This window comes from Neoarius graeffei, chromosome 23 (assembly GCF_027579695.1).
Source record: "Neoarius graeffei isolate fNeoGra1 chromosome 23, fNeoGra1.pri, whole genome shotgun sequence".
Lineage (NCBI taxonomy): Eukaryota > Metazoa > Chordata > Actinopteri > Siluriformes > Ariidae > Neoarius > Neoarius graeffei.
In genome coordinates this window covers 5,049,381-5,121,469 of record NC_083591.1, presented here as the reverse complement: position 1 = coordinate 5,121,469, position 72,089 = coordinate 5,049,381, and positions in this window count along the sequence as shown.

The window sequence follows — 72,089 nt, the reverse complement described above, 5'->3', positions numbered from 1 at the left end:
CGCTGTAAACAACTCACACCTGCATAGGATTAAGGTGCAATCAGCGCGCCGATATAAAAACTGCGAAAACACACTTACTTTGCGAAGTATTGAGTTGTGTTGCTGACGCATTACCGAGCCTTATTTCCTTGTTTGGTTTCCTGATCCCTGATTTCCTGTTTCTCATCTTTGATTCTGCCGAGTCTACGATAGCCTGTTTGTGCCTCGCTCGACCTATCGCCTGTTTCACCGTTTTATGATTTTGCCTGCCGTTCTGGATTGTTTACCGTCTTCACTTGTATTAATAAACACACCTTCTGCACTTACATCCGTCTCCCAACCATCTCTGATAGAATACTTCACACTCCCTGATAGAGAAGCACATTCACCTGTTCATACGGCATGTTCAGGAACAAACTAATGTTAATGGCGCTAAAACAGCCACCATCACATGGTGCAGTTGGAGTCTTGTTCTGGGACTTGACTCAAAATTTTTTTTAATGACAGACTTGAACACTGGGGACTTGAGACTGGACTCAGACTCGAGGTTTAGTGACTCGACTACAACCCTGGTTTAAATTACAGTGGGGCAAAAAAGTATTTAGTCAGCCACCAATTATGCAAGTTCTCCCACTTAAAAAGATGAGAGAGGCCTGTAATTTTCATCATAGGTACACTTCAACTATGAGAGACAGAATGGGGGGAAAGAATCCAGGAAATCACATTGTAGGATTTTTAATGAATTAATTGGTAAATTCCTCGGTAAAATAAGTATTTGGTCACCTACAAACAAGCAAGATTTCTGGCTCTCACAGACCTGTAACAACTTCTTTAAGAGGCTCCTCTGCCCTCCACTCGTTACCTGTATTAATGGCACCTGTTTGAACTCGTTATCAGTATAAAAGACACCTGTCCACAACCTCAAACAGTCACACTCCAAACTCCACTATGGCCAAGACCAAAGAGCTGTCAAAGGACACCAGAAACAAAATTGTAGACCTGCACCAGGCTGGGAAGACTGAATCTGCAATAGGTAAGCAGCTTGGTGTGAAGAAATCAACTGTGGGAGCAATTATTAGAAAATGGAAGACATACAAGACCACTGATGATCTCCCTCGATCTGAGGCTCCATGCAAGATCTCACCCCGTGGGGTCAAAATGATCACAAGAACAGTGAGCAAAAATCCCAGAACCACACGGGGGGACCTAGTGAATGACCTGCAGAGAGCTGGGACCAAAGTAACAAAGGCTACCATCAGTAACACACTACGCTGCCAGGGACTCAAATCCTGCAGTGCCAGATGTGTCCCCCTGCTTAAGCCAGTACATGTCCAGGCCCGTCTGAAGTTTGCTAGAGAGCATTTGGATGATCCAGAAGAGGATTGGGAGAATGTCATATGGTCAGATGAAACCAAAATAGAACTTTTTGGTAAAAACTCAACTTGTCGTGTTTGGAGGAGAAAGAATGCTGAGTTGCATCCAAAGAACACCATACCTACTGTGAAGCATGGGGGTGGAAACATCATGCTTTGGGGCTGTTTTTCTGCAAAGGGACCAGGATGACTGATCCGTGTAAAGGAAAGAATGAATGGGGCCATGTATCGTGAGATTTTGAGTGAAAACCTCCTTCCATCAGCAAGGGCATTGAAGATGAAACATGGCTGGGTCTTTCAGCATGACAATGATCCCAAACACACCGCCCGGGCAACGAAGGAGTGGCTTTGTAAGAAGCATTTCAAGGTCCTGGAGTGGCCTAGCCAGTCTCCAGATCTCAACCCCATAGAAAATCTTTGGAGGGAGTTGAAAGTCCGTGTTGCCCAGCGACAGCCCCAAAACATCACTGCTCTAGAGGAGATCTGCATGGAGGAATGGGCCAAAATACAGTACCAGCAACAGTGTGTGAAAACCTTGTGAAGACTCACAGAAAACGTTTGACCGCTGTCATTGCCAACAAAGGGTATATAACAAAGTATTGAGATGAACTTTTGTTACTGACCAAATACTTATTTTCCACCATAATTTGCAAATAAATTCTTTAAAAATCAGACAATGTGATTTTCTGGATTTTTTTTTCTCATTTTGTCTCTCATAGTTGAAGTGTACCTATGATGAAAATCACAGGCCTCTCTCATCTTTTTAAGTGAGAGAACTTGCACAATTGGTGACTGACTAAATACTTTTTTGCCCCACTGTACATATCATAATGTGCAATATTAACACACAGTGTTTTACTGGGAAATACGCCACTGGTATCTTTCATACGAGCTCCATCCAGGACATGGAGAACCAAAACTGTGACATAAAAAGCCAGCCAATATTATTATTATTATTATTATTATTATTATTATTATTATTATACATACACATTCCTTTCGGGTGTTCAATGCATCTTTCTCTTTCAAAATTCTCTCCAAGTCTTCCGTATTTTTTTAACGAAGCAAACCTGGTGGCCATGTTTGTTTACAAATTGTCCCAGCCACTCGCTAGCATGGAAGTTTTACAGTACATCTCCGATGTGTGATGTCATGTTGTCTTGACATCCATGCAATATCATAAACCATATTGAACGCTCATTCTCCATTGGGTAGAGTGACGTAATACACATAGGATAAGTGATATGCTAACAATATTGCATGCTATCAAACCAAATGAAGAAACCCGCTAGAAGGGAATAGAACACATGTTTTTAATCCATCGAAAAAGTGTCCTCTTTGTATAATAATTCCTGATATTTCACTCCAACGATGTCACTCCCAGTGTTTTTCACTGACTTTTTGTTCGCACGTTGTCAAAATAGTGAACCAGTTCAAAATTAAAATTCTCTTGATTAACTTGTGTATATATATATTTTTTTTTGTGGTTGTGTCCATATAATATAAAGAACGGTGGCATGAAGATATGAAGTTTATCTTATATTGCTTTGCTCACTTGTGATATATACTGTACATTCACCACTTGAAGATAACACAACTGTGTAATATCCTCTATATAATGCATTCATTCATGCTATTCATGAACATGCATTGAAGAGACATTAGAAGATTGTGAGAACTTGTTATGGAGTTACCAAGAGTTCAGTTCAGGTGCAGGATTAACCATTTTCGTCCCATTTTCATCCCGTTTTTCATTCCTTCATTCATGTGGTGTTGAAGAAACTCCAAACTCTAACCAATATGCAGTATAAGAGTATTAATGGGACATGCTAAAGCTTGTCTATATTGCTAATAATCAAGGTAATGATATCCTACAGTAAGGAACGAGGCCTGATGAAATGACGGTAGTTGAATAGCGAGAACGACATTCTGGGAAATGTTCACGGTGAAAAATACGTGCCTCCAATTTTGCATGAAGAGCAAAGCCACAAGAGAACTCTTGGCAAGCCTTCAAACTGAATACAGAACCTGCTCTCTTGTAGTTTTCTCTCATGCCTTTATTGAATTGCACGTAGTAATTCACAGGCTCCGTTGTTTCCATTCAGCTCGTCCCTGCGGATCAGCTTTTGATGGAATGTTCTAGATCTCAGAAGCTGAGTGACTGTTTGAGGTAATGTATTGCTCTTTGTCACACTGTAGTACCTGTTCAGTGCCACAACCAAAAAAACCCAGCGACACCCCCTGGCAGATCCGTCATGTCACGTCTCTTCGGCATCAGGTAGTAACGTGGCCTCCTTTGGGGCTATAGGATGGAGCTGCCATAATTTCCTCTTATGCAGATGTCGAATACTTTTATTGGCTCAGAAGCCTGGTATTTCCTTATAATATCAAGCTGCTTTTTTGAAATGCTTTCAGAAACCAAAGGACATTTATTTTCACATGGAGTACACTGGCCTTTTACAACTGAAGGACCTTCATTCATATTAAAAAAATCTCCAGAGTGCATGGAGAAAAAATCATGAATTTTTTTTTCCGGTCCACATGAGGAGGCACCCAAAGGCACATTAATAATTCATCTTTTATTCTTTGTTTTCCTTGTGACATGTAAAACATTTTAAAATTCCTATTATTCCTGTTATTTACCATTTATAGCAGGTGAATATGTATGCCTTTAGCCTGGGGAATGAAATTTTTTGCCATTTTAATTAACAACAAGCATGCAAAAAAAAAAAAGCACAATCGCAAAATAGTTCTTCGCATGAAATATTAATGCGTTTTTAAAGCAGGACAAAAGAAGAAAGGTGTAAGTGTTTGATCCAGTGAGTGAAAGTAAAAAGGAAAAAAAAAGCACTGTGTGTGGTGCTGGAGGCCGAGATGCTTTCAAAGAAAGGATAGAATGGATGGAAGTCTGCTTTTGAGGCCACTGGGTGTAGATATGAAATTTTAATCCTTCTCTCTAAACTTCTCGTCAGTGCAGGTCAGGCTATTACTTGCAGGTCAGACACACGGACAAAGCAGGTCATGGTGAGGGTGATGGAAAAATCAACCCCGACCCTCGATATGTTCTTCAGGCTGTGTGCTTCTCTGAGATATGTTCGTTTTAAAATTGACATCTATTTAGAAAAAGGAAAGAAGAAAATCGAAAAGGAATGAAAAGGTCTACAAAATGGGTAGATCTGATTCGATCGCATATGAACAAGCTACATTTCAATACGTACACAAAAACAACCAAAATGGTGTCATGTATGATTTTCTGCTATATTACTTTCTATCACCTTGCATGAATTATGTTTATATAAAATATAAAACACGTGAGGGGGTGTGCTGTTAGAGGAAATTATTAGATAATCGAACTTTGTATGTTTTTTTTTTTTACCATTTATAGTTATATTTAATGTTGTGCAATGTCCCCTGTTCTCACTTATGTTATAGCAGTTACGAACAGTCATTCCCTCACCAGCATCTTTTGTTCTCTCTCATGATATTAATAATAATAATCATAATAACAACTAGAAGGGCGCTTGGTAGAGTGCATACCTCTGCCAAGCCTGATTCACATCAAAATCTAATCAATGGTTCTTTGGCCCATGACCCACCTTTCCTCCAAATTTCATGCAAATCCATGCACTACTTTTTGAGTTACATTGGGAATAGACAAAAAAGTCCTATATTTGTATACATATCTGGATCCTGGATCCACATACATATCCAGATTTGTATCAAAATCTACTCAATTGTTCTTTGGCCCATGATCCACCTTTCCTCCAAATTTCATCCAAATCCATGCACTACTTTTTGGGTTACACTGGGATCAAACAATCAAATGGAGGCGAAAACCTAACATCCTCCAATCAAATTGGCACTAATAATAATAATAATAATAATAATAATAATCATCATCATCATCATCATTAAAAGGGCACTCGGTAGAGTGTATACCTCTGCCAAGCCACATATCTGGATTTGCATAAAAATCTACTCAATTGCTCCTTGCCCCATGGCTCACCTTTCCTCCAAATTTCATCAAAATCCATTCACTACTTTTTGAGTTATGTTGGGGAAAGACAAAAAAAAGTCCTGGATCCACATACATATCAGGATTTGTATCAAAACCTAATCAATTGCTACTTCGCTCGTAACCCACCTCTCCTCCAAATTTCATCCAAATCCGTTTGCTCCTTTTTGGGTTACATTGGGGACAAACAATCAAATGGAGGTGAAAACATAACCTTGTCCAACAAAGTTGGTGCAAATAATAATAATAATAATAATAATAATAATAATAACTAGAAAGGCACTCAGTAGAGTGTATACCTCTGCCAAGCCACATATCCGAATTTGCATCAAAATCTAATCAATTGTTCTTGTGCCCATGGCCCACCTTGCTTCCAAATTTCATCCAAATCGGTTTACTACTTTTTGAGTTACGTTGGAAAACAAACAAACAAATGGAGATGAAAACATAACTTCCTCCAACACAGTTGGCACGAATAATAATAATAATAATAATAATAATAATAATAATAATAATAATAAGTTCCAGAGAAACTGCAAAGCGCTAAAGATGTTCCTGTTCAAGTTACGGTTCCTCTAATTGTTACAAATCACTGATACTGGAGACTCCTTCCATAAACGTTCACTGTATCAACAATGATGTGTTTTATTTGTTAAATAACAGCAGCTTTTCACTTTACTGACAAAACCACAAAGCGTAAACTCCTCTGTCAGAAAACTGAATGTTACTGAGTAGCTTAACCTCTGACTGTTAGAAAGTGCTGACACTGGAGACTCCATCCATAAATGTGAAATAAACATCTCATGACAGAAAACATCACCATATTAACGATTACACAAGCTTCTAAAAATCTGATTTTAATGTTATGTCTGCCGTCCAAGTTTCTGTGTTTGTTGTTACTACAGATTAGGGTAACATAATAGAATGTCGGAGACAAATCCAAACATTTGGTTCGGATGATTTCTCAGACCAGTCCTGGTCTGATGTTTCTTCAGTTCCCTGTTGACAACTTAATTTCCTTACATTTACTGAGATGACAAAACACCAAAGAAGCACCTGAGTGGCCTCGCTGGACAAACTGCCCAGATATTTCTGATGCTGTAAAGAAGAAACCTGCATGACTATGTCAAACTAGCAATACAAGGAGATTGCAACAAGGATAGCTTGTTGTCCTGAACTACACCGAGGTTGCGTATGTTTTCAGATGGTGTGGAACCGAGAGTTCTCCAGGGAGTTGACAAGATCTTGACATGAGGATGCATCTCTAGGGATATACAGCAGCTCAGTCTTGCTGGGATTTCATTTTCAGGTGATGAGCTGCCATCCATGATGAGATGTCTGACAGACATGCTGAGATGCATGAGGGAGGAAACAAAAAGTTGAAGTGAGTGTCATCAGCATAGCAGTAGCATGAAAACCCACATGAGGACACGACCTCGGCACAAGAGTGGAGGATATATGCTAATATTGCTGTAAGAGCAAGCTAAGAAGCCATCTTTAAACACATACTAGACTTCACCTATAATGTTGCTAATTTTGCGATGATTAGCTCAAGCTAACTGATGGCAATCGTGAACTGGATGATCAGATTCAGTCTTACAATTAGCATGAGCTGAAAGATGTTCTACGGAAAGAATGCAAATACTGGTATCTGAAGAAGAATCAAACTGATTTTTAGTGGATCCAATTCAGATATTTTAGTCAGTCATCATCCAAAAATGCTAACTGCGCAGTCAACTAAACCAGATTAAACCTATTTGTTTAAATGTTCCTGTTTACAATATGACACAACAGTTAGCTCGATAATACAATAGCAGTGTTAGCATTTTGAGAAGACTCCATCCTGCAATAGATACATCAGACATCATTAGCATACCATACTATATCTTTAAAATGCATAAATTCAAGATAAATGCCGTCCTAAAATGCTAATAATTCTATTCACGCTAATCATCTAGATACTTAGTCATGTAGCCTGGAATTAAATCATCACTTCATCCAAAAATAATTCAGGTCAAGCTAACTGGTGACATTAGAACAGACATTAGAACTCTTTTACACTGTGTATATTTCAGCATGAGCTGTGTTCGAAAGATATTTCATCTGCAATGCTAATGAGGAGATGCGAAAGTGATATTTCAATATGTTTTGTGGTCCAGATACAACAAAAACAGGCTAATATTACTCAGATCATGCTAACTGTGTGTGTGTGAACAGGAAATTTAGGTAGTCACTTACAGTGGTGCTTGAAAGTTTGTGAACCTTTTAGAATTTTCTATATTTCTGCATAAATATGATCTAAAACATCAAATTTTCACACAAGTCCTAAAAGTAGATAAAGAGAACCCAGTTAAACAAATGAGACAAAAATATTATACTTGGTCATTTATTTATTGAGAAAAATGATCCAATATTACATATCTGTGAGTGGCAAAAGTACCGGTATGTGAACCTTTGCTTTCAGTATCTGGTGTGACCCCCTTGTGCAGCAATAACTGCCACTAAACATTTGCGGTAACTGTTGATCAGTCCTGCACACCGGCTTGGAGGAATTTTAGCCCATTCCTCCGTACAGAACAGCTTCAGCTCTGGGATGTTGGTGGGTTTCCTCATATGAACTGCTCGCTTCAGGTCCTTCCACAACATTTCCATTGGATTAAGGTCAGGACTTTGACTTGGCCATTCCAAAACATTAACTTTATTCTTCTTTAACCATTCTTTGGTGGAACAACTTGTGTGCTTAAGGTCATTGTCTTGCTGCATGACCCACCTTCTCTTGATTCAGTTCATGGACAGATGTCCTGACATTTTCCTTTAGAATTCGCTGGTATAAATCAGAATTCATTGTTCCATCAGTGACAGCAAGCCGTCCTGGCCCAGATGCAGCAAAACAGGCCCAAACCATGATACTACCACCACCGTGTTTCACAGATGGGATAAGGTTCTTATGCTGGAATGCAGTGCTTTCCTTTCTCCAAACATAATGCTTCTCATTTGAACCAAAAAGTTCTATTTTGGTCTCATCCGTTCACAAAACATTTTTCCAATAGCCTTCTGGCTTGTCCACGTGATCTTTAGCAAACTTCAGATGAGCAGCAATGTTCTTTTTGGAGAGCAGTGGCTTTCTCCTTGCAACCCTGCCATGCACACCATTTGTTGTTCAGTGTTCTCCTGATGGTGGATTCATGAACATTAACATTAGCCAATGTGAGAGAGGCCTTCAGTTGCTTAGAAGTTACCCTGGGGTCCTTTGTGATCTCGCCGACTATTACACGCCTTGCTCTTGGAGTGATCTTTGTTGGTCGACCGCTCCTGGGGAGGGTAACAATGATCTTGAATTTCCTCCATTTGTACACAATCTGCCTGACTGTGGATTGGTGGAGTCCAAACTCTTTAGAGATGGTTTTGTAACCTTTTCCAGCCTGATGAGCATCAACAACGCTTTTCCTGAGGTCCTCAGAAATCTCCTTTGTTCGTGCCATGATACACTTCCACAAACATGTGTTGTGAAGATCAGACTTTGACAGATCCCTGTTCTTTAAATAAAACAGGGTGCCCACTCACACCTGACTGTCATCCCATTGACTGAAAACCCCTGACTCTAATTTCACCTTCAAATTAACTGCTAATCCTCGAGGTTCACATACTTTTGCCACTCACAGATATGTAATATTGGATCATTTTCCTCAATAAATAAATGACAAAGTATGATATTTTTGTCTCATTTGTTTAACTGGGTTCTCTTTATCTACTTTTAGGACTTGTGTGAAAATCTGATGATGTTTTAGGTCATATTTACGCAGAAATATAGAAACTTCTAAAGGGTTCACAAACTTTCAAGCACCACTGTAGCTTAGATAAGCTAACAGCTATCAGAAGCTAAATGCACAGTCAGCTAAGCCACATTTAAATATACAGTAATCTAAACTGTAAGTACAGAACAGTTAGCTTGATGATAACATATGATCGCAAGATTAGCATTTTGAGGTAAATACAGGTTACGATAGCAAAGGTGACTAAGTGAAAATATAGCTGAATAATCTGCTTGGATAGTAGCAGTTAGCATGTGTGTGTTTGTTTTCATTAAACATCTTTCAGTTGCAAATCAAGAATTCATGCTAGTCAAGTCACTATGCTAAAACGCTAACGTTGTTATAAAAAGCTGAGTCATGCAGCCCTGGAATTAAGATAAGATAAGATAAGATAAGATAAGATAAGATAAGATAAGATAAGATAACTGCACATGTCCAAAAACATATTTATGTTTATCTTTAGAGAATTTTTATTTAGAGAATAAAGCTACAAGCTAACTAATAGTACACAGATGCTTGTCTTTCAGTCAGTGAGACAGAACTGTATTTAAAAGATAATTCAACCAAATGCTAATATCACTATCCCAAGCCAGCTAGCAGCACCATCAACTTGTTTACATTTAACTATACAGTCCATTCTTCTAAATTCAGTGTAAATACAGAACATGATTGCATATAATAGTAATATTTGCATTTTGGGATCAATCCAGTCTTTAATAGACAAGTTAAATAAAGTATCATGTTAGCTTTTCTGACTGAAATACAGTACTGTGCAAAAGCCATAGACACCCAATTTTTTTCCATACAAACTTTGTTATAGAGTTCTATTTTATTACTTCTACATTATTGAGTCAGTACAAAAACATTTCAGCGTTCCAAATGTTCATTTTCCAGCACAAAATTAAAGTTAGACTGCCTTTCAGATTTTTCAAGTGTAGGTCATAAAAAGAATTTTCCCCGACACCCAATTATTTTTGTTTAGTGACCGAAAGCTACAGAATTTGAATTACAGACTTCCAATTTTATTTGTTTTTTTTTAAATACAACAATTAATGAATTTAAGGCCATGTGGCCCTAAATTCTCCGCTATTTTTTCCTGCTTCACCATGACCCTGTTCAAGATACTACATCATGCACCATCACGTGGTGGGCTTTCCCTGTTTGCGCAAGGCATTGTGGGATATAAATTTGAAACAAGAGAGAAAAACAGCGGACGTGAGTGTGGGAATGAAACGTGAAAGACCGACGACAGTAACGGAAAGCGAGAAGAAAAGACGTTATGGAAGGAAGGAAAGGAAACGCAGGACCAAACTAATAAATATCGGCGCTCAGCGAGCACCTCGGTGTGATCAGCTGTTCGTTTAGCGACAGAATGATGGAACTGTCGGTGTACGGTTAAAGGTAAACCTTCACATGCGCACGCACACACACACACACACACACACACACACACACACACACACACACACACACACACACACACACATGGACTTCCTCTGTCTGCTTGACTGCACAAAGTGAGCGATTTCATGCACATTATTTGCTCGGGAATCTGCTCAAATAAAATAACTTCCCAGCCACAGAATGGCCTGATATTTTGTGAGATATTACAGAAATAAACAAACATCACAACGACCAAATTTCAGAGGGAACTAAATTTCACCGATTTTATGAAATCCAAAGGTCGTCTAGCTTTGTGACAGAAAAAAAATGTTTCTATCTGAGCAGCATATTCCATAAGAGAGCACTTTTCAGAGTAAAAAAGAAAACATAATGAAGGCTGCTGGGTTTTGGTGCAAAATGAAGAAGTGAGTGTGACAGTCAAAGTGTCCAGAAGAACTGTAGCTGGTTCTGGAAGATGCTCAGTAAAACCTACAGTTCATTTATCTGTGAAGATACTCAGTCATCCAGGTACATAGTAATCTGTGGTTGGTAGAAGAGAGCAACTGGACTTGCTTGAAAAGTCTTGACTTTTCAAGACATCAAGACTTTTCAAGCAAGTCCAGTTGCTCTCTTCTACCAACCACAGATTACTATGTACCTGGATGACTGAGTATCTTCACAGATATGTTTCTATGCACTTTGGGATGAGTTCCCTTCGGCTGGTGCGGGAGTGTTGGAGGACTTCCGGAAAACTGGCGGACATCTTGGCCGGAGGGGATCGTTCGTTTTTGTCGGCCTGGAGCGACCATCACTGAACAGAGGTGGGTGTCTATGACATCTATCAGCCACCTACAATGCAGCCATCAGCATTCTGATTCGGATTCTATGATGATCCATGAGAGGATAAATACTTGATACTCCCTATTAGACAGACAGAACTGAGGATGCCTTTCGGACGAGAGGCGAAACATCTTCAAGACTTTTCAAGCAAGTCCAGTTGCTCTCTTCTACCAACCACAGACTACAGTTCATTTCTGCATAAAACTGCACTCACTGGACTTGAGACTACTATTTTTATTTTATTTTTTTTAAAGCAAAGGGTCATCTTACACCAAATATTGACTTTGTTTCATTTATTATTATTATTTATTATTTTGAAGCCATTTTTGGTCTACAGCATTTGTTTACATGTGCCGAAGACATTTGTGCAGTAGTGTACATCATTGAATAATTGATGGCGTGTGAGCAGGTCATGTGGTCAGACACCTAGCATAGATACAGTAAGTCATGCCGGATAATCAGATTCAGTCACAGTTCAGTCAATGATGCTAATAAAATGCGAATAGACTCTACCTGATCCCACTGCTTACCCACTGTCATCCTCATGTGGGTCACGTTAGCCTTTCTCAGGCCAAGATTCTGCTTTAAGTGCGAAGAGAAATTTCTGGTTGACGTACAGAGTCAATCCCCCACTTTTGGCATGCTTCACAGATGCTTAAGACTCTCATGGTGGAGAATAAATGCTGTCTTTATCCATGCTTTGGAGCGCCTCGGGCTGAAGGGCAGCTCTTGCGCAAGCTATCAATAGCGAGTCCATCCCGGGAGAGCCAAACAGATTGAGGTCTTATTGGCTGGACTCAGTCAGGTAATGTCCTCAAGGAGTTATTGCTAACCACCCCTCTTTTCTTTCACTTTAAAGACTCTCAGGGAGTGCGACTCGGACTCTCTGAATAAACCTGAGAAATCAATATCGGATGTGGACCTGGCAGTTGATCGTGCTCATATGTCAACACATTAGCACGCTTTTCTCTCCTTGCTTTAGGCGTAAACATCGCCTGGGTCTATTATTCAGAGGTCTTCTGTGTATGAAATGTTTTCGGCAGTGCACACGAACAAGCTGTTTGTGCCAGGGACATTCAAAAGCGAGAGATGTGTTTATTAATTAACGTATAGGAAACTCCGAGTAGTTCACAGATGATTTTACTTACATTACAGCAGCTATAAGCAAACATGACCTCATCAGCATTTGTTTATTTTATCTTGAAGTTAATAAGACAAAAAAAAAACCCAGCTTGTCATGCTAATGAGAAACCTCAAAGACCTCCAAACGTCTTCGGAAACCTGTTCTGAGAACAACTATACGCATAAAAACAAACAAGAAAGCAAGTGTTACCTGATATCCGAATATCCTATTTGATGATAATTTACTTCACGCTGTGATGCCGTGTTTCTGTCAAGCTCTCACGTATCTGTTTATCTGTTAACTGCCTCCTAATAACTCTTAATATTGACTCCGCTACGACACACCTCACACTCATTCCTGGTGTGATTGACAGACTGAAGTCCCTCAGGAGACTTTGAGAATCGCACCACAACCACAATCACTCGTGAGCGATTCGTTCTCTTCTTGGCTGATTAGGATCCTTGGAGGAAGTGTATAAAAGGCAGTAGTCATGATTCATTTTATCCCATACCTCAATAAAAAAAGACAATCCAAGACTTCTTCAAGATGCACTGAAGGCCTTAATTAAGAGCTGATTTTCTTCGCCTGACCTTGGCGCTGTTTAGCACTATGCTATTACCTACGTCCTGTTTTTTCAACTCTCCGCCTCTCTGATGGAAAATCTGAACTGCTATATTATCTGCATGTTAATAGAGTGTTATGTATACCCCTGGGGGTGTGAAACACTTGCATAACAGTGGGGTTGGTAACAAACATCCTGAATCACAAGCTTGGGAAATGAGAAAAGGTTTTCCGTAAATTATGCTAAGCTGTAATTTAGCGAGCTGCCATTTTGTTCGCCTTGTAGCTACACTCATTAGGGGATTAATCAGATACACCACCAGAAAGGTCACTGTGTAGGTGTAAAGGTAACCAATTTTAGCACTTTTGTCAAGCAGTTTGTCAGCATTTCCTCAACAGACTGATTCAGACTGATTACCCCAAAAACAATTATCATTAGCTATTTGTCAGCTGTTAGATTTTCTTTTTTCTTTTTTTTTTCCAGTCAAAGTTTTCAATTAAGGAAAAGTTTCAGTGAACTCAAAACAATCTCCATAAGGATACAGTGTTAGTGCATCTTTCAAGCACCGCATGCATTGGACAAAATGTTTGTAGTGTAAAATAATGGAAGGGGGCGGAGCCTTCAGGGAGTGTCAAGCACATCTGAATTCTCAGTATGTACTAATTCAACTATAAATGGAGTACGTTCTATGAAAGTGCAACCGAGTAGTAAGGATGAGTGTTGTAGAACTCGACACCGGTCTTGATCTCAAGACCACTTTTTGAAGGTCTCGGTCTTGTCTTGGAATCGAAAACACATTATTACTTGGTCTTGTCTCGGCCTTGGACATAGACGACTCTGGATTTTATTTGAAGACCGGTCAAGACCACAACTGCGGATGGGATTTCACTAAATTGCCGATGCATTGTCTGATTTATTTGTTAACGTCGTTCCTGTGATTGGATGTAAAATTTCCTGCTTCAAATGCGTCCAATATCGTGACTCATTGCTAATTTGAAATTGTTCTTCTTGTTCACTGCTGTCACCCCTCCCTGCCTCGCCCCACCCTACCCCGCTCCCCTTCACACCCACTGGTCTGATTCTGGTCTTGATTAGGTCTTGCCTTGGTCTTGGTCTTGACTGAATATCCATCCATCCATTATCCATAACCGCTTATCCTGTGCAGGGCCGCAGGTGAACTGGAGCCTATCCCAGCTGACTATGGGTGAGAGGCGGGGTACACCCTGGACAAGTCACCAGGGGCCTCATTTATAAACGATGCGTATGCACAAAAGAATGCGTACGCCACGTTCTACACAAGCTTCGGTATTTATAAAAAGTGAACTTGACGGTAAAATGTGCGCACCTCCACGCAAGCTCTGACCCATGCGTACGCACAAAAAAAAGGGAAACACAGAAAGTGCGACCTCAGGAGGAAACGGGGAGAACGACCCGAAATTGGTTCAGTAATCGAAGTTTAGCACAAACATAACATCACGCATCAAAGACGTGACTGACTTAACATTTATAATCCTTAATTTTGTGCACTTATCAAAAATAACATCTTATTTAAGGCAATAAAGACAAATTGATAGGCTATACATTCTATGTTTTTGCAACATAAGCAGTAGGCTAAGTTTTGTTAATTATCCACTTGTGGCTTTCATGCATGTTGTGTCATTTTTCAATATTGATCATTAGGCTATCATACATGTTGCTTGTTAGGTTGCCTACTCTGTAAATAGTATATAAGAGGGATTTGCCGTGGTAGGTCTTATGATGCACTATGGCGTATTTGGCATTGCTGGAGGATGTGGCAAATGGAAGAATTAGGAGAGAGCGAGTCTTCAGAGACCAACAAGATTTGTTGGCCAATGACGATGAGTGGCTCATGAGCCGATTCAGATTGCCACGAGCTGTCCTTTTACACCTGATAGCTGAGTTGGGCCCAGCGTTGGAGAGAGGTACCCGCCGGAATCATGCCATCCCAGTCTTGCTGCAAGTGCTGACTTGCATCGGCTTTCTGGCCACTGGCACTTTTCAGCGAGAACTGGCTGGGATATCGCAGCCAACCTTCAGCCGCATTTTGCCAGAAGTGTTAGGAGGTGTAATTGGTTTATCACCAAACTACATCAAGTTTCCTTACACGGTGGGTGAACAGGCAAATAAAAAAGCGCAATTTGCAGCAAAGTCTGATTTCCCAAATGTGATCGGTGCTATTGACTGCACTCATTATTGCTATAAGGGCACCGAGTGAAAATGAATTTGCCTTTGTTAACAGGAAGCACTTTCATTCCCTCAATGTCCAAGTTATACATGACGCGGACATGGTCCTCACAAATGTTGTCGCCCGGTGGCCTGGTTCAACCCATGATTCATTTATATTGAGACATAGCAGTGTTGGGCGGAGACTGGATGCTAGAGCTGTGTGTGATGGTTGGCTTCTGGGTGCGGGTGATTAATGCATAAATCCTGAAAGTATTTGTAACCATTCTTATGGCCCTTTTCCACTACCCTTTTTCAGCTCACTTCAGCTCGCTTCAGCTCACTTCAGCCCGACATGGCTCGCGTTTCGACTACCAAAAACCAGCACGACTCAGCTCGCTTCAGCCCTGCTTAGCCCCTAAAACTCGCACCGTTTTGGAGTGGGGCTGAAGCGAGCCAAAGCGAGCCGAGTGAGGCTGGGGGCGTGAGCAGACACTCCCCTGTGCACTGATTGGTGAGGAGGAGTGTCCTCACATGCCCACACACGCCCCGCGAGCACGCTGGGATCTGTAAACACCGCAAACCCGGAAGGAGAAGAATTACAAATTACGAGAATTTCTGAAGCCTTATGCGCCTCGCCTCATCTATACGCTCTTGCCAGTATCTGTTTGCGTTGTCGGTGACAACAAGCCACAGAACCAAGACCAGCAACACTAACGACTCCATGTTTATTGTTTACTATTCGGGTTGTGAGACTACCGCTTAAAAGATCACTGATGTCACTGTTTGCGCTGCTTAATGACATCACCTGACATCCACCCACTTTCGCTAACTCCACCCAATGTGTCCACCCACTTCCAGCCAGCACGGTTCAGCGCGGTTGTAGTCGAAATGCAACTCCAACAGCCCCGCTCAGCTCGACTCAGCCCGACTCAGCACGGCATGGCTCAGCCCGACTCAGCCGCGTTTGTAGTGGAAAAGCGGCATTAGACCATTTCTAAATATTCAACCCTTTACTCATTCAGTTATGTTGTACCGTAGGTGACAGTGGGTATCCACTGAAACGGTGGCTGCTCACGCCATTTATGAACCCCCAAACACCTGAGGAGACCACTTACAACCTGTGCCACAGCCAGGCGCGCACTGTTGTGGAGCGCACCATCAGGCTCCTGAAGGGCAGATGGCGTTGTCTGGATGCCACGGGGGGAGCGCTATGTTACAGATCCGAAAAGGTCTGTAGGATTGTTAGGGCCTGTGCTGTGCTGCACAATGTGGCACAGCTACAAAACGTGCCTTTGCAAGCTGAAGAGGTCAACCTTGACCTCGACCCCGATCCCTATCCCCAGGCATTCCACCCAAACGCAGAGCCGTGCGCCAGCGCGAGGAGGTGATGTTCCGTTTGTAAATAATTAGGTATGGAAACAAATGATTACTTTTTAAGAAATTCTTTAATGCTGGCATTTAATGCAGACAACTCATTTTTTATTTCTTTTAACTCCCGGGCGACCTCGCGGACGGCATCCACATGTTCCCGCTGCACCTGCAGCACTGAATCTGTTAGGACACGGGCGCTGGTGGCTGGTTTCGGCATGGATGCACATGCATCGGAGGCCGTGGGCGTCCTTGGGACCTTCACTGCCGCAGCCGACACACTGCTGGCCTCACTGGCACGCCCAGCAACTGTGAGGGAATTTTTTTGCTAATAAAATACTTTTTCTGGATGAAGACTCATTTCAATTAATTTCACACCCATTTCAAACAAGGGGGGCACACGTGCAATGTGAGGTGGTTCCTTGATACACAACCAAAAAAAAATTACATACCCGAGTCCTCGGCTGGTTCATGTGGCCCAGCATCGGTGTCACCCTCCTCCTCACGCACAACTCCACTCAGGAGGGTTTCCCCTATAATGCCAGCCAGTTTTTGATCCAGTGGGGTGAGCTCCGGCTCCCCCTTTCCCTGCCCGTTGCACGGACGCTTTGGCGGTGTGCCGCGATCCTCTTCTTGGCGTCCACCTTTATGTCGGACCATTTTTTTTTTTTACCTCTGCCATAGTACGGCCTTGTGAAGCTACAGAATTGACCGCATCGGCCACATGCTGCCATTTACATGTTTTTTTCACTTTTGTAACTCCCGTACTATGGCCTCCAAACAAAACAGCTCGACGCTGCTCCACTTCATCTACTAGCATTTCAACTTCACAGTCGGTGAAGTTGCGCTTCTTTGTCTTTCCTTCTGTTTTGGGCATGTTGTCCACAGATATCAATATTCATTAAGGGTGTTTCGCTGAATATTTATAGGCAATTGTGGGTGTGTCTTGAGGTTCGCACAGGTGCCGCAAACTTAGAGTGGATTGTGATTTATAAAGGGAAATTGGCATGGAATGTGCATGCGCACAGTTTTATAAATCAGATTATTTCTGTGCGCACGCACATTCTGAGTTTCGTGCGCACGCCATCTTCTGGCGTAAATCCTGCGCAAAGTTTTATAAATGAGTCCCCAGGTCATTACAGGACTGACACATATACCCCTTTTCCACCAAATCAGTTCCAGGGCTGGTTCGGGGCCAGTGCTGGTGCTGGTTCACAACTCGTTCAACTTGCGAGCCAGCTGAGAACCAGTTTGCTTTTCCATAGCTCGCGGTGCTAAGGGAAGCCATGTCATTACGTCGCTGTATACGTCAGTTACGTCGTTGTATACGTCAGTTACGTCACTACGTTTGCATAAACCTTGGCGCGAATATCGAAACAAAAACACTGAAGAAGCAGCAGCAGCAACAACAACAACAATAATAATAATGGATGACTTTGCGTTTGTACAGCTGCTGCTTCTCATCGCTTAAAAATGGCGATCTTTCACGGTCTTGTTATTGTTGTTGGTCTTAACAACTCCGCCCCCCCCACTGACGTAAGCGGTTCTTTCCTCTGGCCCAGCAGAGAAGGGGCAACAGAGACAAACAACCATTCACACTCACATTCACACCTACGGTCAATTTAGAGCCACTGATTATCCTAACCTGCATGTCTTTGGACTGTGGGGGAAACCGGAGCACCCGGAGGAAACCCACGCGGACACGGGAAGAACATGCAAACTCTACACAGAAAGGCCTTCGTTGGCCACGGGGCTCAAACCCAGAACCTTCTTGCTGTGGGGTGACAGTGCTAACCATGACACCACCATGCTGCCTGTCTTGACTTGATCTCAACCCATCAAAGTTTTGGTTTTGTCTTGGTCTCGATACACTTTGGTCTTGGTCAGGACTTGGTCTCGGTTTAGGTGGCCTTGACTGCAACACTAGTAAGGACACAATTCGGACATACTCCTCCACCGTCTTTCTTGTCCTCTGACCCGGATGTTCACTGATAACGTATAGACGCGTATGCCACAAAATGAAAAACAAAACATATTTCTACAAAGGCAGAAACATTGAAATCATTCCTGATACATTTGTACACCTATTACCCCCGAGGGGACTTCTGCTTTTTTGGTCATCCAGAGGCTCCGGGTGAATTATGCGATGGCACAGTGTGGTACGTTTGCATATACTACGGTTGTAGTAGATCATCCAGGTTCTGTTCAACTATTTTTAAATGCCTACTGATTATTCAGACACCATATACACTGCTTTTGCATGCTAATAGTATGGAAGTATGAGTATACATATGTTTACACAAACAAAGTACAGCTAATGAAAATGAAAACCCCACTACCATGCAGCCGTGGATACTCCGATTAATGTAATGTCTCCATGTTCATTTTTCGTGAACAACAAGCTAGCCAGTGAACTGTGATGTAAAAAGTATTGCTATGGTTACTGTTCATGCTTTGAGCAGCCATGTCGATTTGATGTCACTCCTTGAACTAAGGGTTGAGGAGACGACTCCAAGTTCTGGAGAAGGACTTCTGAGTTGCGGGTTTTTTTTTTCCTTTCGTAGTTTAAAGTACGTCCCAGGGTACTCGGATGTTAAAATACGGAGATTTTAAACTTTTTTCATCTCACTTCTCACCCCAGTGTGAATACGTCTGACTTAAAGGATCTACAACAAAGACAGGATTTCAAATAGAGTTGTTTAAGTAAGCGAAGAACCTTTCTCTCGCCAAAGGACCCCATAAAGTACACTTTCTCTACAAATGTATAAAGCGCATACTGTATTTTTAACTTTAATATTGGCCCCTTTTGAGTGTAATACAATATGACTTTCCCTATGCACTACGTAGGGCGCCTATGCAGTGCAGTCGCTCGAGCAGGCGTTTAAAAAAGAACCCAGTGTAGCTTATAATAAATGGTCAAACCTTTATGATCAGCCATTTAGACTGACATATGGTGATGACACATGATGTCTCGCCTCAGGCTGTGCTGATGTCTTTGCACAACTACACACACACACACACACATATATATATACACACACACAAACAATTGACTTTCCGCCAGCGCATTTTGCTGCCGCTGCAAGACCTGACATTTAATGATCTTTAGACAGAGTGATGTCACATTTATCAGTCTTCATCAGAGCGAACACATCCCGATCATCCAAGTGTAAACACAGGCCTGCTCTTCTCCCCCACACAGAGTCGCTTTCACACACATATTCTCTCACTCTTTCTAACTCTCTTATCTCTCTCGCTTTCACTTATACACTCAATCAGGGCAATTAACCAGCGCAGACATTTACAGCCCAGATGGCAACGCACTAATCCTAATCCTCCTAATGCCAGCCAAGTCGCTGGAGTTCGGCCAGTTCAGCATTTTCTTCAGCAGCACATTCGGAGCCTGGAAGTGTGTATTTCGCTTTTTAAGAAGACGACTGTCAGCCCTTTCTTTGATATCTCTGTTTTAAAGTGAGTGAGCAGTGCGAAGTGTAATAATAGGATCATTTTAGTACCAAGAGTTCTTTTATGAATAATTTACAAACACATCTGAGGGAAAAGTCATCTATATTCTCCATAGTCTTACTTTTGCCACAGTTTCATGCTTGCTAGCTCTCCCATTCGCTAGCTTATGCTTAGCATAAATTCCCCAGTTCCCAAGCAATAATGGGTCTCGTTGATCAAACTGGATACAAAAGAATTTATTCGTAACACATTTACACAAGACATGTTGGTATACGTGAAAATCCAATTAGTTGTGTAAAACGTTTGCAGGATGTTTTTCCGCTAATGAGTTTGGGTAAATTTTTACATAAAGGTATTGACTTTAAACTGTTTAAAATTCTTAATAAGTTCCTGAGATTTTATACCAAAATCAAGAAAATACCATGAATAAGAATTTAACGTAGCACAAAAATAATGGCACCGTGTAAAACACCGTCATATCCTGGACATGTGCAGGCTTTCGTCTAAACGGGGGAACAGGGGCGCTGCGCCCTCTTACTCTCGGCGTGCGCCCCCTTACCGACTCCGTGAAAACATCCCAGCAACACCACGTGACAATGTGTCTGATCATCAAATGCGTTATAATTGCTCCAAAAATATTCCAATCATAGTAGATACACCGCCAGACGGTGCAAAAACAATCCGAATTGGCGTTTTCCAGACTGAGGCGCCATGTTCTTTAGTTGTTTACTTGTCGCGGCTGCTCTCGCGAGATTTGACATGGGTTACATACAAGGTCAGCTGACTTGTAGAACGAGATTTCTCGAGACTGAATGACCTTTCACCCACCGGCACGGGAGCTTTTGACAGAAGTAGTTCGCGAGTTGTTTTTGTTGACACTTGGGCATTTAAAGATGTCGTCCCGTGGCACGAAACGGAAGAAAGCCAAAGACTGTCCGGGGCAGAAGAAGATTACTTCTTTCTTTTTCAATGTTGACAGACAATTTGTTACAATTTCCCTCTCAGATAGCCTCAGAATGTCCCATTGGAGCATTTTTCAAAGGCTTTGCACGGCGGGGGGGGGGACAACCGGCACCATCTCCCCCCCCGCTTCACTCCCTCGCCATGGTGAGGGCCCTCATACTAAATTTTTCTAGAAAAAACCCTGATGTGTATGGGGAAAGCCATGGCCTGAAGTTTAGATGCAGCCTTGGGACCAAAGGATCACCAGTTTGAGAGAAGTTGAGTGACTGACCAGCACTTCCCCCTCCTTCTGTATCATGGCTGAAGTGCCCTTGAGCAAGGCACCAAACCCAACTGGTCCCTGGGCGCTGGAGCATAGCTGCCCACTGCTCTGGGGATGTGTGTGTGTGTGTGTGTGTGTGTGTGTGTGTGTGTGTGTGTGTGTGTGTGTGTGTGTGCTCATTGCTCACTTGTGTGTTCATGTGTGTGTGACAAATAAAGGCTTCTTTGAAAAGGAGGAAGAGTTATGGCCCTGTTTTAGCAATCTGAAGTGCAAGTGCATTTGTCCAGATCCACTTTTGCTAGTTTAAAAAATTGGTCGCAGCACCAGGCGTATGGTTCAAAAGTCTCAGAAGTACTTAGTCTCTTAAATAATCAACGGGTGTGTTTTGGGTTGGGTGCAGCATGCAATAAACCAATCAGAGTGTCATCTCGCATTCCCTTGAAAAGCCAGGTGTGCTTGTACTTTGCCGGATTGCTGTTATAATTGTGGAGTTGCCAGGTCGTACGAAAGAAGGATGATTCTCAACAGAGGAAATGCACACGAAGTGAAAGCATACAAGTAGACCTTTTATGGTAACAATACAATTCCTCCAAAGCTCCCTGAGTTGAAGAAGGCGCTGCAGGAGGTAGCATTCAATTACATTACATTTAGCAGATGCTCTTATCTAGAAATACAGCAGCTTTCCAGAGCAGCTTGGAGAGCAGTTGGGAGTTACGGTAGTTGCCTTGCTCAAGGGCACTTCAGCCATTTCTGCTGGTCCAGGGAATCAAACCAGTGATCTTTTTGGTCCCAAAGCTGCTCCTCTAACCATTAGGCTATGGCTTCCCTATAGTTATGAATAACAATAAATACTATGACAACTAACCATTATGACGGTTAGCACTGTCACCCCACAGCAAGAAGGTTCCGGGTTCGAACCTCGTAGCCGACGAGGGACCTTTCTATGTGGAGTTTGCATGTTCTCCCTGTGTCTGTGTGGGTTTCCTGCGGGTGCTCCAGTTTCCCCCACAGTCCAAAGACATGCAGGTTAGGTTAACTGGCTACTCTGAATTGTCCAGGACCAAAAGCAGTGCAGCAGATGAGTGGCTCCCCAGCTGTACTTACTTAGCCAAGAAACCCTTGGGACCCAACCCAGAACGGGTGAAGAAGAAGAAGAAGTAGAAACATTATGATGTATAGTTTCTTGAATATTTTGAGCTACATAATAATAATAATAATAATAATAATAATCTTTCTCATTGCCATCTTTTTATTTTTAATCTTTGGCATGTTTGTGCACTGCTACGCGTCCAACAAGCAGAGTGTACGCACATTGTGTTGTGTTGTGGTGTTGTCCACCCAACAGTGTAATGTGTCCTTAAAGTAACAGTGAAGTACCATGCTGTTGACGTCAGGCCAGATTTTTGTTCACCAATGCACCAACAATGCACCTGACCACACCTCATTTTACGCCCACGGACACTCAGATGTGCGCAAGTGCATTTACATTTTAAACAACATGGACACTGGATGGGAAAATAACAGCTAGCAAAGACACTTGCATCACGCTTAGCGTTAAGATATGATCCTTAAAGATAGATTGCCTTTCAAATTTTTCAAGTGTAAGTCATAAAAAGAATTTTCCCCGACACCCAATTATTTTTGTTTAGCGGACTGAATTCGAATCACAGACTTCCAATTTTATTATTATTTTTAAAAAATAGAACAATTAATGAATATCTCCACGTGGCCCTAAATTCTCCGCTATTTTTTCTTGCTTCACCATGACGCAATACAAGATACTACGTCATGCAAGACAAAGGAGGTGGTGATTGATTTCAGAAGGACAGTTCCTCAAATTGCACCAGTGAACATCCAGGGTTTGGACATTGAGATCATGGAGGAGTACAAATACCTGGGTGTTCACCTCAACAACAAACTGGACTGGACTAACGACACAGATGTCCTGTACAAGAAGGGCCAAAGTCGTCTCCACCTCTTGAGAAGACTGAGGTCTTTTGGTGTGTGCAGGACACTGCTTAGGACTTTTTATGACTCTGTGGTAGCATCAGCGATTTTCTATGCTGTGGTCTGCTGGGGCTGTGGAAGTTCAGAGAGGGACAGGAAGAAACTTAATAAACTGGTCAGAAGGGCTGGCTCAGTCTTGGACTGTCCTCTGGACTCCATTGAGGTGGTGGGTGAGAGGAGGATGTTAGCCAAGCTGACCTCAATCATGGATAACCCCTCTCACCCCCTACATGAGGCTGTGGGGGCTTTAAGCAGCTCTTTTAGTAGTAGACTGCTACACCCACGGTGTAAGAAGGAGAGATACCGCAGGTCATTCATACCTGCTGCTGTCAGACTGTATAACACCCACAACTTGTAACGTAGCACCAATAACCTGTTTGTCATTATATTTGCATTACTTCACCACTACTACCTCTGCCATCTCTCGTTGATGCAATTATTATGTGCAATAATATAGGCCCGAAACTATTTTTATGCATACTTATATATATAATTTATGTATATATGTGTGTATATGGGGCGGCACGGTGGTGTAGTGGTTAGCGCTGTCGCCTCACAGCAAGAAGGTCCTGGGTTCGAGCCCCATGGCCGGCGAGGGCCTTTCTGTGCGGAGTTTGCATGTTCTCCCCGTGTCCGCGTGGGTTTCCTCTGGGTGCTCCGATTTCCCCCACAGTCCAAAGACATGCAGGTTAGGTTAACTGGTGACTCTAAATTGAGCGTAGGTGTGAATGGTTGTCTGTGTCTATGTGTCAGCCCTGTGATGACCTGGCGACTTGTCCAGGGTGTACCCCGCCTTTCACCCGTAGTCAGCTGGGATAGGCTCCAGCTTGCCTGCGACCCTGTAGAAGGATAAAGCAGCTAGAGATAATGAGATGAGATGTGTGTATATATACAGAGTCTACCTGTAATGTGCAATTTTTCTGAGCCTCTCAATAAGGCAATTTTTCTATACTTTTTCACGGTAGATAATGCAAATAGCCCTCTGTATTTAATCCTTCGTTTGTCTAATTTTTATTTCAGTTTTATTTGTTATCTGTTTAACATTTTCTTGCTACTGTAACACGTGAATTTCCCCGATGTGGGATGAATAAAGTGAATCTAATCTAATCTAATCTAATCTAATCTAATCTAATCTAATCTAATCTAATCTAATGCATCACGTGGTTGGCTTTCACCGTTCGCGCAAAGCATTGTGGGATACAAATTTGAAACAGGAGAAAAAAATGGAGGACGTGAGTGTGCGAATGAAACGTGAAAGACTGACTACAGTAACGGAAAGCGAGAAGAAGAAAAGACATTATGTTATATACAAAGGAAAGGAAACATAGGAAATATCAAACTAATAAATATCGGCACTCAGCGAGCACCTCGGTGTGATCAGCTGTTCATTTAGTGACAGAATGATGTCAAAGGTAAACCTGCGCATGCGTACACACACACACGAACTTCCTCTGTCTGTTTGACGGCGCGACGTGAGCGATTTCATGCACATTATTTGCTTTAATCCGCTCAAATTAAATAACTTCCCAGCTACAGAACTGAATGGCCTGATATTTTGTGAGATGTTACAGAAATAAATATATATCACAATGACTACATTTCAGAGCGAACTAGATGTCACTGATTTTATGAAATCGAATCACTGCAATGGCCGAGCCGCATTATTGGATTGCAATTTAGCATAGTCCACCTTCAGGAGGCACGTTTTTTATTTATTTATTCACCGTTTAGTCATCATTTTGTCATTTTCATCCCTCTTTATGCTGTAATTGGAATGGAATTTTGTGGACGCCATTAAAAGTAAGTGTCCTGTGAATATGCTTGAATATTTAGAGCTGATTGGTGTTTAACATATGAACATGAATAAGTAAGAAGAAAATTACAAATCTGGCAGGAATTTTTTGTTGAGTTTGTTTGACCGGTAAAAACATTTACACACGAGATAAAAAGCAATGTTTCTGATAACGTCATTTAAACTACGAGTGTACGAGTATGGTGTTTAATTTCTCATGATGAAATTTAAAATAAATAAATACATTTACGATTATCAGGAATAACTACATAGCCTTATCGCAGCGTGTGCATCCGTTCCCCTTCCTCTCCTTCGAGGGTGTATAAGATAACGGTTGAGATGGTTATAGTGCTGTACATGTTGAGCTCTGAACTTTGTCATCTACTGATTCGCCACTTTATTAGCCGTAGTGATCCTGCAAGGAATAAAGTGCCAGCTCAGTGCAGGATGCCGGTATGATTGGAAGCAGATGCTCTTTTAATGATGTTTGAGTAAAACATCGAATGCCTTCATCTCCCTGAGTAACTCGCGTATTATAAAAACAGCCATAAAGCAAGCGTCTGTCATGAACATCCTGCCACAGGCATTACACTCAGAATGGATTGGACTGATGAGACCAGATTTCTCCAACCCTCACTATCCCAGCTCTGGGCTGTAGCGGCTTCCGCTGCAGATTTATGGGATAATAATGCACCTTGGCCCGACTTCCTTTTGCCCCCCACATCATATCCTATTAACCTTGGCAATGTTTAGCAATGTAAGTACAGCCGCTGGGGTAATACTGCTGAAATAACGTTTTTGAAACGTCACCCCCTTGGGTGTGACCCTGACAGATGGGATGCGGTTGAAGTATAGACAGCGGGGGTCAAGACAAGGCCGAGGGGAGCGGAGGACATCCATAACATTGAGTTTCCCAGAATTTCAATCCCAGAATCTTGTTTTTTTTTTCTTATTTTCCCTTTTTGGTCACTCATTATAGCTGTAGATAAAGGACGTGATGGAAGGGAGCCATGTTTACCACCGGACCTCTGTTGGTTCTGGTCGATTGTGTTGAATTTACTCCTGCAGTGTTCAATTGAGTTCAGTTTAATCCTTTATGGAGGGCAAAAAAAAAAAATCAATATTTAAAGAGTTAAATAAACCAGGCTGTTTTCTGTGTTTTTTTGGTATTTTTTTAAACTGAGAAGAGCTTTAATGCTGGTCATTACAAGGACATCATTTCCATGCAGACTATACAGAGAGTGGGATATAAATAGGAGGATATGATGATTAATTAGCATCTTCCCAGCCAATCATATTAATCGTGTCATACCGTTTGAGAAAAGCTTGCTAAGCACAATGGCAGCGCACCCTGTAAAAATGGCTGACTTCAGGAGGCAGAGCGACCCAGAGCGCTTAGCACAGAGGACATGAAGGGGATGAACCTGACATGAGCAAATATTTGGAATAATGTCTTCCATTACTCGGTTAAACAGACGCAAATTAGACGAGAGCTAAGAGCTCATCAGAACTGAGAAGCCACTCGAGTGTGCTGGGAATATAAGACCTATAGCTCCTGTATGAAAGACATCACACAAAACACACACAGGAGATTAATAAGATCGGAGCGTTTACATTTTTTTAGCCTCCCTTCCTCTACCCTGCTTATAGAGTTCGTTGTGTTTGAGAATGGACTAAGGGATAAGGAGAGCAGTAGGGGTTTTGGTTCGCAGCCTCGTGCCATTTGGAGTTGGTCTCTTGAGGGGGTGTATTACTGCATCTGCTACTGCTGTTGCTTTTTTATTCCAATCAGAAATGGTACTATATACTGTATATATACATTCAGCCCTGCAATAACTTGGTGACTTGTCCAGGGTGCATACATGTCAACCTTTGGTCAATCAAACCTGTATAACCAACCTACAAAATCCGTATTTCCCTTATAAAATCCATATAAGATGCAAATTAAAATAATTTACCTAAAATTTGAATGATAATTAACAATGATATATCCAAGTTACTTTTTATTCAATATTAATAACAATAAACCTTCAGAATGAATACAAAGCTCCAATGTTCGACAAAAACACAAAGTGTCACTCTAATGTTCTGAATTGTACTCCATGACAGCTTTTTTAGCACTCTGCACCAATACCTCACGAGGCTGCATGTCACAGCAAGTGTCTGTGTTGATCTTGCCGGAGTGCCCATTCAGAATCTTTTCAGTCGCTAGTGAAAGTTGCTCAGGTGGAAATACGCGTTTCAAACAAAATGTTACTTCCCGGTTGGTGGGATTCTCGTAATGTGGTGTGCGCATGATCAAAAGTGGAACGAAGTCTCGCTACCACAAGATAACGCGCAATTTCATAAGACTCTTTACTGGCTGTCTGTGGTGTACAGTACGTTTCTAAATGTTATGCGCTCTTTTATCATCGTGGGAATTGATTATAGCTCTAAATAAATATTGAAGTATTTTTAAAGAATCCGTATAACTTTATTTGTACGCCCGTATACTACGTTTATTGAATCAAATCCGTATAAAATACGGACATTTCGTATAGGTTGACATGTATGAGGGTGTACCCTGCCTCTTGCCCATAGTCAGCTGGGATAGGCTCCAGCTTGCCTGCGACCCTGTAGAACAGGATAAGCGGATATATATATATATATATATATATATATATATATATATATATATATATATATATATATATATATATGTATATCCTAACGATAATAAGTTAAACACAAATTAAGCTAGAAGGACACTCTGAGAGCGCAGACCTCTGTCAAGGCCAACTGATGTATCTTGCAGCATTAGCAAAAGTGAAACTAAATTTGTGTAACCAAATTTAATGGGTTCGTCCTTGGCCCATGCTACACGTTTCCACCAAGTTTCAGGGAAATTGGGTCAGTAGGTTTTGTGCAATCATGCTTAAAGTCAGACAAACAAACCACACTGAAAACAAACTGTTTACCAGAGGTAATAATGCAGACAATCGAGATGAGCAGATTAGCAAACAAGCTAACTAGCTTATTAGCTCCATATGCTCAATGTTACCAGAGGAACCAGTGATCTCTGCTCCTTCCTTCCAAGCTTTATTTATTATATCATGTGTCTATACACATTTAATGAGAGGTTATGGATGGTATGACAGGATACGATGCTTTTCTTCTATTTTTGTGAGTTCAGCTGTAAATAGGACCGAATTACAGATAGGATTTAAAGTTATAACTGTTTTAGAAATTATATAATAGGATATAAAGGATTTTGTCCATGACAATGTTTTGGAAAGCATTTTGATGATAATATAATGCATTCGAAGACTTTCTGATTATGATGTACTTTATTGTAAAGGGTTTTTATCCCCACTGGCCGAAAGGCCCGAAGGGGGATTATGTCGTGGGGATTTCTGTTCGTCCGTCTGTCCCAGGAAGGTACTCACCTTCTGAAATCAACTCCTCTCACAATTTTTGGAGGACTTTCACAAAACTTGACAGGATTCTTTGTTATATGTCGGTAATACAAATATTGCAATTTTGTTAAATTCTGTCACATTTTACCAGAGTTACAGCCCTCGATTAACAAAATTATACTTTGACTATTTCATGACCGTGTGTTTTCCTTCTGAAATCAACTCCTCTCACAATTTTTGGATGAATTTCTCGAAGCTTGGCAAAAGGCCTTGTTATATGACAGTAATACGCATATTGCGATTTAATTTCATTTGTGAAAATTTTCCCAGAGTTTTGACCCTTGATTAAATAACTTGTACTTTGACAATTTCATGAGGATGTATGTTCTTCTGAAATCAACTCCTCTTACAATTTGTGGAGGAATTTCGCCAAACTTGGCAGAAGGCTTTGTTATATGACAGTTACTGTATATGCAGATTGAAATTTCATTTCATTTGGGCAGATTTTACCAGAGTTATGCCCTTGATTATTAACAAACTTGTACTTTGGCAATTTCATCAAGGTGTGCTTGCTTTCTGAAATCAACTTCCCTCACAATTTTTATCCCCCGCTGGCTGAAAGGCCCGAAGAGGGATTGTGTCGTGGTGATGTCCGTCCGTCCGTCTGTTCATCCATCCCAGGAAGGGTGCTCACCTTCTGAAATCAACTCCTCTCACAATTTTTGGAGGAGTTTTACAAGACTTGGCAGGGTTCTTTGTTATATGTCGGTAATATCTCATCTCATCTCATTATCTCTAGCCACTTTATCCTTCTACAGGGTCGCAGGCAAGCTGGAGCCTATCCCAGCTGACTACGGGCGAAAGGCGGGGTACACCCTGGACAAGTCGCCAGGTCATCACAGGGCTGACACATAGACACAGACAACCATTCACACTCACATTCACACCTACGGTCAATTTAGAGTCACCAGTTAACCTAACCTGCATGTCTTTGGACTGTGGGGGAAACCGGAGCACCCGGAGGAAACCCACGCGGACACGGGGAGAACATGCAAACTCCACACAGAAAGGCCCTCGCCAGCCCCGGGGCTCGAACCCAGGACCTTCTTGCTGTGAGGCGACAGCGCTAACCACTACACCACCGTGCCGCCCGTCGGTAATATGCATATTGCAATTTCGTCCAATTCAGTCACATTTTACCAGAGTTATGGCCGAGTTGCCAGCGAGGGATATTGTGCTCTCAGAGCACTCTTGTTTCTAATGTCATAATGCAACAGAAGGGTTTTGGTAATGATATAAAAGAAGGGTTTGGGTTGTGATGTAAAGCACTGGGAGTGGTTTTTATTGTGACATAATGCATTGGAAGGGTTTTGGTCATAGATTTACATAGAAGACTAGATTCCTCACCACGTATTCCAGAACGTCCGCACAGGGTGGCCATCTTACCACAGACAAGGGGTATGAAGACTTACGCAAGCACAGCACAGCACAGCACTCACATTATGATTTACAGGAAATCAAAGTACTGACTTTGATGACAAGATGATGTGTGTGTCTGTGTGTGTTTTAATTGTAGATGTTTATATCAGTATGTTTAGTTTTATTTTAACTGCACATTGGAGCCTAGTCAAATGAAATTTCAATCTTCTGTGCTAACATATATTGACTTTGACATGATAATCAGCTTTGAATGTTCTTTTTGTAAATGTAAAGATATCTTTTTATCCTTGGAAGTATAACCACATGTGATTAATTAAATGCTTTTTTTGTCACAAACTACAGTGAGTCGCTGTCACTGTTTTATACTATTACTTACTCGGGCAGTGCATTTGTTATTATGCTGTGATGTGAGTTTACATTTGTTATTATGCTATGCTGTGAGTGCATTAGGTTTTTGAGGTGGATGAAGTATTTCTGAAGTTTCAGAAGTGAGTAAGCTGTTTATTTAACTTTAGCTTCCCCTACGGTCCTATCACATGTAAAAATATTTTCACTAAAAATTGGAAATAAATTGTATGGTTATTTGTCCTAAGGCCGCAGTTATCCATAAGTATGCAGTGTTAGGCTTCTCACAGCACAGGAATTTCAGCATGCATCCTGTCTTACAGTCTGTAGTATACTGAAATATTTTCGCCAAGCTATGCATATTGTTTTAAAACATAAAATGATTATTCATCATTAATATCATAAATACATACTTCCGTTTGTTTTTTTTCTATAACAAACCAAACTGTTTGAATATCAATTGAAATTTGAGGAAGTTACGGTCATCTGAAAAGTACATATTGCTACCAACACAATGTAATGGGTAAGCCAGCTGTCTGAGGTAAGATGGCCGCCATGTGCGGACGTTCGACTTCGTTGACGGGCAACGGGGACAAAGCATCTAGTCTTCTATGTAAATCTATGGGTTTTGGTTATGAGGTTAAACATTGGGAGTGTCATGTTGAGGTTATGGTGTAATGGTGTAAGTTAAAAAAAAACAAAAACAAATCTTCATTACGATGGTGTAAAGGGCATTCAGGTTCATCTTACTGCATATTATAGAGTAAATATGACTACAACAAACAAACAAAAACAAACAAACAAACAAACAAACAAACAAACAAACAGAAATACTGTAATTCGTAATTGTTAAAATGTTCATTTTTTTCTTAAAATTAAAAAGTAAAAAAAAACTGAAAACAATTTTGATTTGTCATTTTTCCTGCAGAAAGAGACCTTTTTAAAATTTTAGCATGAAATTCAGTTCAGTTTATTATACAATTGAGTTGCATCTCAAAGCATATTATATAGTAATAGTACGGTAGAAAATATTTTATTTGATTTTTTAGTATTAGTATAGTACTGTGGCAATAATAAATACAAATAGACAGATAGATAGATAGATAATTAGGTGAATAGTTATGCAAATGTAGAATATAAGTCTGAATAGGTCCTGGGATAAAATGGGATAAACTAAGATAAAATAAACACCTATGATAGAAACAGATCAGCTGTGATAACATCATGCTGCTCGATGCTCTTCTGAATGTAAGTGATGTAAATAAAGCGTGAATGCTCCTCTCTTGACTCGTGACCACATATTTAACAGTTATTCCATGAAATCGAGTCGTACATGAGCTGATAGACGACGAGGCGCGTAGCACCGAATCGTCTATAATCCATGTACGACGAGATTGAGTGGAATAACTGTTTCATTCTATCCACATTCACTGGATTTTGAGAAACAGAGCATTATTATTTAAATTTTTTTTTGCAAATTCAAAAAATAAAAACTTTATACAAAACGTCTGACAAAATAATTTCCGCTTAGAATGTAAACAAACTGGCGAAATGACAGGAGCAATTTGTGAAAAATGCGATAATAATAATCATTCTTGAAAAATTAAAAAAGATACGTCCTTACAATCAAATACTTTTATTCCATATTTTGTTGCTGTTTTGTATTTTCTTCTTCTTCTTCTTCTTTAGGTTTTTTGGTGGTTGGCAAACCAACTTAAAGGTGCATTACTGCCACTGACTGGGCCGAAGTGTGGAACAGGAGATACTGAGATTTCTGTTTCTTTTAAATACTTGAGAACAATTCTTGGGGTTTTGTTTTCGAGTAGGGTTTTTATTCCGTCCTCGGCTGGTTCAGCAACACGCTCTGCCATTTTGTTTTTCTCTACTCACGGTATATGAGCTTATAGCCTAGTAGTTGAGTAGCCAGTCAGAGCGTGTGATTGCTCATATCCAGTGAATGTGGATGGAATACTTTACAACAGACCCCAGGCTCTCTTTTAATGTCTGATTAAACCTCATGAATGTTTATTAAAAACAGAATGAAATGTCTTTCCTGGATTAAGTCAATGAATAGATTAAGTCACATGCATACAGAATAGTAAAACCTTTCTGTAAATACAAGCTTTCAATCACATCCAGTGGTGTAAAGGAATGCAATAAAAAATACCCGCAGCGTCCCCTGATCATATGACCAGAGCAATAAACCAAGAATGATGAGAGTTAGAAGAATTTCATCATCTGACCTTCCATCCCATCCTGATCCAGCCCATCTCTTCACAGCAAGACGCTCAGGATCAGCAGTACAGCCGCAGGTACGCCTCATCTGCAACATCGCTTCATAACTTGATGAGCTGGAAGACGAGGAAATGGGTCAGATGAGACAATGTGCTCTTCTAGCCGTTATTCAACAATACTAATACAGCACTGACGACTGATTTGCAGCTGGGACATTGCTCTCTGATTTATTCATTCGCTCTGATCTATGCCAGTCGGCCTTCACATATTTCGCAGCTGAATTAATCAAAACGAACGCCGGTTGCGGCAGACGTTCTACTCATGAATCCCAGAAGCTTAAAACTTACATATATTCAAAGCCACTAACGAGATGTTAAAGGAATTCTTCAGTACTCCATTTTTCAATCTAATCCAATCTTATCCACCATGTCTGTAGAGTACATGTGATTTCCATTAGCAAGAACTTTAACACATGTTCCTGAACTGATTCTGTTCTTGGTTTACTCCAAGCTTAACTTTAATGGATGTCTATGTGACATCAATGAGAAGAATATGGCACAATATGGCCGCCTGGTGAACTTTAGCAACCTGGTGAAGAGGAAATCAGTCAAAGAAGCAACCAACAAGCTACAAGTAATTTGGTGAAGCATGGTGGTGGTAGCATCATTTTGAACGCTACTCTGCAGCCTGGACTTCATACTTTGATCAATTCATTCGCTTTGATTAATGCCACTCGGCCTTCGTATATTTCACAGCTGAATTAGTCAAAATGAATGCTGATTAGGGTCAAAGTTCTACTCATAAATCCTAGAAGCGTTAAACATACATCTATTCAAAGGGATATTCCAGCAGTTTTCAGTCTAATCTCTGTCCACTGCACCTGTACAGAATATGTGATTTCCACAAGAAAGAACTTCAGCTCGTTTCCCTGAACTGATTTTGTTACTCTAAATGTAACTTTAATGGAAGTCTAAGTGACATCACTGGGAGGAATATGGCACAATATGGCCACCTGGTAAAATTCATTGGCCTGCTAAAGAGGCAATTATTTAGAGAATCAAGGGTAAATTGGTGAAGCATCATGTTGAGAGTGAATCTTTCCAAATCACTTCAGCTGTTCAAACTCCGTATTTAATTTTTAGGCCACACCTCCACCTGAGTCCAAACTGGTCCATAGTGAGAACAAACAAAACAGATAATGATGATGTTATGAATGATTTTAGTTCTGCAACAACATTTTGTCCATTTTTGTCAAAGCCAGATCTCTTTAACAGATTGTGGTAAGCGTGTAATGATTTAAGTATGCAGCTTGGCTGATGTATGATCTATGATGAAGAAAGAAGAAGAAACCTTTATTTGTCACATGCACGCTTCAAGCACAGTGAAATTCATCCTCTGCATTTAACCCCTCTGAAGCAGTGAACACACGCACCCACTCAGAGCAGTGGGCAGCCACACCAGAGCGTCCGGGGAGCAATCAGGGGTTCAGTACCTTGCTCAAGGGCACCTCAGCCCAGGGCCGCCCCACATCAACCTAACTGCATGTCTTTGGATTGTGGGGGAAACCAGAGCACCCGGAGGAAACCCATGCAGACACAGGGAGAACATGCAAACTCCGCACAGAAAGGCCCTCGCCAGCCGCTGGGTTCGAACCCGGAACCTTCTTGCTGTGGGCGACCGTGCTAACCACCACACCACTGTGCTGCCAATGGATGTACTCTTCCATTACCTGTTAGCTACATTAGTGACATATTGTAGCTCCAGTCCTAACTTTAAACACCAATCATGACTCAGTTCATCGACATGGAAATGTTGTGTTTTTTTGTTGAAACTGTTGTGTTTTTAAATTTAGAGCTGAATGGATGGATGGGTGGACAATTGAATAAATGGGCTGTTGGATGGATGGATGGATGGACAGTTGAATAAACTAGCTATTTGATGGATGGATGGATGGATGGATGGACAGTTGAATAAACTAGCTATTTGATGGATGGATGGATGGATGGATGGATGGATGGATGGATGGATGGATGGACAGTTGAATAAATAGGCTGTTGGATGAATGGATGGATGTTATACATCCAACTTCATCCAGAGCCTGAAAGCAATTTTGGAAAAATATGAATTGCTTTTAACCGTCTTCTTTAAGTGAGGCAACACTTTTACCATCTTTCTTTCTTTCTTTCTTTCTTTCTTTCTTTCTTTCTTTCTTTCTTTCTTTCTTTCTTTCTTTCTTTCGAGAAAGTCCAAATATTAAAATAAATTTTTATAATTGTTTGACTTCATTGTTCCAAACGTCCACACAGATACAGATATTTTTGAAAACATACTGTAGTTTGTTATGTTTGTGAAATTGATGTTCTGGGTCACTAGAAAACAAAACTTCTTGAATGTGGAAAAATTTTAAAATGCATTTTATATTTTCATGTGGAAACGTGGAAAAAAGGATGTTTTGAAAACAGTGATGTCACAGCGTGAACCTGCATGTGTCCATTAAGGAGTTTTACATTTCTTATAACTGTATTAGGACTTGGTTTATCATGGCTGCTGACCCGTTTGTTAGTTTGTGGTCTGTAAGTGACCTCACCTTACCAATCCTCCTCGCACCTTGTGGCACGTAGGGCCTCCACAGAGCATCTCCGCCTTTCTTGGTTGGCCGCTACCGCCCTCACTTCCTCCCACAGGCCCCAGCCCACCTCTTTCCTTTCTCTCTCAACTGTACCTCTCCACGTGGCCTTCGGTCTTTTCCTTTTACCTTCTGGTGCCCAGCTTATTGCAACATGGCCAATAATTTTCCATCTGGGACAGCTGTTATGGAACACATCCACTGCTCCCTTGTTCATTTTCCATGTTTCGCACCCATATAGCACTACCAGCACCACCAGTGTCCTGTATAGCCTCAGTTTTATTTTCCTTGAGATGTTATTGGAGCTTCTTTAGTCTGATGAATGCATCTCTTGATTTTGATAGCCTGTTCTTCAAGTCCTTCATTACCACTGCCTTCCTTACAGACTTTGGCTCCGAGGTACGTGAACTCACTGACATCTTCAATATCCTGTCCATTGATTGGTCAATTTAATTTAGTTTCCAAAAGAACACAACCCCGATTCCAAAAAAGTTGGGACAAAGTACAAATTGTCAGTAAAAACGGAATGCAATGATGTGGAAGTTTCAAAATTCCATATTTTATTCAGAATAGAACATGGATGACATATCAAATGTTTAAACTGAGAAAATGTATCATTTAAAGATAAAAATTAGGTGATTTTAAATTTCATGACAACAACACATCTCAAAAAAGTTGGGACAAGGCCATGTTTCCCACTGTGAGACATCCCCTTTTCTCTTTACAACAGTCTGTAAACGTCTGGGGACTGAGGAGACAAGTTGCTCAAGTTTAGGGATAGGAATGTTAACCCATTCTTGTCTAATGTAGGATTCTAGTTGCTCAACTGTCTTTTTTGTCATATATTCCATTTTATGATGCGCCAAATGTTTTCTATGGGTGAAAGATCTGGACTGCAGGCTGGCCAGTTCAGTACCCGGACCCTTCTTCTATGCAGCCATGATGCTGTAATTGATGCAGTATGTGGTTTGGCATTGTCATGTTGGAAAATGCAAGGTCTTCCCTGAAAGAGACGTCATCTGGATGGGAGCATATGTTGCTCTAGAACCTGGATATACCTTTCAGCATTGATGGTGTCTTTCCAGATGTGTAAGCTGCCCATGCCACATGCACTAATGCAACCCCATACCATCAGAGATGCAGGCTTCTGAACTGAGCACTGATAACAACTTGAGTCGTCCTTCTCCTCTTTAGTCCGAATGACACGGCGTCCCTAATTTCCATAAAGAACTTCACATTTTGATTCGTCTGACCACAGAACAGTTTTCCACTTTGCCACAGTCCATTTTAAATGAGCCTTGGCCCAGAGAAGACGTCTGCGCTTCTGGATCATGTTTAGATACGGCTTCTTCTTTGAACTATAGAGTTTTAGCTGGCGATGGCAGATGGCACGGTGAATTGTGTTCACAGATAATGTTCTCTGGAAATATTCCTGAGCCCATTTTGTGATTTCCAATACAGAAGCATGCCTGTATGTGATGCAGTGCCGTCTAAGGGCCCGAAGATCACGGGCACCCAGTATGGTTTTCCGGCCTTGACCCTTATGCACAGAGATTCTTCCAGATTCTCTGAATCTTTTGATGATATTATGCACTGTAGATGATGATATGTTCAAACTCTTTGCAATTTTACACTGTCGAACTCCTTTCTGATATTGTTCCACTATTTGTCGGCGCAGAATTAGGGGGATTGGTGATCCTCTTCCCATCTTTACTTCTGAGAGCCGCTGCCACTCCAAGATGCTCTTTTTATACCCAGTCATGTTAATGACCTATTGCCAATTGACCTAATGAGTTGCAATTTGGTCCTCCAGCTGTTCCTTTTTTGTACCTTTAACTTTTCCAGCCTCTTATTGCCCCTGTCCCAACTTTTTTGAGATGTGTTGCTGTCATGAAATTTCAAATGAGCCAATATTTGGCATGAAATTTCAAAATGTCTCACTTTTGACATTTGATATGTTGTCTATGTTCTATTGTGAATACAATATCAGTTTTTGAGATTTGTAAATGATTGCATTCTGTTTTTATTTACAATTTGTACTTTGTCCCAACTTTTTTGGAATCGGGGTTGTATGATGTATCACTCCTGATGTATCACTCCACGGCAACAAACTGAACACAAAGTGAGATTTTTTACAAAACCCAAGCAAACACGAAGCAACGTTCAACAAACATGAATTTTCCTGTTTGTCATTTTTTCATCTTAAATCTGTTGCTGGCTTTTTGGCCTTGCAATACACAAACTCTTAACATGACTCTTGAAATGTTTGACTGACCGGTTTACTCTGTTATTGTCACCTACTGGCTGAAGTGTTTTCAAGTCATCTTCATGTGGATGGAGATATCTTCAAAAACGTTATTCGTATGGACGGGAATTTTGAAAAAATAAAATAAAAATCTCTATGGACAGCACTTAAGGCAATCCTTGTCATAGAAAATAATCACCAGTGTCATGTAAAGTGTGAAACCAGCAGACCAGCATAAACACGAGTGCTCTGAAGATGACATGATGACATGTTCGAACGTTTTTTTTTTTAAACATCTCTCAATATCGCTAGCACAATTAAATGTGGCAGTGGATGTGTTGGCTCAGATGACAGTTTGTTTTCCACGCTGCAGTCTCGCATGAGCTGACAGTGCGAGGGTGAGAAGTGGCCTGTGTTTAATGTCTGGTGGGTGTACGCCAAATCCCCAGAGGCCAGGCTCAGCCGATAGACGAGGGGGGGTTGTGTTTTGACAGGAGACATGCTGAGCAATCAGGAATTCAGTGTTGTATACGGTATAATACCCTGACACGGAGCTTTGAGAGAATGAGAATACACCTAATCTAACAGATGCTGCATCGTGATAAAAAAAATTCTTTATTCAGCATCACTGCACGATCTGACAGTATGTCATTATGCTGTAATTACTGGTGCAATATCCTGCACGGTTTTGTTAAAATACGCAAAGAATGCTTAAACAGTGGTGCTGATTTCTCAATTCTGATTGGTCACGAGGTCTTGATTCACAGGGACTTGTATAACAGATGCGCCACATAAACTGATTAAAAAACAGAGATGTTTATTTCATTTACATACATTTACGGAAGGAGTCTCCGGTGTCAGTGCTTTGGAACGAAGGTGGAGTTTATGCTTTACGGCTTTTCCTGAGCGTAACAAGCTGTGTTTTGTTTTTATTTTTAACAAAAGAGAGAAAAAAGACAGGCTGGCGAGAGAACAATTGATATAAGCGAACATTTTTTTCCCATTGGCGTTCCATATCATTAAATGTAACCACAAATGGATAAAAAGTCATTCTTTAAGAATTTTTAAAAATGTCTTTTTTTCAAAAATTCTCACTTTTGGTTGTAGAAACTGCGACTCCGCTTCATCATCATCATCATCATCATTATTTGATTATTGATTGATTATTTTCCTACAACAGCACGACACATCGTGTTTTATTCTTTATTTGTATGCAGACAGGGCCATGACTGAAATCTTCTTTAAAATATTTTTGTTCAGGATTGTTGTCTTGTCGTATTTTTTTTCTTTTTCATTCAATATCCACAGGGTACACAAACTTTTGCTCATGACCTCGAATCCAACTCTGCAGCCTGGCTGAACTCTTTCCTCTTCAGTGTAGGTGTAAAGAAAAGAAAAGTGTATGCAGGAATAAAAAGTAACGTAGTCCAGGATCACTCTGAAGTGTTGGAGAGACTCAGTACTCAGTGCCAGATAAACGCACGCCATTGTTGAGCGGATAAGTGGCCGAGTGATGGGAAGTGAGACAGGAAGGAGGTGTAAATAACTTCCTCCTGCTGTACAGAGGAGGAAAAGAAGCCATCAGCTGATCCGTAAGCATCTGTTTGGAGCCGAGCCAAGATTGAGGGTATCTGAGCGATCAGCAGCGCAGACGTCAGTAACTGAGCGTGGAGGATCTCAGGGCGGAAATCAGCAGCTGAGATGTGGATGTGGAGGATACGCCATGTGTGTGTGTGTGTGTGTGTGTGTATTAGTAGTGTAATACGATTCCACTATATCTATCTGCACTTGCATCCGTTTACTGCTCCAGATATCTCTATCTGTATTTAGATTTAAACCCAAAGTGGACGTGACCTGAACCAGAAGGCTTTGTAAAATTATTTTATATTTGAGTTATTCCATGAAATCGAGTCATACATGAGCGTGAATGCTCCTCTCTTGACTTGTGACCGCATAATTAACAGTTATTCCATGAAATCGAGTGGTACATGAGCTGATAGCCGATGAGGTGCATAGCATCGAGTTGTCTATAATCCATGTACGACGAGATTGAGTGGAATAACTGTTTTATTCTATCCACATTCACTGGATTTTGAGAAATGTCACATTTTTATTTTTATTTTTCTGCAAATTTGATAAAAACTTCATACAAAATGTCCGACAAAATTATTTCCGCTTAGATTGTAAACAAACCTCCGAAATGACAGCAGCAATTTGTGAAAAATGCAATAATAATAATAATCATTCTTGAAAAATAAAAAAAAGATATGTTCTTAACATGAAATACTTTCATTCCGTATTTTGTTGCTTTTTGTTAGGATTTTTTCAAGTTTTGTTTTCGTGTAGAGTTTTTATTTCGTCCTTGGTTGCTTCAGCAACATGCTCCACCATTTTTTTTGCACATTTGCTGATATCCTAGTAGTAGAGCAGCCAGTCTAATCAGAGCGCACAATTGCTCATATCCAGTGAATGTGGATAGAATAAATATATCTATATATATCGGGGCGGCACGGTGGTGTAGTGGTTAGCGCTGTCGCCTCACAGCAAGAAGGTCCGGGTTCGAGCCCCGTGGCCGGCGAGGGCCTTTCTGTGTGGAGTTTGCATGTTCTCCCCGTGTCCGTGTGGGTTTCCTCCGGGTGCTCCGGTTTCCCCCACAGTCCAAAGACATGCAGGTTAGGTTAACTGGTGACTCTAAATTGAGCGTAGGTGTGAATGTGAGTGTGAATGGTTGTCTGTGTCTATGTGTCAGCCCTGTGATGACCTGGCGACTTGTCCAGGGTGAACCCCGCCTTTCGCCCGTAGTCAGCTGGGATAGGCTCCAGCTTGCCTGCGACCCTGTAGAACAGGATAAAGCGGCTAGAGATAATGAGATGAGATGAGATATCTATATATCCATTAATTAATTCTGTTTTCATCCCCAGGTGTAATATTTTCTAACATGCTTAGTTGGATCTCTTCCCTAAAACATAATCACACTCGTAGCTGACTTCAAACCACGCCGACACTGGACACTTTGTTTATTTATTTATCTTACTTTCCATATTTTATGGATAGCCAAAACAATAACAAGTGCAAAATATGAATTTGTTTTATATGCAAACATTCTTTGCTTAAAGTCTTGGATACTGAATCTGAAATTTGTTCATGTTAATGAACGTGGGCTTTCTTTATTCTGTGAGCTTCATATCTAACTTTTTTTGGGAAAAAATAAAATAAAAAGGTCTGTCCATGTGTCTGCATTTCAAACACATTACTAAGTGTTTGAATATTCAGTTCCATCCCGAGTGTGTACACTATACCGTATGTGAGTGTGTGTGGGTGTTTAATACCTTGGCGAGGGCCCCACATGTCCCTACAAAGACAAGAATAGCTAACGGTTTTGACCTTGTTATTGCCCTTGAGGTAAAGGTCAGGGTTAGATTTTAGTCTAACGAAGCATTAATTAGCTGAATGACTAATAAGTGTCATGTCCTTGTATGGCGGTCCACATGAGGACAGTGATATAAACCCAAACACTCATTTGTTCATTTCATTTCTCCAGAATGTTCACTGTAGCTGCGCTCTCCTGTGAGGTCTGTAGGTTAAAAACAAACAAAACCTGTAAATCATTTAAATGAACCGATTGTTTATTCCTAACTATGTTGCAGCGTAAAGATCATGCTGAACGTAAGCAACTTTCTCTAATAAATAAGATCATTATCGCACTACAGTACTTCCAGTAGGTTTGCTCTTTAAACTTGGCTTAGCTGGAGTTTTCCATTCTTTAAAGCTGTTTTGCCTTCATAAGCTGTTTTGCCTGTCATAAGCTCTTGTCAAGTACACGCGAGTTTTAAGTCACTGCTCTGACAGTCAGGCATGGGCAGCGACATGTTGCCTCTTTCATGGACTGTTCCAGTACCGGCAGGGGTTAAATTGGGATTGGTTATGTGGGGGGGCTCTGCCTCGTACCCGCCCCTGCCCCCGCCGCCCTGCCCCAATATACTTTTTGGAAAATAACCTTCTAATTTGATAACCATATCATATTGCACAGAGATATACACCTTATCTGTGTGTTGTAGGCCTATGTGTGTCTTGTAGTGCCCCCCTACACATTATGGCAGTTTGAATGTAGATTGGTTGGCCAATGTAACAGATTGTACAGGTTGTTGTACATTGGTTTGAAGGAAATGATTAGTGGGGGGTCTGGGGGTCCTCCCCCAGAAGTTTTTTATTATCATACATGTTATTTGCTGAATTCTGGTGCATTTTAATAAGTTGTTAGCTGACTTTACAGAGGTAGGTTGAGCAATATCATGTTAAATCTTGTCACATGCCTACAGGTGAAAAATGTGAAGGAGAAATGTTCAGTGAGAAAATTTGAAGGCTTGCACAATCTTAAACCAAAACAGTTGATTTATTTTGGAAGATAAATGTTAAATATGCCAAAACACTGTCAGTCAAATTGTCAATCAAATATATTCATGCAGTGAATGCAACCAAATACAAACAACACTATAACATTGGAAGCATTTATTATTATTGTTATTATTATGTATTCAATTATTTATTTGGCATGTGGTGCTTTTTGTATTGTCTAGAACATACATAAGATGAGCATATTATAGCAGCAAAATAGAAGCACAATCATTTGAATGCAGCAAAAGTTTTGCTGCATTCAAATGATTGTGCTTCTATTTTGCTGCTATAATATGCTCATCTTATGTATGTTCTAGACAATACAAAAAGCACCACATGCCAAATAAATAATTGAATACATAATAATAACAATAATAATTACACTAATAATACACTAATAATATTAACAATAAATAATAATAAATTAATATTAAATTAAATATTAACAATAAATAATAAAACACTAATAATATTAACAATACAGTGAACATAATCATTATCATATTTTTTATTATTAAAAACAAAATATCAAATAATACTGAAGAGGGGAAAAAATAATACTGATCTAAATATGTTGTGTTTTTATTTTTAGACAGTATGTGTTTTACACATACTGTCTAAAAATAAAAACACAACATATTTAGATCAGTATTATTTTTTCCCCTCTTCAGTATTATTTGATATTTTGTTTTTAATAATAAAAAATATGATAATGATTATGTTCACTGTATTGTTAATATTATTAGTAGTAGTTGTAACAGCAGTAGAAGTATGTGACTATTTTGTAGCGCACTATCACTTCCAGAAAAAATTCTGATAAGCAACGAAAGCAGAATTTATGCATAGTAAACAAGATAGGCTAGCTACTTCATTAAATCCCGATGGATTAGGATCATATGCAGGTAAAAGGGGAGACGGTGTACGGAGAAAATTATAAACAAGTCACAACGCTGAAACACAAGCCCCAAAACCCGCAAACCACGACTTCTGATTTTTTTTTAAAGCGAGCTCACAAAAAAAGAAACCCCAAAGTCGCTTATAAAAAGCAGAATTGGCAACCCACGCAGTGTTCCAGAAACCAGAATCTCTGATTGCAAGTTCTGTTCTAAATAGCTTTGACAGGTCGTCTTGTTATCAGGAAAACTATGATCTATCTCATAAAAGTCATGGGTTTATTGATTAATAAAACGATATTTAATTATTCAGAACTGAAAATCGTGAAAAGGGTTTGTTGCTTTTGATGTGTGCGTGATCATATGCCATCCGGTCCGAGCTTATGTGCCGGGGCTCAGCCCCGGACAGCCCCGGCCCAATTTAACCCCTGAGTACCGGTATTGACACATGGTCATTGTTTTTTCTGATTGTCTGGGCTGCAGTGGACTGGTCCCTGACCCCGTGTTGCAAATACCAGTCTAAGATAACACGTTATCAGCCGATCTGCTCATAAGAAATAGAAGAAATATTTACACTTACTCGAGCTGATTTTTGGCTGGATCAAGTCAAAGTAAATAAAAAAAGGCACCATTCATCATTAGTGTCATCCTGAATCATAAAATGAATCATCCGAAGCACATAAAATCCGCATGCCATCTAGAAACAAGTTTTACCTCCAAATAGCCCAAATATATCCCTATATTCCTTAATGGGATGTCAGACAGATTTTATCTTGTTTACGCCGGGCGTTCCCACTGCAAAAGAGAAACCAGTGAAGACCGAAAGAGTGAAAGTGATTATCATGCCTTTACCATCCCTGTGTCTGAAATCGCTCACTCATTCACTACGCCCTACTCCCTGTGAGTGCACTATATAGGGTGTAATAATCCTCACTATCATTTCGGACAGTACCACAAAATGGCAACTTCACTATATAGTGCCCTATATCGTGAGTAGGGAGCGATTTCAGACACAGGGCATGGGAATAGTCTTTTATGAATGCGGAAGTGCGTGCTCCGGTGTGACCAAGTAAGGTGACAAGTTTTATCTCATCTCATCTCATTAACTCTAGCCACTTTATCCTGTCCTACAGGGTCGCAGGCAAGCTGGAGCCTATCCCAGCTGACTACGGGCGAAAGGCGGGGTACACCCTGGACAAGTCGCCAGGTCATCACAGGGCTGACACATAGACACAGACAACCATTCACACTCACATTCACACCTACGCTCAATTTAGAGTCACCAGTTAACCAAACTTGCATGTCTTTGGACTGTGGGGGAAACCGGAGCACCCGGAGGAAACCCACACGGACACGGGGAGAACATGCAAACTCCACACAGAAAGGCCCTCGCCAGCCGCGGGGCTCGAACCTGGACCTTCTTGCTGTGAGGCAACAGCACTAACCACTACACCACTGTGCCGCCCGTGACAAGTTTTATGTTTCATCTAATTTAGGTCATTTAAAAACTATATTATTTGTCAGTGGGCACATAGGAAAGCGTAAAGTACAGTATAAAGCTTCTGTCAATATGTTTATCATGCTTCTTCTTCTTCTTCTGGCTGCTCCCAATTAGGGGTCGCCACAGCGGATCTTTCGTCTCCATTGCTCCCTGTCTTCCGCATCCTTCTCTACCACACCTGCCACTTTCATGTCCTCTCTCGCCACATCCATTTATCTCTACTTTGGCCTTCCTCGTTTTCGTTCTTCTGGCAGCTCCATCCTCAACATTCTCCTTCCCACATGCTCTGCATCTCTTCTCAGGATGTGCCCATACCATCTCAGTCTCATCTCTCTTAGCTTCATTCCCAAGCTCTCCACATGTGCTGTCCCTCTGATGTGCTCGTCCAACCTTGTCACTCCCATCGCAAACCTTAACATCCTCAACTCCGCCACCTCCAACTTTGCCTCCTGTCTCTTCGTTAAGGGTACGGTCTTGAATCCATACATCACAGCTGGTCTCACTACTGTCTTAAACATCTTACCTTTCACTTTTGCTGGGACTTTCCGATCACAAATGACTCCCGAAATCCTTCTCCAACTGCTCCACCCTGCCTGCGCTCGCTTTCTCACCTCACTATCGCAGCCCCCATTTTCCTGCACAGTTGACCCCAGGTACTTGAATTCACCAACTTTCTTTACGTCTACTCCTTGCATCTTCACTACGCTCTCATCCCCATTCTCATTGATGCACATGTATTCTGTTTTGCTACTGCTCACCTTCATTCCTCGTTGTTCCAATGCATCCCTCCATCTCTCCAAACCCAACTCAACCTCCTTTCTACTTTCACCACATATCACAATATCATCCGCAAACATCATGTTCCATGGTGACTCTTGCCTCACTTTGTCCGTCAAGCTATCCATCACTATGGCAAACAAGAAAGGACTCAAAGCAGATCTTTGAAGAAGTCCCACCTTCACCTTGAACCGTTCAGTCGTTCCAACTGCACACCTCACCGCTGTTTCACTGTTCTCATACATGTCTTGCACCACTCTACTATACTTCTCATTCACTCCTCTCTTTCTCATACAATACCATAACTCATCTCTCAGCACTCTATTGTATGCCTTCTCCAGGTCTACAAACACACAATGTAGCTTTCTCTGGCCTTCCCTGTACTTCTCCATTAACATTCTTAAAGCAAAAATTGCATCCGACATGCTCTTCCTTGGCATAAACCCGTACTGCTGTTCACAGATTGCGACCTCCTCTTCTCAATCTCGCCTCCAATACCCTTTCCCATAGCTTCATGGTGTGGCTCATCAATTTTATTCCTCTGTAATTACTGCAGCTCTGTACATCTCCCTTATTCTTGTATATTGGGACTAGCGCACTCTTTCTCCATTCATTTGGCATTTTCTCATTCTCTACGATCTTATTAAACAAATGTTTATCAAATGTTTATCATGCTTGTATGATAAAAAAAAAAAAACTCATGAAGATATTTATCTCAATGCATGACCTACTCATTCTAAACCTGCTGAGCGTCACCGGAGAAGCTCTCGACCCCAAAGTACATAATGCTATGAAATAATAGATATGTGCCATAAAATAAAGATCTATTACAAATATTAGATCTATATTTATTCAGGGTGTTCTGAAGTTACTTGACTGGGAACTGGGAATCTCGACCCACAGAACATTGCTTGTTTACTCGCACCCGATAACCCAGAATCAACGACTGTACACCACTTCCAGCCAGCAATGGCTGCTCCCTGTGGTTCTGCCTCTGTGGGTAATTCACGGAATAAAATTGTCCACAGAAGTGATTTTACAGTGTTTTTTTGACTGAATGTGCACGTCTTTTGTCTCTAAGTAATACATAAAGCATGATTAATGTTGTAAGCATGACCAGTACTGGTACACTTTAAAGTTACTGACTGCAAAGTCATCTGAAATGTTTACATTTTTTTTTATTGTGTATGGCATTTTCCTCTGTCCAGCAGGAACAATATCATGCAGACGAGATGTGATCGTTTTGATTTGGCCGCTTTTCTCCGTTTTGGGACCGTTTTGCTCCCTCTTGGGGTAAACCGGACAGCCGTATGGAAACAGGAAACAGCTGAACACGAGGGAGGAGCTTTAACTAATTAGCATAACTATGGAACTGCATCACACCAAGATGGTGACGCCACCAGGAAAACATCATGACTCTGCATCGACATTGACTCGGAGAGTTTTGAGTCACAGGGATGTGATTTGTGGTTGATGTTCGCGAATAGATTCGTGAAACAAAAAGATGAATAAATAGATCTTTTCTCTGTTCCTGCTTTTGTGTTCTTGTTTCTTTCTCTGTAAGATCAAAACATTAGGTCGGGGTGGCCAACCAGTCGGAGCCCAAGAGCCACAATTCTTACTGTGTTACGGCAAAGAGCCACATCGGCACATGAACATGGGCACACAAATATTACCCTTCCTTCTGCGCGCGCGGACACACACACACACACACAGCCACATTGATGTCACACTCCAACTTAACCAATGCCCCACACCAACATGATAATAATACATTTACTGCAGTACCAAGACCACAGGCCAGTCATTTTCAACAGTGGTGACTGGTGAAGAAAATTGTAGGTGGGTCACAAAGGCAGACATTGTTTACATGTGGGGATTCCCCCCATTGGGGGGGTTCCGGGGGGCCTCCCCCAAAAAATGTTGGATTTCTTAGATGCAATTTCCTGTATTCTAGTGCATTTTGGAGTTACCTGTTTAACATCGAAAATGCAAAAGCCATTTTGATTCAGCTTGAATTCTCAATTGCATGACCTGCACAAGACCTGCATTCAAATAAATAAGTATTCAAATAAATACAGTCAGTCGGAAAATGGAAATTACAAAGTGCTAATTTAATTTCCTCAAACAGTACAAGCTCCATAGGCATAGAGCTGTACCGGCTTTTGTGATTGACTTTTTAACGTGATTAACTTGTGTTTACGAAGTTCACTCCCTTTCGGAAAGTCCTGGTCGATTTTAGCATGTAGTGAGCTGAAGTGACGCTGAAGATTTGAAGCCTTGAAATGCGACAATGACGACTGACATAGAAGGCAGAATAGCTTGCCATAACGTTCAACGAAAAAATATAAATCCTCCCACTCTGTTAAAAACGTCCTGTTTTCATCTTCATATTTTCTTTTTGAAGTGCATTTTTTCCCTGCCATTTTGAGATCTGAAATTTAGCATATCATCTCACGCACCTGAGCATTTGTCATGATGTCATGAAGCACCTTTAATAAAATAACCGTAATTAACTGCAGTGAAGCGAAAACGCACATAAAACCACAAACGAACACCAACTTGGACGTGAAGGTGAGAGCCGCATGACACCAGGCAAAGAGCTGCATGCGGCTCGCGAGCCGCGGGTTGGCCACCTGTGCATTAGGTGTGTAACTCTATACTCGCTACCGTGGACTCGAACCCATGCATTCTAAGGCTCTAGCTAGCGCTTAGCGATCTTATAGATTTAGTTATCTGTCCAGAAAAGGACACATCACTGAATCTTGCTCTATCTTGCAGTTGCACGCACTAGGCAGGCTTTCCTTTTCTTTTCCATTGGCGGGAGAGCTGAGTCCGCCATATTCGCCCACGCCGACTTGCTTTGGTTAAAAGTGGGTCAAACAGACACACCCCATGGTGGACACATGATGTAATATTGTTGCTTGCTTGCTTCGGCAATTTTCGGAATCATAAAATGTGGGACGCTTTTTATCTCGCCAAAATGTTTACACACAGGATATACAGTGTGTGTGTGTGTGCGCGCAGCAGCGAAACATCTTGAAACTCCAACAGCAATAGAAATATAACTTTTTACCCAGAATTCAATTTTGCAGCAGTCAGAACCTTTGAGAGAGAGAGAGAGAGAGAGAGAGAGAGAGAGAGAGAGATGCTGGTGAAGGAAGGACTGTTTATAGCTGCTATAATGTATATGAGAATGGGAATTAAGTTGTTTCATGGACGTTCCATGAACATTAAATGTAGCTAGAAAGAGATAAAAAGTAAATAAACGCATCATTCATTCATAAATAAATAAAAGAATGACTTGTTCCTGTTTTGCTGTGGTATAAGAGGAATAAAATGCTTCGTAAGCACCATGTGTGGTCAATTAGACTGATTTACTGTCTGCAAAAAATGTATGAAAAAAGATAAAGATGGAAAAATAAATTCTGCAAAAAGAAGTAATGTTTTGCAAAAATGTATCACAAAACAGCTCTTCCAAATGAGTAACTCATTCATCTCTCATCTCATTATCTCTAGCCGCTTTATCCTGTTCTACAGGGTCGCAGGCAAGCTGGAGCCTATCCCAGCTGACTACGGGCGAAAGGCGGGGTACACCCTGGACAAGTCGCCAGGTCATCACAGGGCTGACACATAGACACAGACAACCATTCACACTCACATTCACACCTACGGTCAATTTAGAGTCACCAGTTAACCTAACCTGCATGTCTTTGGACTGTGGGGGAAACCGGAGCACCAGGAGGAAACCCACGTGGACACGTGGAGAACATGCAAACTCCATACAGAAAGGCCCTCGCCGGCCACAGGGCTCGAACCCGGACCTTCTTGCTGTGAGGCGACAGCACTAACCACTACACCACCGTGCCGCCCCCCAAATGAGTGACTATTTTAAAAAAAATTTAAAAGTGCTTAAAAACTTAATTTACAGTGGTGCTTGAAAGTTTGTGAACCCTTTAGAATTTTCTATATTGCTGCATAAACATCATCAGATTTTCACACAAATCCTAAAAGTAGATAAAGAGAACCCAGTTAAACAAATGAGACAAAAATATTACACTTGGTCATTTATTTATTGAGGAAAATGATCCAATATTAAATATCTGTGAGTTGCAAAAGTATGTGAACCTCTAGGATGAGCAGTTAATTTGAAGGTGAAATTCGAGTCAGGTGTTTTCAATCAATGGGATGACAATCAGGTGTGAGTGGGCACCCTGTTTTATTTAAAGAACAGGGATCTATCAAAGTCTGATCTTCACAAAACATGTTTGTGGAAGTGTATCATGGCACGAACAAAGGAGATTTCTGAGGACCTCAGAAAAAGCATTGTTGATGCTCATCAGGCTGGAAAAGGTTACAAAACCATCTCTAAAGAGTATGGACTCCACCAATCCACAGTCAGACAGATTGTGTACAAATGGAGGAAATTCAAGACCATTGTTACCCTCCCCAGGAGTGGTCAACCAACAAAGATCACTCCAAGAGCAAGGCGTGTAATTGTCAGCGAGGTCACAAAGGACCCCAGGGTAACTTCTAAGCAACTGAAGGCCTCTCTCACATTGGCTAATGTTAATGTTCATGAGTCCACCATCAGGAAAACACTGAACAATAATGGTGTGCATGGCAGGGTTGCAAGGAGAAAGCCACTGCTCTCCAAAAAGAACATTGCTGCTGGTCTGCAGTTTGCTACAGATCACGTGGACAAGCCAGAAGGCTATTGGAAAAATGTTTTGTGGACGGATGAGACTAAAATAGAACTTTTTGGTTTCAATGAGAAGCGTTATGTTTGGAGGAAGGAAAACACTGCATTCCAGCATAAGAACCTTATCCCATCTGTGAAATATGTTGGTGGTAGTATCATGGTTTGGACCTGTTTTGCTGCATCTGGGCCAGGACGGCTTGCCATCATTGATGGAACAATGAATTCTGAATTATACCAGAAAATTCTAAAGGAAAATGTCAGGACATCTGTCCATGAACTGAATCTCAAGAGAAGGTGGGTCATGCAGCAAGACAGCGACCCTAAGCACACAAGTCGTTCTACCAAATAATGGTTAAAGAAGAATAAAGTTAATGTTTTGGAATGGCCAAGTCAAAGTCCTGACCTTAATCTGATTGAAATGTTGTGGAAGGACCTGAAGCAAGCAATTCATGTGAGGAAACCCACCAACATCCCAGAGTTGAAGCTGTTCTTTATGGAGGAATGGGTTAAAATTCCTCCAAGCCGGTGTGCAGGACTGATCAACAGTTACCGCAAATGTTTAGTTGCAGTTATTGCTGCACAAGAGGGTCACACCAGATACTGAAAGCCAAGGTTCACATCCTTTTGCCACTCACAGATATGGAATACTGGATCATTTTCCTAAATAAATAAATGACCAAGTATAATATTTTTGTCTCATTTGTTTAACTGGGTTCTCTTTATCTACCTTTAGGACTTGTGTGAAAATCTGATGATGTTTTAGGTCATATTTATGCAGCAATATAGAAAATTCTAAAGGGTTCACAAACTTTCAAGCACCACTGTACATGGTGATTTCTGATTATATCGATATCATCATTAATAATGCAAATGAACAGTCTAATAGATGAACATAGATTGCCTGAAGACTTGTGATCGATGGGTGACTGAAACAAATGAGCAAACGTTCCATTGATCAGCTGTCAAACTCCTTCTGGAAATTTTCTAAGAAGAAACCCAGCTTCATTAAATAACCTCAGCAGATAAGCAAGCTCTCGCTGAGTCGTGTGGTCAGAGTATATTTTCTTTCTTACATGCGGAGGAGCAGAAGTCGTGCCCGCCTCTTCCTCTCGGCTGGAGGGAGATGTCTAAGGTAATGGAGCGAGGTCAGGAGCGTGGAGCTGCATCCTGATCTCTGTGAGGAACGGCAGGATGCCGAGGCGAGGTTCTGCTTCCGTGGCGCTCTCTCCGAGAGGGGCTGACATTTGCTGTGTATCCTCTCACTGCAGGAATTCTGTGGATTGATAGAAAAGAATGTGCAGACTGGAACGTCCCACTGAGTCTCGGAGAGCAGTTTTAGATTCCTTAGCTCTCGCGGTGAGGCTGATGCTTTCAGCTCGCTCTTACATAAACATTTCAGCTGGAATCATTTGAGAACCCACAGAACGCTGTTCGGAAAATGACACAGAAAATGGCTATAAAAGTGGAGCGAGGATACAGCTGCAAGTTCATATGTTACTGTGTGAACAGTCACGGTTTAGATGAGTGATCAGAATTAATTTATATTACACCATCACGCTCTGGGATTCTCAAACCTGATTGGTTAACTGCAGATCCATTATTGTTTCTATCGTAACATCTCACTCACAGGGACTTGTCCAGCAAATAACCAGATTAAAAACAAAGAATTGTTGAGATGTTTATGTTGTGTTTACAGAAGGGAAGGAGTCTCCATCGGAAACTGTAACTTTAAGCTTTCTGACATTTTCAGGACAGAAGAGTTTACGCTTTTTGTCAGGACATCACAACCTGGTGAAGGACTATACACTGAGCTCTAGATAAAATCTGGAGAGCTCATAGGCTTGTCAGAGTGAAGCCATTTGGCTGCCATCTTACCACTCCCATCATGTAGATTTGGTTTGGGTGTTAAACCGTCGTACCTGATCAAACTTGCCCCAAGAAAAGCATCTCTTGGCTTTTTTTCTCCTTTCATTACCTCCTCTTATTTTTTCACCTTTACCCTCATTCCTTACATATCTTTATAGCACACCGCTTCACTGTTATTGTTTTTTCCTTTTCCAGTTCAGTCTCTGATCATTTTTTAACAACTCTTTTACTACTATAATTATTTTTATGGAGATTATTTCAGTTTTTCTCTTATACAGCGTACCTTTCTCTTTCATCTAGTTCTTCTTCTTTTCTATCTATCTATCTATTTATCTATCTATCTATCTATCTATCTATCTATCTATCTATCTATCTATCTATCTATCTAGGGCCAATCTATCTAGGGATAGCTAGAGCCAACCTGTCACAAGGCATCAGGGTGGCCAAGAGACAGTATTCCAGGAACATTGCTGACTACTTCAATGACAGCAGAGACACCAGAAACCTGTGGCGGGGGATTCAGACCATCACGGACTACAAGCCCTTGCCACAGACCTGTGACAACTCCACCTCTCTGCTGAATCAGTTGAACAACTTCTTCGCTCGCTTTGAGGCAGACAACAGCACCATGGCACAGAAGACCCCACCACCTCCCGGCGACCAGGTGTTGATGCTGTCCCCAGACAGCGTGAGGAGAGCTCTCAGGATGACAAATGCATGGAAATCCCCTGGTCCTGATAACATTCCTAGTCGTGTCCTGAGAGACTGTGCCAAGGAGCTCACAGATGTCTTTACAGACATCTTCAACATCTCATTGAGCCAGGCTATTGTCCCCACGTGCCTCAAAGCCACCACCATCATCCCGGTCCTGAAGAAGCCATCTCCCTCCTGCTTCAATGACTACCGCCCGGTCGCACACACTCCCATCCTCATGAACTACTTTGAGCAGCTAGTCATGTGGCATATCAAGTCTGCCCTCCCCCCCGTCCTGGACCCTTTCCAGTTTGCATATCAGTCCAACCGTTCGACCGATGACGCCATCTCCACTGCCCTCCACTCAGCCCTCACCCACCTGGAGACAAAAGACTCGTATGTCAGAATGCTGTTCATAGACTTTAGCTCAGCATTCAACACAATCATTCCTCAGCAGCTCATTCATAAACTGGACCAGCTGGGACTCAACACCATCCTGTGCAACTGGCTGCTGGACTTCCTGACGGGGAGACCACAGACTGTACGGGTCGGCAGCAACTCCTCCAGCACCATCACATTGAACATGGGGGCCCCCCAAGGATGTGTGCTGAGCCCCCTCCTCTTCACTCTGCTGACCCACAACTGCACACCAACATCCAGCTCCAACCTCTTCATTAAGTTTGCGGATGACACGACTGTGGTGGGTCTCATCAACAATGGCAATGAGACAATCTACAGGTGTGAGGTGAGCCGCTTGGCCATGTGGTGCAAGGACAACAATCTCCGCCTGAATGTAGAGAAGACGAAGGAGATTGTTGTGGACTTCAGGAGAGAGCACACCCAGCATGCTCCACTATCTATCGAAGGTGCTGCAGTGGAGAGGGTGAGCAGCACCAAGTTTCTGGGTGTGCACATCTCTGAAGACCTGTCCTGGAGCAACAACACCGCATCACTGGCCAAAAAAGCCCAACAGCGTCTGTACTTCCTCCGCAAACTGAGGAGAGCAAGATCCCCGACCCCCATCATGCACACATTCTACAGAGGCACCATTGAGAATATCCTGACCAGCTGCATCACCGTGTGGTATGGCGCCTGCACCATGTCCTGCTGCAAGAATCTGCAGCGCATCATGAGAGCAGCTGAGAGGATCATTGGTGTCTCTCTCCCTTCTCTTATGGATATCTGTAACTCCCGCCTCACCCACAAAGCCATCAGGATTGCAGGTGATCCCACCCACCCATCTCACAGCCTCTTCAGCCTGCTGCCATCGGGGAGGAGACTGCGGAGTCTCCGGGCCAAAACCAGCAGGCTCAAGGACAGTTTCTTTCACCAGGCGGTCAGGAGGCTCAACTCCCTCCCTGTTCTGCCCCTCCTCCCCCTCTGCCCCCTGCCACAAATTCTGCCTGCACACACGCCTGGCCCCCCTTCAGCATCTGACATCATGTCACCCTCACAGTCTCCCCCCCCAACACACACACACATTCTCAACATTCATTCGCACACTGAACTCAGGGACTGCACATTTCACTTTACCCCTCTCATTTGCACTATTCTGCACTACCTCACCTTAACAGCTATTAGTTTATTGTTTATACTGTTTATTTCATGTTTACCTGCTATACCTCAAGTGACCTTGACTGTTTATTTTATGTTCTTTGCTCTAATTTATATATATATATATATATATATATATATATATATATATATATATATATATATATATATATACAACCCCGATTCCAAAAAAGTTGGGACAAAGTACGAATTATAAATAAAAACAGAATGCAATGATGTGGAAGTTTCAAAACTCCATATTTTATTCAGAATAGAACATAGATGACATATCAAATGTTTAAACTGAGAAAATGTATCATTTAAAGAGAAAAATTAGGTGATTTTAAATTTCATGACAACAACACATCTCAAAAAAGTTGGGACAAGGCCATGTTTACCACTGTGAGACATCCCCTTTTCTCTTTACAACAGTCTGTAAATGTCTGGGGACTGAGGAGACAAGTTGCTCAAGTTTAGGGATAGGAATGTTAACCCGTTCTTGTCTAATGTAGAAATCTAGTTGCTCAACTGTCTTAGGTCTTTTTTGTCGTATCTTCCGTTTTATGATACGCCAAATGTTTTCTATGGGTGAAAGATCTGGACTGTAGGCTGGCCAGTTCAGTACCTGGACCCTTCTTCTACGCAGCCATGATGCTGTAATTGATGCAGTATGTGGTTTGGCATTGTCATGTTGGAAAATGCAAGGTCTTCCCTGAAAGAGACGTTGTCTGGATGGGAGCATATGTTGCTCTTGAACCTGGATATACCTTTCAGCATTGATGGTGTCTTTCCAGATGTGTAAGCTGCCCATGCCACACGCACTAATGCAACCCCATACCATCAGAGATGCAGGCTTCTGAACTGAGCACTGATAACAACTTGGGTCGTCCTTCTCCTCTTTAGTCCGAATGACACGGCGTCCCTGATTTCCATAAAGAACTTCAAATTTTGATTCATCTGACTACAGAACAGTTTTCCACTTTGCCACAGTCCATTTTAAATGAGCCTTGGCCCAGAGAAGACGTCTGCGCTTCTGGATCATGTTTAGATACGACTTCTTCTTTGAAATATAGAGTTTTAGCTGGCGACAGGAGATGGCACGGTGAATTGTGTTCACAGATGATGTTCCCTGGAAATATTCCTGAGCCCATTTTGTGATTTCCAATACAGAAGCATGCCTGTATGTGATGCAGTGCCGTCTAAGGGCCCGAAGATCACGGACACCCAGTATGGTTTTCCGGCCTTGACCCTTACGCACAGAGATTCTTCCAGATTCTCTGAATCTTTTGATGATATTATGCACTATAGATGATGATATGTTCAAACTCTTTGCAATTTTACACTGTCGAACTCCTTTCTGATATTGCTCCACTATTTGTCGGCGCAGAATTAGGGGGATTGGTGATCCTCTTCCCATCTTTACTTCTGAGAGCCGCTGCCACTCCAAGATGCTCTTCTTATACCCAGTCATGTTAATGACCTATTGCCAATTGACCTAATGAGTTGCAATTTGGTCCTCCAGCTGTTCCTTTTTTGTACCTTTAACTTTTCCAGCCTCTTATTGCCCCTGTCCCAACTTTTTTAAGATGTGTTGCTGTCATGAAATTTCAAATGAGCCAATATTTGGCATGAAATTTCAAAATGTCTCACTTTCGACATTTGATATGTTGTCTCTGTTCTATTGTGAATACAATATCAGTTTTTGAGATTTTGTAAATTATTGCATTCCGTTTTTATTTACAATTTGTACTTTGTCCCAACTTTTTTGGAATCGGGGTTGTATATATATATATATATATATATATATATATATATATATATATATATATATATACCTGTGAGTGTTTAGTCTATGTCTATTTCTTATCTAGGAGTGTTTATACTGTTTATATTGTTTATTTCAGTTACAACCCCGATTCCAAAAAAGTTGGGACAAAGTACAAATTGTAAATAAAAATGGAATGCAATGATGTGGAAGTTTCAAAATTCCATATTTCATTCAGAATAGAACATAGATGACATATCAAATGTTTAAACTGAGAAAATGTATCATTTAAAGAGAAAATTAGGTGATTTTAAATTTCATGACAACAACACATCTCAAAAAAGTTGGGACAAAGCCATGTTTACCACTGTGAGACATCCCCTTTTCTCTTTACAACAGTCTGTAAATGTCTGGGGACTGAGGAGTCAAGTTGCTCAAGTTTAGGGATAGGAATGTTAACCCATTCTTGTCTAATGTAGGATTCTAGTTGCTCAACTGTCTTAGGTCTTTTTTGTCGTATCTTCTGTTTTATGATGCGCCAAATGTTTTCTATGGGCGAAAGATCTGGACTGCAGGCTGGCCGGTTCAGTACCCAGACCCTTCTTCTACGCAGCCATGATGCTGTAATTGATGCAGTATGTGGTTTGGCATTGTCATGTTAGAAAATGCAAGGTCTTCCCTGAAAGAGACGTTGTCTGGATGGGAGCATATGTTGCTCTAGAACCTGGATATACCTTTCAGCATTGATGGTGTCTTTCCAGATGTGTAAGCTGCCCATGCCATACGCACTAATGCAACCCCATACCATCAGAGATGCAGGCTTCTGAACTGAGCACTGATAACAACTTGGGTCGTCCTTCTCCTCTTTAGTCCGAATGACACGGCGTCCCTGATTGCCATAAAGAACTTCAAATTTTGATTCGTCTGACCACAGAACAGTTTTCCACTTTGCCACAGTCCATTTTAAATGAGCCTTGGCCCAGAGAAGACGTCTGCGCTTCTGGATCATGTTTAGATACGGCTTCTTCTTTGAACTATAAAGTTTTAGCTGGCAACAGCGGCTGGCACAGTGAATTATGTTCACAGATAATGTTCTCTGGAAATATTCCTGAACCCATTTTGTGATTTCCAATACAGAAGCATGCCTGTATGTGATGCAGTGCCATCTAAGGGCCAGAAGATCACGGGCACCCAGTATGGTTTTCCGGCCTTGACCCTTACGCACAGAGATTCTTCCAGATTCTCTGAATCTTTTGATATTATGCACTGTAGATGATGATATGTTCAAACTCTTTGCAATTTTACACGGTCGAACTCCTTTCTGATATTGCTCCACTATTTGTCTGTGCAGAATTAGGGGGATTGATTATCCTCTTCCCATCTTTATTTCTGAGAGCCACTGCCACTCCAAGATGCTCTTTTTATACCCAGTCATGTTAATGACCTATTGCCAATTGACCTAATGAGTTGCAATTTGGTCCTCCAGCTGTTCCTTTTTTGTACCTTTAACTTTTCCAGCCTCTTATTGCCCCGTCCCAACTTTTCTGAGATGTGTTTGTAGCGGTTCGTGTGGATGGGTGGAGCACAGAAGATGGCAGGACAGAGATCGGGTTGACAGAGCGTTTTATTGCCACACTTTTCAGTCTAACAACTGGTATGCACTTTACAGACACACACACACTCGGCGTCTGGTTCGGGAAGAGCTCCCCTGCTCTCTGCTCTCCCTCTTTAAATAGGGTGCGGTCACTGGGAAGACACACAAACACAGGTTAATTGACCTCAGGTGTAGTGATTCTGCCACTTACCTTCCCTGACTCCGCCCTCCTGTCACAGACCGGCACTTGACCATGCCCCCGCTGCCACATACCCCCACCACCCGACTCAGGCCGGGCGGCCATCCGGCCTGCAGCCGATTTCCCCCCCCCCCTTGACGGGAGAGGAAGTCCGCCACGACCATCTGCGCCCCCGGCCTGTGGACCACCTTGAAATTAAAGGGTTGGAGTGCCAGATACCAAGGGGTGATCCGCACGTTGGCATCCTTCATGCGGTGGAGCCACTGGAAGGGCGCGTGGTCCAAACAGAGGGTGAAAGGGCACCCCAGCAGGTAGTAACGGAGGGAGAGGACCGCCCACTTGATGGCCAGACACTCTTTTTCTATGGTGCTGTAGCGCCCCTTATGCACCGACAGCTTCCTACTGATGTATAGGACTGGGCAGTCCTCCCCCTCCACCTCCTGGGACAAAACCACCCCCAGCCCTCTGTCCGACGCATCAGTCTGCAACATAAAGGGGAGAGAAAAGTCAGGGGAGTGTAAAAGTGGCCCCCCACACAGTGCAGCCTTTACCTCAGAGAAAGCCCGCTGGCATTGCTCTGTCCACTGGACTGGATCTGGTGCCCCCTTTTTAGTCAGATCACTCAGCAGGCTGGTGACGTCCGAATAATTAGGTATAAACCTACGGTAATAGCCAGCCAGCCCCAGGAACTGTCTCACCCCCTTTTTGGTCTTGGGCCTCGGGCAGGCCGCAATTGCTGCCGTCTTATTAATTTGGGGATGCGCCTGCCCGTTGCCCAAGTGGAAGCCCAGATACCGTACTTCCACCCGCCCAATCGCACACTTCTTTGGGTTGGCTGTGAGCCCCACTCGCCTCAGCGACCTAAGGACGGCCCTCAGATGTTCGAGGTGCCTCAGCCAGTCATTACTATAGACGATGATGTCATCTAGGTAAGCAGCCGCATAAGTGGCGTGGGGGTGGAGGACCCTGTCCATCAGCTGCTGAAATGTAGCGGGCACCCCAAACAGCCCAAAAGGAAGTGTGACGAATTGGTGTAATCCGAACGGTGTGGAAAAGGCCATTTTTTCTCGGGATAGCGGAGTCAAGGGGATCTGCCAGTATCCCTTTGTCAAATCCAGTGTTGAATAAAAGCGAACCGTGCCTAGTCAATCGAGCAACTCATCAATCCCAGGCATTGGGTATGCGTCAAATTTAGACACCGCGTTGACTTTTCTATAGTCTACACAGAACCGGACTGACCCGTAGGCCTTGGGTACCAAGACCACCGGGCTGCTCCAGTCACTGTGGGACTCCTCGATGATGCCCATTTCGAGCATGGCCTCGAGTTCTTCCCGAACCACCTTTTTTTTGTGTTCGGGTAGCCTGTAAGGGCGGCTATGCACTACCAGCCCTGGGGGTGTCTCTATGTGGTGCTCTATGAGGTTAGTGCGACCGGGCAGGGGCGAGAACACATCCGAAAATTCGGTCTGCAACTGGGCAACCTCCGCGAGTTGGGTCGGGGAGAGGTGGTCTCCACAGGGGACCGGAGGGATACATGACGCCAATGCCCCTTTTTGAACCTCCAGCCCCAGCTCCGCCTTCTCCAGAACCACCGACACCAACGCCACGGGGACCTCCTCATTCCAGAGTTTAAGCAGATTGAGGTGGTAAATCTGTAGCGCCCCACCCCTGTCCGTTCGCCTCACCTCGTAGTCGACGTCCCCGACTCGCCGTGTGACCTCAAAGGGTCCTTGCCACTTGGCAATCAATTTGGAGCTCGATGTGGGCAACAGTATGAATACTTTATCTCCTGGTGCGAACTCTCTAAGGCGCGTACCCTTGTTGTACAGGCGGGTTTGTCGTTCTTGGGCCTGCCGCAAATTCTCCTGGGTTAGGTGGGTGAGGGTGTGGAGTTTTGCGTGCAAGTCCATAACGTATTGAATTTCGTTTTTGCTTTGTGAAGGTCCCTCCTCCCAATTTTCCCGCAGCACATCTAGAATGCCGTGCGGCTTACGCCCATATAATAATTCGAACGGGGAGAACCCCGTGGAGGCTTGGGGGACCTCTCGCACTGAAAACAGCAAGGGCTTGAGCCACTTATCCCAATTACGTGCGTCCTCACTTACGAATTTTTTAATTATATTCTTGAGGGTGCGGTTGAACCGTTCAACTAAACCGTCCATTTGTGGGTGATATACGCTGGTGCGGATCGGCTTAATCCCCAATAACCCATACAGTTCGCGCAGTGTCCATGACATAAACATGGTGCCTTGATCAGTCAGAATTTCTTTCGGGATTCCAACTCGGGAGATAACGCGGAAGAGCGCCTCTGCAATACTGCGTGCTGAGATATTGCGCAGAGGCACGGCTTCCAGGTATCGCGTTGCATAGTCCACCAGAACTAATATAAAGGGGTACCCTCGTGTTGACCGATCTAATGGCCCAACGAGATCCATCCCAACTGTTTCAAATGGGGTCTCGATTAATGGTAGAGGGCGCAAAGGCGCTTTTGGAATGGCCGCTGGATTTACTAACTGGCATTCGCGGCACACCATACACCACCTACAAACGTCGCCGCGAATCCCTGGCCAATAGAATTGGGCCATTATTCGGGCTAGTGTCTTATCCTGCCCTAGGTGTCCAGCCATGGGATTAAAGTGAGCCGCCTGGAATACCAATTCCCGGCGGCTCTTTGGAATTAAAAGCTGCGTGACTTGCTCTTTCGTTTGAGTGTCCTGCATCACTCGGTATAATCTATCCTTCATAATAGAGAAATAGGGGAAGGATGGGGTGGCGTTCAGCGGGAGCGTTTGACCATCGATTACTCTCACTTGGTCAAACGCATGCTGCAGAGTCTCGTCTCGCAACTGTTCTAACAGGAAATCCGCGAGGGATTCCCCGAGAGAGAGAGGAGGAGCCTGTGGCTCCTCACTCTGATGCGGAGGTGACGTAGACAGCTCTGTGACAGCTGCTCCCGCCAAGGCGACACCGGGACCTCCCCCTGCTGAAGTACGGCAGGACCCACTCTCCACTCAATGGCTCATCAACTCCCCGAATCCCAGCCAATCAGTCCCCAAAATTATCGAATGGGTTAGGCGAGGATTAATCGCCGCCTTTACTATGAATTTTTCCCCTCGGAAAAAATGTGGACCGACACCAAAGGGTAGCTTTGAACATCCCTGTGCACACACAACACCTTCACCCCTTGTGCTCCCCCCAATGCCTCATTTTGCACCAGGCTTTGGTGAATTGAGGTTTGATTACACCCGGAATCCACCAACGCCTGATATGTATCCCCTTGAATACTCACCGGTATGCGATACGCTCCAGCCCGATCGAGGGCGGCTTCTGGCGCATCGGGGATCTGAACCACCGTGCCCACCTCCATTGCCATGCACTGCTGTTGGAGGTGGCCTGGCTCCCTGCAGCGCCAGCAAACCGGCCTGGGCTTCCTCTCTGCACCGGTGTTCTGGGGCTCACTCACCTGAGGGGGGGAAGAGACAGACACAGAAGGGAGAAACGGGAGGGCACCGCGGGTGTGGCAGGCCGGCTGGGGGGTGTCGGCCCCCGCCTCCGCAGTGGGGAAATGGGGTGAGGATGGGACACAGGAGGAGGGGGAGAGAGAGAGAGAGAGAGAGAGAGAGAAGAGGCTGTCTGCTGTCCTGCTGCCGGAACAGCCGCCAAATGGTCCTCCGCCAACTCGATGGCCTAATCCAGCGACGCCGGGCGGTGGCACTGGACCCACTCCGCAGTTCCTGTTGGCAAGCGCGCGATGAACTGCTTCAGCATCACCTGTTCGACGATCCCCTCGGTGTCGCAGCTGTCTGCCCTCAGCCACCACCAGCAGGTGTCCCAGAGTTGCTGGCCAAACGCGAACGGCCGGCCAACTTCCTCCAAGCGCAAAGCGCGGAAGCGCTGGCGCTGCTGTTCAGAGGTGCGCCCCACACGCTGGAGGATGGCCCGGCGAAGGTCCGCGTATGCCAGTCGGTGGGGAGCTGTAGCGCGGCCAGCTGCGCCTCTCCCGTTAGCAGGGGGAGGAGGTGCGTCATGCGCTGATCCATCGGCCACCCCGAGGTCTCCACGACTTGCTCAAAGAGCGTGATGAAAGCCTTGGGGTCATCCTGCGGGCCCATCTTTGTCAGGGTGAGGGGGGACGGGCCCGCGGTGGAAGCGTCGGTAGTCCCCGCCGATGCGAGGAGGTGCCGGGACGCCTGACGAGCCTCTTGCTGGGCCAACACCAGGGCCTCGAAACGCTGCTCCTGCTCCTTATGAAGCATGACTAGCGCCTGGTGCTGGCTTTGCTGGGCCGTGGCGAGGGCGTGGACCAGGTCGGCGAACGGGGAAGACTCCATGGGGCGGTTCGGCGTCTGTGCTCCAGTTCCCGGCTTTTGGCACCACTGTAGCGGTTTGTGTGGATGGGTGGAGCACAGAAGACAGCAGGACAGAGATCGGGTTGACAGAGCGTTTTATTGCCACACTTTTCAGTCTAACAACTGGTATGCACTTTACAGACACACACACACTCGGCGTCTGGTTCGGGAAGAGCTCCCCTGCTCTCTGCTCTCCCTCTTTAAATAGGGCGCGGTCACTGGGAAGACACACAAACACAGGTTAATTGACCTCAGGTGTAGTGATTCTGCCACTTACCTTCCCTGACTCCGCCCTCCTGTCACAGACCGGTGCTTGACCACGCCCCCGCTGCCACAGTGTTGCTGTCATGAAATTTCAAATGAGCCATTATTTGGCATGAAATATCAAAATGTTTCACTTTCGACATTTGATATGCTGTCTAAGTTCTATTGTGAATACAATATCAGTTTTTGAGATTTGTAAATTATTGCATTCCGTTTTTATTTACAATTTGGACTTTGTCCCAACTTTTTTGGAATCAGGGTTGTATTCTGTTTTTATTTATTGCATTGCCTGTTTGCACCGTGGGTCAGAGAGGACTGAAATTTCATCTGTGCTGTATGTCGAGCATGTATAGCATATTTGACAATAAAGTTGACTTGACTTGACTATCTATCTATTATTATTATACCAACACAAAGGCTGTACTTCCTTTCTGTTTAGGACAGTTGTTGAAACAGGATTATTTTCTCATGTTATTTGCCATTTTCACTTCATTCTCACAGTCAGGTCTTAACAGTATTTATTGGTCACAAGTGAACTATATGACTAATAAATACTGTTAAGATGTGACTGTGAGAATGAAGTGAAAATGGCAAATAACATGAGAAAATAATCCTGTTTCAACAACTGTCCTAAACAGAAAGGAAGTATTGTACAGCCTTTGTGTTGGTATAATAGATAGATAGATAGATAGATAGATAGATAGATAGATAGATAGATAGATAGATAGATAGATAGATAGATAGATAGATAGATAGATAGATAGATAGATAGATAGAAAGGAAGAACTATATGAAAGAGAAAGATACACTGTATAAGAGAAAAACTGAAATAATCTCCATAAAAATAATTATAGTAGTAAAAGAGCTGTTAAAAAAAAAAATCAGAGACTGAACTGGAAAAGGAAAAGACAATAACAGTGAAGCGGTGCACTATAAAGATATGTAAGGAATGGGGGGTAAAGGTGAGAAAATAAGAGGAGGTAATGAAAGGGGGAAAAAAGCCAGGAGATACTTTTCTTGGGGCAAGTTTGATTGGATATGACACTTTAACACACAAACCAAATCCACGTGATCGGCGTGGTAAGATGGCATCCAGATGGCTTCACTCATCTCTACAGCGGGAATAGGCTCTGAGCTCTCCAGATTTTATATAGAGCTTAGTGGGGACTATACACCCACCGATCAGCCAGAACATCAAACCCACTGACAGGTGAAGAAGTGAATAATATTGATTATCTCATTACAATGGCACATGTAAAGGGGTGGGATTTATTCAGCAGCAAGAAAGAGAAGAGTCAGTTCTTGAAGTTGATGTATTGGAAGCAGGAAAAATGGGAAAGTGTAAGGATCTGAGTGATTTTTTTTTTTTACAAGACCCAAATTGTGATGGTGAGATGACTGGGTCTGAACATCTCCAAAAAAAAAAATGGCACATCTTGTGGGGTGTTCCTGGTATGTATGCAGTGGTTAGTACCTACCAAAAGTGGTCCAAGGATACAAAGGACAACCAGTGAACCAGCGACAGGGTCATAGTTGTTGAAGTTTCATTGATATGCATGGGGCACCAAGGCTAGCCCATATGATCCAATCCAGAAGAACAGAAGAGCTACTGTAGGACAAACTGGTTAAAAAGTTCATGCTGACACCTTCCTGTTTTAGCCAGCGTTCACTTTTTCAGCAGTTGGTGCTACAGTAGCTCGGCACGGTGGTGTAGTGGTTAGCACTATTGCCTCACAGCAAGAAGGTTCTAGGTTCAAATCCAGTGGCTGATGGGAGACTTTCTGTGTAGAGTTTGCATGTTCTCCCTGTGTCTTCATGGATTTGCTCCAGTTTACCTCACAGTCCAAAGACATGCAGTTAGGTCAACTGGCTCATCTAAATTGTCCATTGATCAAGCTTGGAGAGGGATGGGCTCTGCCATGTTTAAATGTCCTGGACACACCAATGATGGACTGTTAAAATGTCAGTAGTACCTCTACAGCCCTTGTTGGCTATGGGAGGATGAAGAAGAAGCTCTTCTGTGGGATTGGACCATATGGACTAGCCTTTGCTATAAGAATTCTTCTTTGAGAATTCAAGCATTACATTATATCACAGGCATTTAGCAGACTAAATCTTATCCAGAGCGACATACAACATGCCCAGGGCAGCCTGGGGAGCAGTTGGAGGTTAGGTGCCTTGCTCAAGGGCACTTCAACCATTCCTGTTGGTCCAGGGAATCAAATCAGCAACCTTTTGGTCCCAAAGCTGCTTCTGTAACCATTAGGCCATGGCTTTCCTGTATTCATGTGGGTTCTCCTGATTCTCTGGTTTCCTTCCACTTCCACTTCCTAAAATCATGCTCGGTGGATTTCCTGTGCTAAAGTGTTGCTATGTAGATGTGAGAGAGAGAGAGAGTGTGTGTGTGTGTGTGTGTGTGTGTGTGTGTGTGTGTGTGTGTGTGTGTGCGCGCGCACGCGCGCAAGGGTCCCTGTGATGGAATGGTGTCCCATTCTGGGTGTATTCCCACCTCCCTAATAGTTTTCCTCCAGTTCTGCGACAGTCCTAGGGTTTTCTTAAATAGCTAATGCTAACGAATACAACGTTGAGCCAATAAGCCGATGTAAAAGAGTGCACCGAGGTGTCGTGAGGTTGGGGTTGGGTGATAATTGTTGGTTGTTGACATGGAAGGCAGATGATGAGGATCGGTGCTTGAGGAAAGTGTGTGAAACTCCACAGCTGTTTTCTTAGCGCTCCTCCGAGGGCCATTCGGTCTCATCTGCTTGATCAAGTATGAGGCTGTGCTTTATATGCTGACTGGGAGTCCTTCTCGTCCTCCTTCCCTCCTTCCTCTTCCTCACACACCTGCGTTCTGCTAATACCCACGTTATCGCTCATCCATCATCCAGCACTCAAAGCACGTCACGTCTCGGTGACAAAGACGCGAGATGGGAAAACTGCTGCAGCACGTGCAGTCGACTTATAAAGATGGCGATTTCATCTCACTGTGTTTGCAGGACACTTTTATTTGTATCCGCAGCGCGAGTGTCACAAGGAGTTCAGGAAACCTGCAGCTTCTTTAAAGATCATAATAATGCTAAGATATATCCATTGACCATATCCATTTTATCCATGTTATAGCAGCGACGCTATAAACACAGTCATTCCCTCAACAACTTCTCTGCAGATGCAAAACAAGATTTTTACCTCAAGATCTGTTTTTCAAGTTTCTGCTCTGGAACGTGGCAGCAATCTTTAATATATGATACACAACAGCTCAGGGATACCAGAGGAAGCTCCTGCGAGAACATCGCCATCCTCCTGCACTCACTGTCCTCAGTTTGGAGAGGGTTGTTTGCTTACCTTTAGTGTGTCTCGGGTGATTATTATTTATCCTGATGCTCATTATTCATCGCTGCAGCACACCTATGGGAGCACGGCTCCTTCGTAGGATGAATACTAATCGCTGTGGAAGCTCTTAAAGTTCATCCATGTTCTCTTTGAAAACAGCACAAACAGAGTATCAAAGAACCCAAGTTTATTCCCTTACCAGTATTACTATTGCTGTAAATGCAATCTCCCCCAACCCCAAAACTCTAAATATTCCTGACCTACAAAATGTTTAGCAGCAATTTCCTTTCCCAGACTATAAAATATTTCAGGATGATGGAGATGAACCTTTTTATGGCTCTTAAAAATTGTTCTGTTTTGAGAACACTGTATTTCTGCTTCAGCTTCATTTTTAGCTTCAGCCATTTTCATTGTTCGGTTCGTGCAGTCATTTGAGGTGTCGAGTCTCTGGACATGACCTCATGACATCATTGTCTTCTATATGTTTATGTTTTGCTTTTGGACATCAGTGTTTTACTGGGAGGGAAATACCATATGCCACTCACCACTCAGATTTTTCATACGAGCTCCATCCGGGACATGGAGAACCAAAACTGTGACATAAATCTTTATATGTCACTTGTGATAAAATTGATGAGTGAGTTGTTTATATAAATTTGGGTACTTTTTCTTTGTGAATGTGTCGATATGATAAAAAGAAAATCACACGTTGGCTTGAAGACATGAAGTTTATCTTCTTGTGTTGAAAAACTCACATTTTTCCTACACAATACTTCGCGGATCTGGGTGACATATTTAAATAATATTGTCTGGCTTTTTTTCATGGTATATCAGATATATTCCATTCAATTAGCATGATATTGGATGAGGCAAAAACGAGTAGCTGAATGGAATATATCTGATATACCATGAAAAAAAGCCAGCCAATATTATTATTATTATGATCCATACACATTCCTTTCGAGTGTTCAATGCATCTTCTTCTTTCAAACTTCTCTCAAAATCTTCCATATTTAACGAAGCAAACCTGGCGACCATGTTTGTTTACAAATTGTCACAGTCACTCACTCGCTAGTGCGGAAGTTTTACGTCCCTGAAATGTGACGTCATGTTGTCTTGACAACCATGCAATATCATAAACCATATTCAATGCTCATTCTTCATTGGGTAGACTAGAGTGATGTAATACGTGTAGGATAAGTGATATGCGAACGATATTGCATGCTATCAAATCAAATGAATGAAACTCGCTAGAAAGGAATAGAACTCGTTTTTATTCCATCGAAAAAGTGTCCTGTGTGTATAATAATTCCTGATATTTCACTCCGATGATGTCATGCCCAGTGTTTTCCCACTGACGAGATGCACACTGTCAAAATGGCAAACCATTCAGAATTTAAATTCTTTTCATTAACTTGCATATTTTTTTTTTTCTGTGGATGTGTCCATGTAATATAAAGAACATTACACGGTGTGGCGAAGATATGAAGTTTATCTTCTCGTGCTGAAAATGTTTTCACTCATGAATAAATACACACCACTCAAAGATAAATGTCATAGTTTTGCACAACTGTGTAATATCCTCTTTATATAAAATCACTTCTCCAACAATTACCATGATTTGGTCACAAATCAGAATGCAGAATGATCCAAGTTCTACCTGTGTGTGTGTGTCAGCTTCCTATTACATAACATGAATAATTGGGGAACGTTACCACTGAGAGTTTCTAGAGTGACTTATGGAAACCCAAAGTTTCAGAATCCTAATTATTATTAATTTCATTTTCTATGCTGGTTATCCATTGCAGGTCAGTTGGAGCCATTGGAGCCAATCCCAGCTGACATCGGGTGAGAGGCGGGGCAGGGCAGGGCACTTCCTGCCTGGATGGGTCACCAATCCATCACAGAGCTACACAGAGAGACAGTCAGCCATTCACACTCATGTACACACCTCGGGGCAATTTAGAGTCACCAGTTGAACTAATCTGCACGTCTTGGAATTATGGAAGGAAACCAGAGAACCTGGAGGAAACTCACACAGGTACAAGAAGAACATCCAAACTCCACACACATGCAAAGACTCCAGCTGGCTGTGAGGTTCGAACCCAGAACCTTCTTGCTGTGAGGCGACAGTGCTAACCCCTGCACCACCATGCCACCCCTAATTATGACTATTATTTATTTATTTACATGAAAAGGTTTTTTTATTATTAATAATAGTGTGACAAGGGTGCCAATACTTTAATTTATGTCATAACAGACAGAATTCAAATAAAAAGTATTGTTATTTCTCTCTCTGTCTCTCTCTCACACACACACACACACACACACACACACACACACACACACACACACTGTTGACATGGTGAGATTTTCTGCAAGGAAATGAAACATTCATGGAACATTTCTGGAAGGAGTCTCCAGTGTCAGATGCAAGTTTTCCGACGTGCATGGAAAATTCCAGAAAGAGTTAAAAACAAGGAAGAGAAAGAAGGAATGTCTGTCTGGTGAGGGAACGACTGTTTATAGCTGCTATAATGCACACTATGCAATAACAACCTGAAGTGCAACTATACATGGATAAAAAGCGAACATGTTCTTTAATACATTTTACTGTAATTCATCATCAGTGGCAAACTGCTGTGGTGTAAAAGGAATAAAAGGCAAGGCAAGGCAAGTTTATTTGTATAGCGCAGTGGTTCTCAAACTTTTTTCACCAAGTACCACCTCAGAAAATACTTGGCTCTCCAAGTACCACCATAATGACCAACATTAAAATACAGTAGCGTAGTAGGCCTAAGTATTCATTAAAAACAAGGCGGAGGTTTTATTTAACAAGTATATTTAATATTGTTGGCCACTGTAACATTACACACAGTACTTTGAACAGTAACACTGTGTTTAAATATAGGAAAATAAAACACTGTACTTAAATAATGAAGCAAATAAATTGGCCAAATCTGCAACATCTGTAGTCTCATCAAGCTGTATGGCAAAATATCTCCTGTTCTTAATGCGCTCAATCAGTGTCTTTTTAACATCGTCAGTCATGTCGTTTATTCTCCTTGACACGGTGTCATTTGAAAGCGGCACCAAGTTTAACTCTCTGGCAGCTTTCTCTCCACACATGATACGTGTCATCTCTTTGGCTAATGGCAAACACAGCAGTTCTCCGATTGTGTGCGGCTTACCGGCTCTGGCGATCAGGAGGCTGGCACGATATGAAGCTTCCTGTGCTTTGGCTACGGGTGTACCATAGGACAGAATGGTGGACTCGGACTGCTTCAGTTCATCACGTTTTCATAAAAAAAAAATCCATTGGTTTGTCCTTTAGTGCTGTGTGTTTTGGTTGTAAGATGCCGTTTGAGATGCGATGGTTTCATGGACTCATTGCTCAGAACGTCGCCGCATACAGCACACTGCGGCCTGGGCAGCTCCTCTGTCCCGCTCCAAATGAATCCCAGTTTTATGTATTTTTCATCATACTTCCTCCTTACTAGTTTCTGCCGTTTGCTAGCAGTTCTGGGGTTGTTTTTGCCACTGTCGTTAGCATCTGCGCTCGGCTCACACACGTCCTCTTCAGTTCTCCCTCTCTCCTGATCCACGCTCCCATTCGCGGATTTAAGCCACGACAGTAATTTTGTCCTACTCGTCATAATTAGCAAAGCCACCTCCACCTTTTCCCATCACAGCCTAGTCTACCAATGGCGGATAACCGTCTGTCAGCGGAACCGGTGGTAATGCGTACATACCATGGGCGTCGCCACCATTGAATGTGAAGGGGACGTGTCCCCCTCACATTTCATAACTCTTCGTTTGGACCCCCCCACACATTTAACATAAAATATTAGTTCACCCAGTGCCATTTCTATTGCTTTGTGAAAGAATCCATTCCACTTGATCGATAAGAGAATACACAGACCACTGAAAATCCACTCTGGGTTTTCCGGGCGTTCCCTACAATAGACCCCGAAGCCATTTGTTTTCAGGATAATGGCTGGCTGATGAAATTATTGGCTGGCTAGCTGACTCAGCCAAAACCTTAATGGCTGCTGCAGCCACCAAAATGTTTATGGCTACAAATGGCTGATACTGGACGTCACTGTGTGGCATATATCCGGGCGAACGGATCAAACAAATGGGGGGAATAAATAGCAAATTACCACAGGTCCCCTGGTCTCTTACTTCATTGTAAATATAAATCTAGCAAGATTGTAGTTCAATGCTAATAATAAGCTAATCTGGATTGTTCGAGGAAGGCATCTAGCTATCTACTCTCACTAGCAATGACCAGTGAAGGACTGGCAGCTATCTTACTATGATGAAAGTAGAGTGGTGGAGTACTTTTTTTTTATCAATCTCGAAGTATGTGAAACAAACAAACAAACAAAAAAAAATACCTTTACACTTTCCCTCAGAAGCGGCAAAGAATGCAGCCATCTCGTCGATATCGGAGTCGATTGATGCTCTGGGTGGGTTCCCGGGTTCCCCAGTGTATCGTGGTAACGGTGTGAGGGGCGGGAAGCCAGACAGGTAGTCACAACGGCAAGCTTGTGGTGGCTCTCTGTGCTGTGATATCAGTTCTAAATCTCTACAGTGTATGCCTATACATCTCTATTGTGTTACTACTAGTGTGTACAGTTGATCATGTTTGTGTCACTTTTCTTGTAGCTCATGATGTGGATAAACCCATTATTTGATGTACACAATTCTTAGTGGCTCAGCCAAATTTTATTAGATAGCGGCTCAAATTGGCTTACAAAATTATTGGCTGGCGGCGGCTCAAATTCTAAATGGCGGTTTTAGCGGCGCCTGGCGGCGGCTTCGGGGTCTACCCTACAACAACTCACCGCATGCAAGCGAATCTCAGCGCGAGCAGAGACATGTTGGTGCAGCTGCTCGAGAGTGGAGGAGGTGACGTCAGCCACATTGCCACCTCACAATGGCTAGCTTTTGCTGAAACCTTATTCTTTTGTTATCTGCTCTCAAAATTAACCTGAGGCCACGTTAAATTAATGTTCAACTAAACAGTGAAATAAGCTTAGCCTAATGGGGTATTCTTGGTTGATGGTGAATTGTTTGCAGTATTTGCTCCTCCCCAGACACAATGGACATAAGGACATTCTTTACAAAGCAGCAGAAAGTCAGTCAGAATTTCCCCACAGGACAGGGTTTTTTTTTGTCCCAATGGAAATGTTAGTGCAGTTAGCTGGCTAGTCAATGTTAGGAGATGTATCAGCTAGCTTAATGTTAGCTATCATTTAATTCAAACCCAGTAGGCCTGCCTTACTGTAATGCCAATAATGAGGTCAAGTCTGCTCTGATGATATTTACTGATTCCCTGTTGTGATTTGAAGAACTTTTGTCTGGTCTTTGCCGGTTTTCTGGAAAGTAACATGGGAAATCAGTGTATGGGGAAGGAATAGTAGAAAGGAAAGCGATGGAGAGAGATGGATGTTATTCCAGGTGGATTGTGAAGGAAAGGGGGATAAAAGTTATGAAGTGGTAGAAATTGTGGTGGCACCAATGTAAGAAGGAGTTCTAGCTATAAATCTATTTGTTATACTGATCTGTAAATGTTACTGTAGTACCACCATTGCATGTAGGTTGACAAAACTGCACTTGCTCATTGTGTGAAGTTCTCTTTTATGTGTCGTTGCTTGACACAGTGTGATTTTGTGTTTATGAAGACTGCATGATGCCATGCCATTTTTGTTATGAGTATCACTAAATCGGAAAAAAGTAAAACGCACCCACTAAAGTCACTGTTGGTGGTTAACAAAATTGCACCTGTTCATTGTGTGAAGTTGTTTTTTGTGTCACCGTTGCTTGACACAGTGTGATTTTGTGTTATGAAGTTTGCATGATGCCATGTCATGCCTGTTCATTGTGTGAAATTATGAATATTCTTATTTTTAAACATACAGTTGAGTGTCACTATTGCTTGGCACAGTGGCATGTTGCGTTACATCTAAAACTAAGTAAAAAAGGAAACACAAAATAAAAAGTAAAATGCACCCATAAAGTCATTGTTGGTGATAAACTGTGTCACATTCATCTCATTATCTTCGGCAGAGCGGTGGGTTTAAAAACAGGCTGATGAATATATGGACGAGTTGAATGAGGACTTATTGTTGAGTCTCAAAAACAGTCATTGAATTAAGTGACTTTTGTAGGTAAAATTAGGTGTTTAACAACCTGTTAAAAATACACCAGAATGCAGGAAATGGCATCTAATTAATTAATAAATGTTCTGGGGGAGGACCCCCCCCCCGCCAGTGTGTCCCCCCCACATTAAAAATGCATCTGACGCCCCTGGTACGTACGCTACGTATGGCTACCCAGAAGCACTTGCAAATTTTTTAAAATTATTAACTTAATTTTTATCTCCTTTCATTTTCTTGTCATCGGTTGATAAGATATTTTCATCCATTCGGATATTATGGATAGTATTTCATGTTTTATTTTATTTTTTTTAATTTTATTTATATTTAATTAAGTGATTCTTTGGTGCACAGCAAGAAGGTCCTGGGTTCGAGCCCCGGGGCCGGCGAGGGCCTTTCTGTGCGGAGTTTGCATGTTCTCCCCGTGTCCGCGTGGGTTTCCTCCGGGTGCTCCGGTTTCCCCCACAGTCCAAAGACATGCAGGTTAGGTTAACTGGTGACTCTAAATTGACCGTAGGTGTGAATGTGAGCGTGAATGGTTGTCTGTGTCTATGTGTCAGCCCTGTGATGACCTGGCGACTTGTCCAGGGTGTACCCCGCCTCTCGCCCATAGTCAGCTGGGATAG